At 46.3% G+C, this 71100-nt stretch overlaps 1 protein-coding gene and 1 non-coding gene across 2 annotated transcripts; both read right to left on the reverse strand.

Annotated features, from left to right (window-relative positions):
- Nucleotides 1-4428: 4428 nt before the first annotated feature.
- Trnar-gcg (transfer RNA arginine (anticodon GCG)) lies at nt 4429-4502 on the reverse strand. Its single transcript has one exon. It is a non-coding gene; the product is annotated as a tRNA-Arg (tRNA).
- A 1058-nt stretch (nt 4503-5560) lies between these two features.
- Nucleotides 5561-48280, reverse strand: LOC144160053 (vitellogenic carboxypeptidase-like). Its single transcript, XM_077691671.1, has 5 exons — nt 48237-48280; nt 38938-39118; nt 36279-36618; nt 26567-26712; nt 5561-5773 (listed from the first exon to the last, which is right to left on the reverse strand). Exons 1-5 carry the CDS (start codon nt 48278-48280, stop codon nt 5561-5563), a joined length of 924 nt encoding a protein of 307 aa, XP_077547797.1.
- Nucleotides 48281-71100: the final 22820 nt, after the last annotated feature.

Here is a 71100-nt window from a genome sequence, read left to right on the forward strand (position 1 = left end):
TTAATCCAAGTTTAAAGTTACACGACTGCCTTGCATCAACGATGTAGCCGGCCTAATTTATCTTTTCGCCATGACTCTGCTCCTGCATGTGATTTTGAGAGAGAAATATCTCGTACGAAGTCACCTTTAAAACGACCCGCCCATTCAAGCGTAGTATTTCAATTAGGATGGACGCGTAACTCAACATATCTATTACCTAAATAATAAAACACAAACATTATAAGTTCCTCGAAAAAGCAAGCACAGATTGCGCATGCGACACACTTAAGGGAACTGAGCTTCAGCCAACGTTCAAAACCGCTGACCGCGAAAGAACGATCAGGCATTTTCTGGTTTCTTGCATTCCCTGTGGCTTTCTTCCTACCTCCCTTCCTCCGATTATTACGATAATTGATGATTGCTATTGGTTTCCCCTTTGTAGCGTGGTGATGGCGTGTCGTCTAACCAAAAAAACTAATATACCTATGTTTTATACTCTTGGTTTAATAACAGCTCTGCTTAGGGCGGGCACAAAAAACTTATTAGGCACAAAATACTTTTTTCCTGTTGAAGGTGGTAACAGTCGTAGGCAATATAAAATGCAAGTAATAATTATTTTCGAGCCTACGCACCGTAAATGGCCTATCGTGGATGTGATAGCCTTTCGTTCAGTGATAACAGCATACAAATTAATTTGGCCACCACAACATAAAAATTAGAAGCAGCCGGAAACTAAACTGTCACAATAGTTTGTGCGGGAGAGTTCGCAGGTATGAGGCACAAAGGGTCATTCTGGCTCACATTTCGTGATCCCGAACATCAGCTTACCCGCTTCTGATGTTAGGGATGCGGATAAGACGAGACTGAACGGTGCCCAGTAAACGGACTGTCTTCGTTCTGGATCTAATCTGTTGGGTGATGTCGAGGCCCTCGCGCGGCTCCGATTCGTAATCGGACTAGGCATGGCTATACGCCCCTCTGCAGAGAGAACACACGTAATATGTACTCATCGACAAGCTGACAAAACAATCCGGCAATGATAATACAAAGCCAAGTAGCTCTGAACTTTAAGCGAACCCAACAAGACAACTTTAGATATCATAAATACGTTCGAAACTGTACATTTCGTAAATCCATCGCAAACCGGTTGGAATTGGACAGGTTGCTTCATGATCACTGCAAATTTTCACCTTGAATGTCAAAGCACTGAGACTGCTCAAAAAGAAAACACGGAACTAGTTCACGGATACTAACGGAAACGCGAAAGTATTGTGTTCGTGTTTTTTTTTCTTACGACTGCACTTGTTTTAAGGATGATGCGGAAATTTCGGAGCACCCTCCGTAGACTGGATTTGGCGCGGCCATGCTCCAAACAGCAATGGGCGAAGAGGCAACTATCCTTACAAACAATGTGGTCGATAAAACCATCACAACGCACAACTGCGCACTTAAAACAACACGACAGAGTTCCACATTCCGTAGCCCTCCACGCAACTGAAATTTTGAAATCCGCGGGTCAGCTTTTGCTACTTTAGTGCGCCGCGCCACCTGTTGAAGGTTCAAAATACTACCCCTGTCGGCCTCGTGATGAGCCCGTGTTTGAACGTTGGGCTGCGCTCCGTGTGCGCTGTGAATTCGGTACAAATGGGATTAAAGTAGCCGCCAAGCCCGTGATAAGAATGGAAAGTTTTGCACATCAAGCCGACACAAATAGCCAATGAGTATGTCGTATTTGTAGACTGACACGCCCACGATATCTCAACAGTTTAATGGGTATAACGAAACAGATTTTCGGGCTCTACGCACGCAGTTGGCAGATAGTCCAAAACCTCTCCTCTCCGTAGGATTATACAGTCAAACCTCTTTATTTTGAACTTGCATAATTCGAACCAACAAATCACTTAAACTCGCCAACTGGTTCCGGAAAAAGTGACATGTATATGAATGAGGAAAAAACTATCCTGATTTCGAACCTGAAACACCCATGACGCACAAAATCCACGCGAAATTGACCGTTTGTATTTGAATAAGATTCCCCGTCTCGAACAATATCTGCAATATATTCTTGCTGGTGCTGTTCGATAGCCATGTTTTCGTGTGCGTCTGCGTCTGCGGTTATTCTTGGTATTCTGGCGGTTCGGGTGCCCTTTCGCAATCGGTTTTGTCTTCCCACGACGTCTTGTAGTACTGAAATGCGGGCTTGTTATAATGGGTCCCCACCTCGATTTTTCCAGTGCGTATGTCGTACATGCGCGCTACATAATTTCACTCCGAGAACGGGCAGTAAGAACTACAGTATCGCTCATGTGTTTCTAATATTGGTAGTTTCTGCTATACCGCTAATCAAACAGACCCCCGCCAGTTCGAACACTAGTTTATTCGAGCAGATTTTCAGTCCCCTCAGAGTTCCAATTACCGACGTTCGACTGGACCTGAAAATTCAACATCAGGTTGTGTCACGCACAGAATACGGAGACCCAGGAATCGATAATCAAAGTAGCTGAATATTTCTAAGGTGTAGCATTTGCGAAAGCGACTGAGGGGCGAAATTGGAATGCTGCTTTGACACAGTTAAGCAAAGTAAGTCGCATGCGGGTACGTAATCTTTCTCCCAGAGTTTCCATTATCGAGTTCTCTGGCACAAAACGAGACAGCGATGCTGCTTAAATGTAAGTACGCTTGAAGTGTAGAGTCATGTACCAATGAAACGCGATCACAAAAATATGAATCAAACACACATTCTTTCAAAGAAAGTCACATTGGCGCGTGAATTAATTTTAGCAACAAAGTTGGGAAATTCGGCTTCTTCATATACCAATGCAGCGGCATTACTGAACCTCAACGAACAGTATGGTACGTTCTTGCCTCTTCTGGCTCATATTATTCTGTTCGCATTTCATTTACCCATCACAGTACCTTCTTGATGACATGTCAGTACAGCATGCAATGCCCTGGCATCGACAGTGTACAAGGAGGAACGAATATGTGCAAAGAAAGTCTTACATGTCTCATTACGAGAAAAGGCGGTGGCGTTGGCTCCGTTGACGTGACTCAAAAGTACACATAAAAATATGTCGTTAAACGTGCAGTGCGACCTGCCGCAGTGGCTTAGTGACTAAGGCGTTGTGCTGCTGAGCACGAGGGCGCGGTTTCGATTCCCGTCTTGACTGATTGACTGTAGGGTTTAAAGGAGCCATGAAGAGAAAACACAAGTTTGGTTCATTCAAAAGATTGTCTCGTTAGAATCATACTGACACTACTTTTAACGTAAACTTCGCTCAAATAAGCTACATAATTAGGAAAAACGGGAATGGTCATGCGACCCACCAGCTCATTTCCCGCAACAGAACCTGTGATGTCACATGGGCTAAGCTCTGCGATTGGCGGAGGCTGGCAGAAGCAGATGCAAATTAGGTAGAGCTTACAAACTAGACGAACGAGCGATTTGCGCTTAAATTTAGGGCACATTCTTTACAAAGCAATAGGAATGATGGGACAAACAGTGGAAGTTACGAAAGCACATGTAAACATAGAAGTACTGATGCGTTCTGCTGTTCGTACTGCGCACAGCATGCTTTGGTTTAGCTGCACAGCACTACGGGGCTTGGGGTTGTCTCAGACGACACTGGCCGATTGGCGCAAGCAACGGTGTCTTACGTGAACCCATTTGTCGAGCGAGCACTGTTTCAGGGAACGAATATTTTCTCCCAGAACAAAAACAAGCCAGGTTTAAATGCGGGCAAAAACAAACCAAACGCTTGCCATGGTATGGTGGCGCCATCTAGGTTACGGAACGTAAAGAAACGCGGGAACAAACCAACACCGCTACAGGGTGGAGACAACCTTTGAACGGTCCCGTGCCGCCGCAATTGGGCCAACGGGCTCAACGCGTTATTCTTTTCGTTTCCCACGAGACCTAGCAACGCGAAACAGACAATATGATTCAAACTTCTTCAGTAAACCGCGTTGCGGCGATAATTTTAGCGCGGTTTTGACACAATGACTTGCTTCGGCGGCTTCGGCGGCGAGCGAGCAACCGAACATGGCGGCGCCAGCGTTACGTGTCTCTACCCTGTACGGCGGATGCGTGAATGAAGGTACTCTAGGCTGCAGAGCGGTCGGTTCCCGTGATGTCACTTGGGACCGCGAAAACGCACGATTGAACGGGAAAATCAAAATTTTAACCTAAATTGTTTAATTTCTCAGTGAATAAAGCACCGTTTGTATCCGGACAAGCGCTGGGGGCACTATAAAACACAAAATCTTTCGAATAAAACCAACTTGCATTTTCTCTTTATGGCTCCTTTAACGCACCGACGCAACGCGGGCGATGAGGCGCGCCGTAGTGGAGGGCTCCGGATTAATTTTGACCACCTGGGGATCTTTAACGTGCGCCGAAATCTCGTACACACGGGCGTTTTTGCTTTTCGCCTAAATCAGAAAAGCGGCCGCCGCGGCCGGGAATCGAACCCGCGACCTCGTGCTCCGCAAGCGCAACGCCTTAGCCACTGAGCCACCGCGGCGGGTTCGATTCCCGTCTTAAGAGGCCGTTTGTCTGATGGAGGCGAAAAGCGAAAACGCCCATGTGGTCAAGGTTTCGGCGCACGTTAAAGATCCCCAGATGGTCAAAATTAGTCCGGAGCCCTCCACTACGCGCGCTTGATCGCCCGCGCTGCGTCGGCGTGTTGTAACCCTTCAATCAATCAATCAATCAATCAATCAATCAATCAATCAATCAATCAATCAATCAAAAGTGCAGTGCGTGATGGGGGAGAAAGAACGATCATACAGCGGAAACGAAAGCTCCGCTGTGTGAGAGCTCGTCGTTTTGGTCGGTGTTTTGAATCCTCACTCTGCAAGCGCGACTTATAACGTCTCTAGCGGATGCTGTGCATGCCGAGCCTCTCCAAGCGCGGCCTCTTTCTCGGCCGAGCGAACTATCCGCGGCTGGGCCATGTGGAGCCAATAATCACCTACAGCACCTTTGACATTCAAGTCGCAGCTTTTTTAGGGTACACAGCGCATGCGCACATTGACATGAGGACGAACGAACGAAGGGTGTACGCTATGACGAGTCCTCCTCGTTTCGAACAAGTGTTGCCACGGTAGGGCGAACGCTGGAGCTTTTTTGTGGCCAATGTTGGCCAATTTCCCTAAGTGGGTATGAATAGCTTGGACAAAGTGCGCTCGAGGGACGTGCGCAGGAGACCTCGGCATTGGCTTTTGTATTTTAAACTGCGGAAACAATACACAAACGATTTGGTAATCAGATTTACTGTTAAAAAAGTCAGTTGAGAGTTGCGGTTTCGTGTACCTGCAATGCATCGTCTGTTCCTCCAGTCTTCCGTGGGTTTGGCTTGACGAAAGTGGGCTCGAGGCACGCGGCGAACGCTGGAGAGTTCTTTTTTTTCTTTTTTTGCCAATATTGGCCAGTCTACCTAAGTGGGTATGCTTGGTTTGACTAACCAGGGCTCGAGAAAGGCGTGCCTGATGGCTCGCGATTTTCTTGGTATTTTAACTGCGGACACCACACACAAACTATTTTCTCGAGAGCTTCGCTGTTAAAAATTATAATCGAGAGTCAGATATTCCGCGCGGCGAAAGGGTAACAACAATGCTGGAGGAGAATCCGAGGAGTTCTCTGAGAAAGGGTGACAGAGCGCAGTGCCAGAGAGGGGTAGGCCATTGCCGCACGGACAATGCGAGCCTCCTTCAGTGATGAAGGCACCGACTGGAGCGGACATAGGCTCTTGGCGATGATGATGTCCAGGGGGCTGGTGAAGTCGTGACCGACCTGTCCACAAAATTCAACACAAATTTCTGCAGCTTATCAACAGAAGGTCCAGATAGACTTTCGCCTAGCTAACAATCTTGTAAAGTTTTAAGCATACAACGCAATTTTTTTGGTGCTTTACTTTCTGGGCTTTGATTTGTACGCCTCGCTTTTCGTGCTTCACTTTTACAAAGTTTATCAAGTTGGATACGGAGGTCATTGGAGTCTTAGAATTGCCACCAGGGAACTCATCTCCATCCTCAAGTGAGGAACGCGTCAACAGCTTGACTGGAATCTTGTGGTGTTTGAAACTTGGAGATCGATGGAGTCGCCGGCCGGCGATGGTTAACAAGTATAAATGGGCTTAAGAGGGCACAAGGGTAATTTTATTATTTGAATAAATTGGTAATTCACAATAAATTTTCAGTAAGTGTTCAAGACGATGCAGAAAGATAAGATAACAGCGACTCACCAGCCCCCTTAAGGTAGTGCACTTAACATCACATGAACTATTTTGCCCGACCAAAAAATATCGATCAATGACAAAGAGTGGCTGCCCCTTTGAGGCTGGGTTACTAGGTCCTTGAACATTGGGATATCGTTTTTCAACGAAAGCTGAAGAAAGCATTAGCGCAACTTAAAGCTTTAAGGAGAGAGTACATGACCAAATCTGACCAGGAGAGTCTGACAACCTTACGGAGCAAAAGTGTGGACGAGTGATATCGCGTCCAAACATGCTTTTGGTGGCGAATACTGCGTTCTTCTTCATGAGCTGGTCTCCGGGAACACCTATGAGTACTTACATTTATTAAAGACAACTTTCAAATAACAACCCCACTTCTGTCCAAACATTTTTTTCCCTGGTTTAAAGGCCCCATCACTGGCTTACATACCAATATAACCGAACAGGTGGCCACTATAAGATCTCTAAATGCTACGCACCTTACAGCGCTGCCTATACCCTCGCCATACAAATTCGTTTTTCACCTGCACTGCAATAATTTTTCCTTAGGAAAGGACTGACAGTACATCTTGGCTTTTTTTTAGTCAGACCTTTTCCCTTAATACCAAGTTACCAAGTCAAATTGTCAGTGCTTATCAAGACGCCTCAACAAGCATGTCGCTAGAACATTGGGGAAAGCATTCGTCCTGGGCAACTGAATAACTGAGACTTCCTTTAAGCTGCCGTCTCCAGAGACACATTGGAAAATGTGAAATGTTTGGTTTTACCAGAGCTCCACTATTTTGAATTCCCTATTTTGAATGCAAGGTTCGTTTGTGTTATGTTCTATCCTTGTTACTAAGTGTTTTGTCTCACAAGGGCTATACAAATTATAACGCATTTTCAGTACTCCTGTTGCCGTTTACATTTTAAAACTGAAGTTCATCAAACTGTGTGACAGGTCCATTCGTTTTATATTTCAATCTCGAGCCCCAAACTGCAAGTAAAATCCCAAGAACGATTTTATTTCAGCTGTGCGTTGGTATTGCCGGCTATGCTAGAAATACAATTAATCAAACTACATGTCTGCCAGGTTAGCTCAAATAATGTTTAATTCTCCTGCCTCAGAAAGCTGATACCAAGTTGTAGAACGTGGTCATTCTCGCCAATATTCGAACCGTGGCGTGAAGTATACAGCAGCAACATTTTTACTAAGAACACTGTCTCCGCAAAAAAAAATTATTTGACTGCCCTACAATTACTACACGGACACCTCAATGCGAATGTGCCTGTGACAGTAGTGTAGGTCTTTTCTGAAAAATTCACTGATGTGGAGCGGCTTAGGTTAGGGAAAAAATCCACGGGGGCTTTAGTCTGCTTACGTGCTTTGGAGGCGAAAGCTTGGTATACTTATCAACAACTCTTATTAGAACTAGGTGTGCACCTGTTCTAGACCCGTGCCATCATGTTCAGGTGTCACGTGTCACGCACTATCTTACAGCTTTTTCTTTTCAAATTTATAGTTATTTAAATTTTGTGAAGCTGCCCCGTCGCCTCTCAATGCTCCCGATTCCTGACCAATCCTCTAAGTGTGCATGTGCCACGAAGAAAGGAACAACCACAACGGTAACCACTTTTTTTTTAAAAAGTCAGTTAAAGTCAAGTGGCCTGCATACTATGCATGCGGCCGAGAATAAATTGGTAGGCGAATTGAGCGGTATTTTCAGAAAGGTCACAGTGCGGATGAGATTGGACAGAGACGAAGAAACAAAGACCCAGCGCTAACTATGAGCATCTTGCATAATGAAGAGCTATGCCCCCAAAGGCACTTATGCGGTTTGGCAGCAGTTTCTGAGCTTCAAAATGTTGAAGTCACTACTAAAATGTTTTATCCTTGAATTCCCATATTGGCTACCTGGTCTCAAAAGATGCCGGCACACAATATTTTATTTGGCGTAGTTTTCACCATGCGCAAGTTAAATTGTGTTGCCATAAAACACAACACACACACACACACACACATACACGTACACCCACACACACACACACCCACACACACGCACACACACACACGCACGCACACACACACACACACGCACGCGCACACACACATGCACACACACGCACAAACCTCCACCAAAAAACAATGTCCGTCCGGTTGCGGAATTGGCGTGTCCTACCTTGTGTTGTTCACACGCAAAATAGAGCTGTGCACGGGCTGAAAATTTGGGCCCGATCCCAGCTTGGGCCCGGTGCTTATCGCAGTAGGCCCGGCCCGACCCGACGAAGAAGGCCGACGGGCCGGCCCGGCCCGGCCCGGTCCGAGACCTTAACCTTATGGCGCGGGCCCGGCCCGGCCCGGCTGCGTGTTTCCAACCCAAATAACGTAGGGGCCCGCGCCTGATTGGGGCACGTTTGGAAGCGAAAACTACCTAAAGGCTGTAAAATGCATCGTAAGGGAAATGGTAACAGGCAAAACCACCATTAAATGGGCAAAACAACCCCAATTAAACATAACAATCATGCACATATCCCTACCGCAGCTGTCCTTCGCTCAGCTAGATACGAAAGAATTGAAACCGACATAAAGTTGACCGAACCACCCAACCTAAAAAAAGATGAACCAAAAACCCCCCAACCACGGACAAATCCATGGTAATATTGAAAAATATTCAAGAAAAGTAGCCGAGACCGAAATGGCCCAAACCACTGAAAAGTAAAAAAAAAAGATCTGGAGCTCACCTAACGGGAACAAAACCACCCGTCTTTTTGTGTAGAATTTCATAATATTCCACGAATGAATTAAAACAAGCAATTAAAATAGAATGGCACCTTGGGCATTTGAATCTGATTCTTGCGATTGATATCCAGAAATGGAACCTGTATGCCAGAGGACCAGCCGGTTCGTGTTTGTTTAAACAGGGTGTGTTCGTCAGTACATGTTTCCTTTTCTCAAGAGTATATAGGGCTGTCGGGCTCGGTCTCTTCTTTTTATCGAGACGCAAAGTACACGCGTGCATTTATGCACATTTCATCTTTGCCGCTTCACTACGTTCTATACCGACTCATATCGCCTATCTATAAAGTTTCAATCATATTAAGTGTTACTGTTTATGCAGCTGTTGGCACATTTAAACCACCCTACTCCTCTGTTGCGCTTTTCCTTTCGTCTTCGTCTGACGGCCACGACGCCCGAGGGCACAGGCCACCTCCTACCACCAGCTGCGCTTGTCACGGCATTTTCCCGCCGAAACAAAGACCAAACTAAATCGACTTGAAATTTCAGCTTGAAAACCAACTCGCCAAAACCCAAGCAATTCTGCACCAAACTAAAGTTGAATTGTCACCTCAGTCTTTGACAGCTACACTTTTGTTGGCTCAGAGAAAGGAACACCACTCTGAACAGGGAACTGCTACAAAAAACAGATAGAGACGCATGTTTGTCTGGCAGTGTTTGCAGTTCAGAGTGTTCCATCCTGAAATTTTGTTTTCACCCGAACTTAGAGGTGGAAACTAGTCACGCTGAATTGTCATTCGTTGTACTTCGCTAGCCGCTGTGTCGCTGAGCCGCATGTGTTGCTCAGTTCATCCCAAGACATGCAGTTGCAGATCTCTTACACTTAACGGCTTGCCATACGCCCACATGTGCCTCAGGGCCCAACGATACGCCCGGTGGAATGTAAAAAGAAACCTGACCTGTGCTTTTACCGCGTCAGCAACATGTAGTTTCTGTGATATCATAGAAAACCTAAGTATTGCTTCACTGTGCCGCGCCAGCCCGGGCCGTCAGGACGGTCCGGCTCGTCCGAAGAATTTACATTTCGGCCCGAGCCCGGCCTGTGGGCCGGGCCGAGCCCGGGTTTTCGGGTAAGCCCGAGCCCGTGCACACCTCTAACGCAAACATCTACCCTTGTAGTTAAGGTGAAAACGTGCTGCTCGTTTATTTATACAAATAAGGTTTTCAGGCAGGCTTTCTCAAAACTGGTGACAATAGAAGTGGCCAATTTTTGCAGACACGTGTAAATGTCCTCTGATGTTTTGTTCACTCTTTACGTACCGGAAGCAAGTCCTCATGTTTGAAACTAACAGTAGGCCAATCTGGTTATCCTAACGTACCGATTATGCTTTAAAGTGGGGGAATACGGATTTTGAATTATTGAGTGAAAGTACAGGGGGGGTTCTGGACTCTGCGCGATTAGTACCGCTTACAAAGTAATATTCCGGGGCAAACTTCGCTAGGACTGCCCTTATATTAAAAGGACGTGGCGTTTGTGGGCAAATGCATGCATTCCTCCGTTTGGTGGTCCTGAACAGAAGATTCGAAATAACACAGCGTGGCCCCCCCATCTCCTCCAGGTTGACCCCCAAAATGACGCGTGAAGCAGCGCGCCCGTGTGCGTAGATTTCCGCGTCGACAAATTTTCAAAAGCTGCTAATAAAAATTTTCAGAAGAAAAGGACGCATTTTCAGAAGCTGCTAAAATGATGGACAGGTGACTTTTCAGCTTAGCTTTGGGCGCGGCAAAGCAAAATATCACGAGGCAAAAACCGAGAGTTCTGAAAATTTGTTATTCTTGTGTATTAGCATGAAAATCTCTTTTGTAAGGCAAATCAAATACACTTCTTTCTGGAGAAAACAAATTATAGTGCATTTGCAATTCTTTACCTCAAAAAGACGCGTTCAAAACAATCTTGCGGCATAACCTGCTGGTAAGCATGTAAAATACTGGCCGCACTTTTTGCTGGTTTTGATGCAAATGCCGACAAAAGACGATAGTCTTTCGTCGACATTTTGGAAGTAAATGTCTTCCTTCGCTCTCCACCTCATCTCTCATTCTGTTCCTCTCCCGTCGCGCTCCTCCCAATGTAAAGATGGCAGAATTTTCCTCGAGTTAATTTACATTTTCCGCGTTCCACCGCACCAGACCAGGTGCCTGCCTGCTGGCTGGGCATTCTCGATATTACAGTAATCGGCATACCGCGTTTGTGCCGTGTTTTCGGCCATGAAATTCATCAGAATAAGCCTGCCACCTCGACTTAGAATCGTAACAGTTCAAAAAGACGCGTTCAAAAAGACGCGTTCAAAAAGACGCGTTCAAAGACGCGTTCAAAAAGACGCGTTCAAAAAGACGCGTTCAAAACAATCTTGCGGCATAACCTGCTGGTAAGCATGTAAAATACTGGCCGCACTTTTTGCTGGTTTTGATGCAAATGCCGACAAAAGACGATAGTCTTTCGTCGACATTTTGGAAGTAAATGTCTTCCTTCGCTCTCCACCTCATCTCTCATTCTGTTCCTCTCCCGTCGCGCTCCTCCCAATGTAAAGATGGCAGAATTTTCCTCGAGTTAATTTACATTTTCCGCGTTCCACCGCACCAGACCAGGTGCCTGCCTGCTGGCTGGGCATTCTCGATATTACAGTAATCGGCATACCGCGTTTGTGCCGTGTTTTCGGCCATGAAATTCATCAGAATAAGCCTGCCACCTCGACTTAGAATCGTAACAGTTACTAGCCGAAGCATACGCAGTGGATGACCGCTCTCCGCCTCAACGGAAACGCTCAAATGCGACCCGCTTTTCCCTCACTTTTGGAGCTTGCCTGGAGTGTTCGTGTTCGCATCAGGCCAACGTTCGGGTGATTCAGGACTGTGCCAGCAAGCAGTCGGTGTTTCTGGCAACACCACGCCAACGATAACTCGCCAGCGCGTCCATTTCAGTCTGCACGAATTCTGCGAACTTGTTCTTGGAGCAATGAACGTTACACCGCAAAAATGGTGAATTCCGTATATGAAACATTGCCGAAAAACAAATAAATTCAGTTCAAAAAAAAAACATGCCCTATCGGGTACTCGAACATGCGAATTGAAAAACAACGGACCTTTGCTCCAGATCATTCGACCAAAAGCCAGCGCTGTCAGCAATGGAAATATAAAGTATATTCGGTGTAGCCTGTTTGCAATTTTATTTAGTGTTAGCATTCCAAACAGCTTGCATCTCTATTTTTTAATAGCATCCGTGCCGTAAGCGTTTCTGAAATTCCCACAAATACCTGATGTAGCGACTGTATTCCGCACTACGAAAAGCGATTGCAAATTTGTGGTCGTGCTGCTGGCCGCTTTGCTAGCAAAACGTGCTTCCCCCACTCAGGTTTTACGCCGTAGATAAAAGTTGAGGTTGATTTTAATTCTTTAGTACCTATATTAACTTCCCTGACTATTCTCCCACCTTCAACTGGACTTAGATTCTTATACTAGCGTACCAGTCAGCGAAGCGTCGCATGCGCGCCTGTGTGGAGTGACTTCGACTTAGAGCTTGATACAGTCTACAAACTAACAAACTCAAGGCACATTCTTCCAGGCACCAACTTTTCGTGGCTTAGTTTTAAGTGAGCGAACAAAACTGCGACAACCCGCCGGCCGACTAAACGCTGGGCCGACTGATTGTGTCGGAGGTTCGAGCAGTGCAGTAGAGCATTCAAGCCAATCCATCTGGTTTGACCGTCATAACAAAATATCATACGAAATCAACAAGGAGAATGAAGAGAGGAGGACAGCACTTTCGAATTGGTTTATCTACTGAATAAAGTTGCGTGCATGCAGCGAGAGTGCTCGAAACATGTCCTAAAGACTCCACACTACAGTTTTGCGCTAGTAATTCCGCATGTTTGCAAATCACTTATATGGATACCTTTATGCAGTGGTAAGGATTCCCATCCTCTAAACAAACTTTGATGAGATCTCTTCATATTTTCTTTTATTACAGGGACATGCTGCCAGGCAAGGTATTAACCTAACCTTGATATTTGTGCATAAATGGCAAAACGCGTTGGTTAAAAGCTACAGCGAAAACAACAGGATAGACTGTACCTTTATCTCCTTACAGGCTTTTATAGTTTCTGCGTAAGATGATGGTCTGCCGTAGAAGTGTGCAGACACAATCCAGCTATCTAAAATACCGGATACTTTATGGATATGAACACCACCGGTGACATTTTTCAATCAGGGATTCAAACCTGTAATAGCGTACAATGTATTTATGGTGAAATGTGGAGTTGTGTATAGAACCACTGTAATATATACGGTTAGAAGTGCAATAGAGTTTTGTAACTCGACATCAGTTTGATCGATCACTTCAAGCAACAAAGGTTAGACGCCGCACCGGAGCAGACAGCTATGTATATTTGTTTGGGTACCTTTATTTCTACCTTAACTTGACTTCGAGAGGTCTTATCCGGGTCGAGTTTAAGATAGCCCCTGCCTCTGCATCCCACAACATTTTCGCACATGTATAGTATTGTGTATATTGAATCTGGCACGGCTACATTAAAATAATTATTCTATGAAGTTTACGTTGCGGGGATTCTGTGCACTCCAGCAGTGAAATGGTAGCTGAGTTCTTAAACTTTTAATTGCGTTTTCTTAAAATTTAGAATACAAATTCAGACACTTCAAAAGATTTGCCGATGCACCGGGTAAAACCCGATGCATGCCGGATTCCAACAACGTGAGCGCTGCTTGGAAAATGGTGGACATGTCCTCCTGCACTGCCCGAATTAACTGCAGCAAAGGGATACATCGTCTGTAAAAAACCAAGTCGGCAGTATCCTTCGCCCGGCGGGACCCGAGGAGCCAGCATAACCGTAATAAGCGCGCTAAAGGGTGTGGGCACAGTCCTTATCGCCGCTCCCGTCATGCCTAGAAAACAGGGATGGTGCAACCATGCCAGCATTCAGCAGATGAGGAGCAACTACAAGTAACCTTTTCCAAATATCGCCTTAGAACGCTGTAGTTCTTAGGGTTTAATTTGGTTTCAAATGACGCTAGCGAAACTAACCTTTCGGTTATTTTAAAATCAAATAAAAACGTCAATGCGAAAGGGCGTAGATTATCCCCAAATAATTTGTTCACTAGGTAACTCTGTGCTAAAGCGCATCCAGGAGAAATTCTTACAGCAGGCTGAAGCGTTTAACAAGCCCCCTAAACGTTTTCTTAGGAAACCTGGAATTGCCTGTGGCGTGGCATTTTGCACGAAAGACATTTAATCGTCTGCTTTGTGAAAAAATAGGCCAGGAGACACCTTGTTTACTCTGAAGTGCGAAGGGTTTCCCTGAACTGTTTTCCTATGCGCGTACATACCAATTCCTTCAAACCTCTTGGCGAATCCAATTACAAAACCACACCCGACGGGGGGCCAGCGCTCTCCACTTTCGTGTAGAGGATTAGTAGCCTGAAATCACGAGCACACGAAAGTGCTCAAAGTAGGTAAGGGTAGTCCCGCTCTCCGCCAACGTATTTTCTACAAACATAATACGGTGTCCACTGCTCTTCAGGTGAAAGAGAGTCAGGGAATAAGCAATTCAGTTTTGTTTATGTTGACTTCGACGACACATTTTAATACTTCTCAGAAAACTGCACTTACAGTTTCATTTTATAAACGATAAAAATGGCTTAGCTTTCGTCCATAACCAAAATATTGTACCGAATTCCTAAAAACTGTCCATTAGTGGAACAACATTATTTCCAGTTGCCTGCCCTTTAAAATCGGCTTCATTTGTGTGCAGAAATGCATTGCTGAAAAGACGGTTTCTCTGAAGCAAACGTAAACAGTTTACATCGAAGTATAATCGCCCCATGTATCCATAGGTCTGCGTGCCCCAAAGGAGCGCTATACACCATGTCTACAAAACTTGGCTTCAATAATATCCCCAAGTACATTGCTAGCGCATCGTGTCTCGTGTTTTGTTCTTGGACGACTTAAACACGGAAATATTGGTCTGTCTGTCTGTCTGTCTGTCTGTCTGTCTGTCTGTCTTTCAGCTCCTCGGATCAGCCAGCAGGCCAAAAGTTAAAATAATTGTGAAACGAAAAGTTTGCATAGGTAAAGCTTTTCCAAACCACTAAATCTAGTACCCTACTTCGTGCGTGTCAACATTGTTGATCAATGGAGAAGGAGGAGGGATGCCTCCAATGATAAGGAGAAGTCATCCTCAGCGAGCTTGGCTTGCCACTCCATATGGACACGACAGGGGCGAAAATGACCCAAAGAAGCGAAGACACAAAAAATAATAGAAATTATAACAAACACAGATAAGCACGCAAAAACTGAGACGCAGGAACGCACACGCAGCACACGCGAGCAGTAAAATTCAAGGGGCCATGAAGACTAAATGCAAGTTTGGTTAATTCTAAAGATTGCCTAGTCAGAATACCACCGACACCACTTTTAAGGCAAAGCTCCCTAAAATAAGCTGTATAACTAGGAAAAAAAATTCCCGCGCCTTCCCGCGAGGGGAACACGAGTAAATGCAGAGCATTGGGGCCTCAGTAGTGATTGAAGGCAGTGTTGCTTCCATCGCTTCTTCCGTGAGGCTGGAGTAGCAGACACGAGTAAACGTGGGCACGATCGTCAACCAAGGAAGGAAGGAGCAACGCAGTGACTGAAACACGAGCGACCGCTAGCCGCTATATTTGCAGCGCGCGCAGTAGAGGGAGAGCAGTACGGGGGGGAGAGCGCGCATGCGCAAGCATCGCGCGCCCTTCCACGCCCCACCGCGCTGCTATCACGCACCTGTTACGGCGAGACCGCGACGGAGCGAACGGGCTGACTACGACGCATGCGCGCGCCAGCTGCTGTTGAGAGAGAGGAGGGAAGGAGAGGCGCACCTGCTGCGGACGCGGAGCTGTTGACACCGTCCGACGCAGGAAGAGGCGAGGCTAAGAAATGCTCTGCATTTAAAAGAGAATGAGCATGCGACCCACTGGCTCATTTCTCGCACTGTATCTTATGACGTAATATGGGCACCTGTGCAACTGGCTGAGGCCGTCAAAAGCAAACGCAAGTTTGGCAAGGCTTACAAGTTTGTAGTACGGGATAAATTCGCTTAAATTTAATGTACCTTCTTTTTATAGCGGTACGAATGGTGCGGTAAACAACGTAAGTTACGACCGCGCACGTAAACAGCAGCGCCAGTGCTTACTGCGTTCACTATGCCGGTTAGAGCTGCACAGCCATCCGGCGCGTTGAGCGTACACTGGCCAACTGGCATAAGTGACATTGTCTTCTGTGACGCTGTCTGCCGAGTAGGCCCAATGTTTTACGAGACGATTACTATACACAGTAACAAAAATTAGCTAGGCATAAATCTGGTCAAAAACAAAGCGAGTGCGGACAGCGGTCCTGGGCAGTATCGTGGCGTCATCTGGGAGAACGAACGGTAAACGAGGCATCAAAATCCGTTTGGCCGTTCACTACAGCCGTACTCACCGTAGTAACAACCATTTGCAGTACCTGCCCTGGGCACGTGCTCACTGACGTCACAAAACACAAGATTTAGCGGGAAAATTAAAAGTTTGGGATGAATTGTTTAATGTATCGACGAATAAAGCTTCGTCTCCTGCTCGACAACCGCGGGGGGCGCTAGAAATGCCGAATCGTTTGAATAAAACCAACTTGTGTTTTGTCAGTATGGTCCCTTTAAGGCAGACATTCACAGGGTGTATTCAGGCTGGAGTAACGAAGAAGTGACACCTAGGCCCTAGCATTGCGTGTTGCCACGGCAGATGAGTACGATGTAACGATGACGTCTCTAAGTTTCAGTGGTGCATCAGCACGCACTCCCACAGTTGTTTTCATGGTTAGCCGTGGAGTATCGAAACAGGGACACACACAGTATATATTCAATTTTCTCGCGAACACTGCATACGTGACAGTGAGGGCAGGCAACCCAGCGCATTTTGTACCAGTAGTGGTCAGTAAAAGCGACGTTGAGGCGAATGCGTGGACAATTGCTTCTTCACGCTTTCCCATGCCACACTGAATTCGGAAAATGCAAGCGGGGTCAATTCTGCACTGTGGCTGATAATTTTCTGATCTGTCCGTCCATATTGATAGTTGTAACTGCGGCGCCACAGAGTACGCAAGCGTCGCGGCATCACAAGTGAGTGGAATGAGGATGATGACACTAGACTGGTGGTGAGCCATGCAACCTATTTGGTGTGCCACCACATTCCCAATCACCCCACAATATTTAAGCATCCCATGTAGCCCTACGTCGTCGAGCAAGCTGGTAGCCTGTGTATGCATAGTGTGCATTTCGTGGGCCACTAGTTCCCGCGTAAACGAGGCTAGTTGCTGAAGCACCGCCCGTCAATCGGTGAAAATCCCTCACATAGAAGCGTCTTGCCTCAGAATGTGTTGCAAAGCAGAGCGCGAAGCAGCAAGTTCTGAACTCGTCGACGCTGTTTAGTGGCTTAACCTGGCCGCAACTGATCCCCGTGTTGATGGAACCCGAATTCCCACCGCAGATGATGTGGCGGTCACAGGTGCTTCGGTGTAAATATGATTGTGGTTTAGATAGCAGTTGCAAAGCACTTGCTCTATGGTAAAGCACTTACAACCTGGATTTACTGGCGATGCCCGGTACTGCGGTGATAATTCACCACGGGGAGTACATCCAGGGCGGGAGATGAAGCGCCGCAGGGTACTTCTGACACAATGGTGGTAGATTGCCTTGTACCTCCAAGGCGGAGCCAGAACTCAGGGATGTCCAGGAGCCCCAGTCGCCAGCCGCAGATGTGTTCGAAGCAACTCCTCTTTGACCAGTATACTAGGTGAAAAGCGCCTAGACTTTCGGAGGGTCCACAACGTAGAAGTTTTCTTCAGAAGGCCGACACAGAACTTCACGGATCGGTCCTGAATACCTTCTAGCAGCTTCGTGTTGGTCTGGGAAAAATGGCCAAGTGCTGGGAGGCTGGGTCAGAGCAGTCCATCGCAGACTGCTAGGTAGAGAAGTGGGAGGGTGCCAACAGAACAGCCTCCTGAGCCACTCGACAGCATACGTAATGTTAGGCTTATTTGAAGCCCTGCATCACTCTATAACGGGACCCAGTCAGTGTTTTCCTACAAAAAAACACATGTGCGCTTCATATGTGTGGTAGCTAATAAAAAATAACCGCTAAAACAATATTTTAACTCAGAAATACAAGAACAGCTCACACCCGAGCCTATACCTGGTGGTGTTATTCTAAGTCCAACCGTAATAAAAGTTTCCTTTAGATGGCGCACCACCATTGGAACGTGAGAAAATTGAATTGACTTGAGCAAACGTAAACCTTGTTTATCAGGGGGGGGGGGGCGATACGAGAGGATAAGAGCGTGAGAGGTTGGCGGAGGAGAGGAGAGAGGTATTTACCTCTGCTAGGGGCGGCAGAAGGCTATCGTCTTTCCACGACAGTTCCAGCGAAGTGAGCCAATACGCGGCCAATTTCTGTCCTTGATTTTTAATTTTTAATTATTTCCGTCTGTATTTAGAGTACTGATTAACTACATTTGCACTATTACAAAGGTGAAATGTGTTGACTTCGCCAATTACGCATTGCATTTATCTTGCAGATACACAACGTCATACTGAAAGCGTCCCAATTTTTGGTGGAGTACTCGCCGAAAAATGCGAAACAACTTTTATTTAATAAAAACAAGTAATAGCTGCCTGAGCCATTTCAAACAATTACGTTCCATAACATACCACTTTCGTACGGAGTTCCAGCGCTATGAGGTCATTCGTTTTTAATATAGGTTTGCTTAAAGCTTGGTCATTTATTGTTAGAACACGTGCAAGAAATTTAGCGGTCCCACTTTACCTTTAGGAGCCCATGAAGCACAGCGGAATGCTTGGGTCACACAGCCATCCCATACTATTGGTTTGCGTCGATGGACGAAGAATTGGGCATACAGCGCACCAATTTGCAGGAAACGTTTTTTTCGATGAGGTGGGCAAGTTTTCTTTGATGCTTTCAAGAACTTTCTTACTTTTTGTACCAAGTGATTTTTGTTGGCTGCACGGTGGTTAGAATCGAAAGCTGTAACCTCCAGCTAAACTCAAACTTGTTTTTTTAGTATTTTTGCTTGTTTCTTTCATTGTTTGTTTGTTTCTTTATTTCTTTATTTGTTCTTCATTGTTCCTCCGTTCAGTGACCACTCTGTACATGATTTGTACCTGGTTTGTACACAAATTATTTTACTACTTTGTGAGCCAGATCACATTTATTTCCCGCCGGAGATGCTAAGGTGAAAGACTTAAGAGCCTCATTCTCCGAAAAAAACGTCGTCGTCATTGTTGTTGTTATATCGTCAACAAAATGACCACCGCTGTAAAAAAAAGGCAAAAAGGTACACGCGTGAACCGATTGGATTTGAACCCGAGTCTTCACAGTTGCCACCCGATGCACTGTCCCTTTACTTTGTCCGTACTTTTTCTCTTTATTACATTACACGTACTTTTTCTCTCTTTATTACCTTTACTGCTTCCAGCGGTTGAACAAAAGTTGTGGGTGATGTTTTTGCTTTCTTCCTACCACACGCCGACTTGCTGGATTGGCCAGATCAGCAGCTTTGAGGGGTTATTGTTCCCGATTCAGAAAATCCACAAAAATACGAATTGTAAACGTAGTTAGTGCCCGGCATGTGACACCTGAACGTGACGCCGCGTGAGCAGGACAAAAAGACGCCGATCGAAGTAGTTCGCGCCAAAAGACAAAGAAACGAAAGAGAAGGAAAAGAAAGAAGCAAGATTCAGCAGCACAGGAGCTATTAAAAGGTATCCCCAGGTTTTTCCCTTCACAGCTCGGGAGCAGACATAAGATCCCCGAGCAACAATGTTTCGCTCCTACGTGGCACTGACTGCTATAAATGTTACAACCTCACACATGTGCTCTTTTTCACCGGGCAAGACCCCTTCACAAGTGCTTGTTTCACACCTGCGTAATATGGTGCTTTCTCGATTTTTTAAACAAGGTTGAGTTACCCACTACTCGCAAATTTTGGACATTAAGGTGGGTCCTGCGGGAACCGAGTACGGGACATTGTTAATGCAACAAAACCGCACGAGGAGACTTTGTAGAGTGCGCAAGAATATTAGTGTAATTTGACGTAATATGTTGCTGCTTTATTGCTACCGCCGCACTGGAACCCTGTGTAACCATTTTCTTTTTCAAACAATATATTCCACACAGGCCGCCACGTTTGTTACCAAGTGTGCGAAGGTACTTTTCAGTACGCGCAAGAATATTAACCGATTGTAGCTGAAAGTTTAGCATGTTCTCAAGTGTTCCAATTGCGTTTAAGCGTTTAGCACAACTTAAAAGAGAAAATTAAGAAAAGAAGAAATGCGAGAAGAGGTAGCCCTGTAACACCTGTGGTGGGCCCAACTACAACGTCTGCTTGACGGCGCTCCAGTTGTATGGAGGGGTAAAATTAAGAACTGTAGTTACACAAACGGCCTCCCCGGGAGAGTATGTTGCGCGGCGAGGATAGTGGCCAGCGCTGCGGGACGAAATCGCGCGATTAATTAAGTTAGCCCTATTATGTCCTTCCTTATCATTCCAAATGAATACATTACATTTGTTTGAAGCCCCCCGCCTCTTACGTTCTATTCTTCAGAATTCAGCAGCCACTAATGTTCAGCCACTTTCTATCTGCCTCACAAGAGGCGTTAACGATACAACTGCACCATAATCGGGTGCAATCGCATCCGCAGCGCGGCTTTTCTCTCTAGTGGGCTTTAACAAATATGCACATTCATTGTGATTTATTTACTAGGTACTGTTCTGTGAATTTACTTGTCACATTGCTTCACACGTCCTCTACTTAAGAAAATACAAAAAAGATCTTGAACCCCTCTGTCTAATGACGACGATGGTTGCACGCGAAGCTTTGTCGTGATGAATTGATTGGTTGGCCAATTCCACACTTCGAGTATGTGCTACTCTGGTGGTGGTTATGGTTTGCGACGGGAAAAGGAAAGGAAATTCCCTGGGGATATTTTGAGCTCGGCAGGGAGCTCACCTGCATACAACCCAGTGCAGGGGAAGGGAAGTAGAGGGGGAGTGATCGGATAAAGTAGCAAGAGAGAGAGAGAGAGAGAGAGAGAGAGAGAGAGAGAGAGAGAGAGAGAGAGAGAGAGAGAGAGAGGCCTGTCAGTCCTGGAGGTGCGCACCACGTTTCTAAGATGGAGGAAGAGGAACAAGTTTATTTAGTCAACAATCATTGACTTGTTTGATTAATGATGTGCTTCTTCTTGACTCCGTGAGGTGGGCAGAAGACCTTGCTTCATGGCGATTTTCAAGGCCCCGTCCACGGCCTGAATTTGGGTCTCAGGCTTGGACCTGGTCACCGCAGTCTGCCATTCTGTTTGGTTAGAGGGATGTCATTCGGCTTTAGGTTACCCACAGCAACTCTGCGTTGTGCACTCCGTAGGCCTACCGTTTATGTTTCGGGTGTACGGCGCGAATCGGTACCTGCTGCTTGACGCTCGCTCCGACAATGTGGAAAGGTAGCGATCTTGTAGACGCCGGCTTCATAACGCGAGGGACCCCGGTTCGTTTCCGGCCACGGGAAGTGTTCTTTAAGTGCAGAGCACTTTTTCGGTTCGTCTTGTCGTCTTAGCTTGCTAACGGTCGATGCGACTGCCGGAATCAGGCGGCACACCGAGATAACGGACCCAAGTAGAGCCTTCTGTACCGGCGTCAGGGAGTAACGCTTAGGCTGCGAAAACTACGCGGTTTAAATAGTCATAACCGTTCAAACCTCGTGAACAGCTGGCACTTGACATACATATCCCCGTTATTTAGCTAAAAAAAAACTGCAGGTACATTTCATGCAAAATCTGTGTATATGACCGGCAGCCCCCCCATTCATTTAGTTAGGAACGCTGGTTGGGTTGGTTCTTACGATAGTAAGCGAAAAAAAGCGGCCGCGCAAGAAAAAAATGGCGCGTTCAAAATGCCGCGGAAAAGCTCCAGCCCCGTAAGAAAATAATGGCGCGTTCAAAATGCCGCAGAAAGGCTTTAGCCACGCAAGAAAGAGATGGCGCGTTCGAAATGACGTAGAAAGGCTCCAGCATCGCAAGAAAAAAATTACGCGTTTGAAATGACGCAAAACAGCTCCAGCATACGAAATTAAAGCGAGCGCAGAAAGAACAGAACTCCCTCTGGCGCAGTTTCAGGCAGGGGCCGCGCGAGCACTGCGAAGGCGGGAAATTTGAAATGCAGCAGTGAGCGGATAACGGCGCTTCAGCCCATTACGGCGCATCACTGCTCTGCCCTTCCGACAGCTTTCACATTGAGTGAAACGGCTTTGTTTTTGTTTTTTCACTTCGCCCCCGATCGAATGATCGTCAGCATCGCCAGAGACATTTGGCTTTCCTGCAGGGCGTAGTGGCGTACAATGCATCAGTAAGGACACTAAATCTTCACTTTAAAAAACTCTTTGTGCCTATACTTGGCAATGCAACGGACAAAACGCAAAAGAAGGCTTGCATGTTTACTGATAAAACATATTTTTATTGATCAAAGCACGCGTAACTCGTTAAAATACAACAATGAAAATGTACTAAAATGCGTGATAGCGTGTGAAATGAAAGCCAAGAATGACCTAAGCCTAGTCATTCCTTTTGACATCCCAGGACAGACGTAATGCTCTGAGGTTGCTTTTCCGCTCTTAAAGAGATTCTGCGTACCTTTGTTACAGCTATAATTATTGTACTCAGGCACACCTTATGCACTCAATTTATTTTATTAAAGTTAAAGCATTTAGCGATATCAAGTCAGAAGAACTTGGTTTGTACTACGGGCGGCAAGTGTCGTCCCCGGTATGTAATTATGCCTAGTGGAGCGCACTCATCTTGTTAATTTTACACATTTAGGAACGTTTTGCCACCAACAAAGTGTAGATCAAAAGAAGAGCGCTACGATTGTTGCGCACATAGCTCGTCCACCCCGACATGTAGTGCGGAGGCTGGAGAGCAAGTTCTTCTATTTATTTTGGGGAGGAAAGACGGAGAGGGTAGCTCGGGCTTTCATGCGGCTCCCAACCAGCATGGGGGGATACAGCCTTCCATGCATGTCGACAATGTGCAGCGTCCTGGCGTTGCGTAGGTTTGTAGATTTGACGCGAAACCCAGACTACATAGGAAGCAGCTTTCCAAACTACTTCCGGGGCACATCGCGAGGTGTGTTTTACAGTGAACCTTACATCGGCCCTTTGGCAGAGGAACCGCCGCCGTTCTACGCCTATGTCACGAAAACCTTTCGAGAACTGTTAGCACAGATCCCCGACTTGGAAATTTCGGACATTTGCCCCAAGCGAACTTTGCGAGCAACTTGCTGTGACGGAACTCACTGCGGAGCAGAAAGCGCGCTCTAAAAAGGCGCGCTGGAGGCAGCTGACTTCTTCGGTCCTCCCAGAGGACGTCAAAGATTTCGGGTGGGAGCGGGGTTGGGGCGTTATGCCCACTAGAGACCGCTTGACAGCGTGGGGCGTAACACCGTCAGCGCGGTGCCCTCAATGCGGACAAAATGAAACTTTGCGACACGCAATCTTTCAGTGCTCTGTAGCGAGGATGTTTTGGACGCTGATGTCTAGGATGTTTAAAGTACGCCTAGGGGAGCGCACAAAATCTCGCGATGCCCTAGCAACTTTTTTGTTATGTGTGGGAGCCCTGGTTGTGTGGAGGCGTCGTGGTGTCGCGGCACTCCGGTCTCGGCCTCACAAGGCTATGTTCCCCATGTTGCTGCGCATGCGCAAGCGTCTGTTCGAACACCTGGAAGCGGAGCTCGCCGCGCTGGGGGAGGAGGCGTTCCTCCTGCGTTGGTCGTGCCGCTTCATCAAGGTCAACAACGCACGTTTGGAAATAATAATAGTTGAATATTAGCCCTGTAACCATACTAAACAAGCTAGAATATTAGCCTTGTAACCAGACTAAATACGATACATAGTTATCTGCAGTGTTCACTTTACCATGTGTGTATCTGTAACTATCTAAGACTGTAGCACTTCTACCCACATTCGTAGTGTTTCCACCCTGAAACTACTGTTCGCGTTTGTCGACAACTCAACTTTCTACTCTGTTTATGTTGTACCCTGCGTGGTACGAAACGTTACAACTTGTGTGCAGGCCAGCGGCAGCCACTTCTGGATTGTTGTTTTTCTGTGTGTTTCCCTTTTGTAATGTATATTTTTTTCCCGATGCGTAGTTCCATCGAGGCATGTTATGTATCTGCTTCGATGGACAAATAAAACTCTTCATATCAAAGGCAGAGCCCTACGATTTGGGTCGCTTGCCAGTGACATTGCTGGAGGCGTACAGTGGGTGAGGAAAGTCCGGGTGGTAGGTGTAGTCTTCCATGGCTCTGGAGAAGTTGCTCGTGAGACGTGGAAGGGTTTGTTGGACACGGCTGACAAACATATAAAGCTGTCTCTCTCTGAGAGAGAGGAGCTATATCATTAAGTCGTGCGTGTCAGCGGCGTTCTTTTACGTGGCGAGGGTAGCTCGGCCACCTCGTGACATAACCCGTCGGCTGGCCACAAAATTCGGGTCATTTTTCTGGGCTAGCAAGACCGAGTCAGTTGCGCGCGCATTGCTGCGCCTGCCCCGCAGCATGGGGGGGGCTTCAGCTTGCCATGCCTGAACACGATGTCAAGTGTTCTAGCGTTACGCGGTGTGTGGGAGCTAGTAGATGATGATGAGTACCCGGGGCAGGCTCTGCTTCGCTACTTCTTGGGTACTGCTCGCTTGTAGTTTTATGATGAGCCCATTACCAGACCTACAGCCATGCAGCCACCGGCTTTCTATAGGACGTTGCTAAAACACTTAGAGGCTTTCAGTCGGCCAACCCAGATTTGGATATTAGAGCCTCACCTGCGACTGATATATGCGAGAAATTGGCTATTGGCAACTGAATGATCGGCAAAAAGAGAAGTCTCGCGGGGCCCGCTGGCAACAGTTAACGTCAGCGGTGCTTCCTGCAGACGTTCGTGATTTCGGGTGGCTGCGGGGCTGGAGGGTCCTGCCGACGTGTGACCGCCTTGCAGCATTTGGTGTGGTTTGCTCTGCCCGGTGCCCGCAATGCGGGCGCACTGAGACGCTAGAGCATGCTCTTTTTGAGTGTCGTGTGGCCGCCACATTCTGGGTTTTACTCAGCGGAATGTTTGAGCTTAGGCTGGGAGCCCACACGAAATCGAAAGACCCATTTGTCAGCTTTCTGCTGTGTGTGGGTGCCTTTGTTGTGTGGCGCCAGCGAGGTGTAGCCGCCTTGCAGGCACGACCACAGCGAGCCATGTATCCCCTGTTGGGGCGTGTTCGGAAAATGGCCATCGAGCATCTGCAGCATGAGCTGGTGGCGCTGGGTGAAGAATCTTTCCTCATGCGTTGGTCTACTCGCTTTATCAAGGTTGCCAATAACACCGTGCAATGGTGTGTCGTGCCTTATTAATAAGGTGAAACTTGCGTGCTGACGGGAGTTGTATCTTTGAGTCCAAGGCGCAGTTTAGGCAGCCTGGCTGAGCATGCATCTCTGTACGGACATAGAACGGATGTGTGTGAACTGTTGTGGTTTTTATGTTCACTCCCACGCGTGAACTATGGTGTCTGAGTCTCGTGCCATGGACATTATTGTAAAGGACCTTCGGTGCGGTGTACTAGTTGTTTTGTGTAAACTTGTGATCTTCACTTCCTTTCCTCTGTGGCACATTGCGTAAATCCTGTGCTCTGTCGACCCGTGTAGTAGCTAACTACAGCGGATCCTAGCTGTAACTTGTGTTTAATAAATTATCTTTATGTGTGTGAGATCACAAGTTGATCTCTCTTGTCAGCTTATAATATTTCTACTGTCCGTCGGCATGCTTAGTACGTTTTGGGTGGGGGGTTTCAATGACTTGTTATTTTTCTATGAGAGACTTCTTCGTAAGAAAAGTGGCTATGATCTCGTACGTCGCTGCCTGCATATCATAGCCGACATCATGACCGGCCCCGGGAATAAGGGCATGGGTGAGCGTACTTGTTTGAATTACGTACGCGGCCAGCTCATCAGCGTCTTTACCAATGTAAAAATGTTCCCTTTTAGCTCGTTTGAATTCCTTAGAACCTCTCCAGTTAAGTTTTCTGTAAAAAGTTTCCATGTTAGAAGTTGGAAATATTACATCCAGCTGCCCCGAGTAAATGAGAATGCTGTACGTGTTGAACACTTCCGTTGCGCTGTCGCTGATATCTACAAAAAAGTCTCCCAAGCCCAATTTGTATGCTAACATTTTCTTTTTTTCTCCTCTAAATGTTGCAGTAGAGCCGGCATGTATTCTCTTCTTGAATTCGGTCGAGTTCATCTTTTCGATGTACCGTTTAAACGAGGCCGGTCTGCTTGAATAGGTTGCGGAAGAGTAAAAGTTGTAACCTGTCAAATTTTGAAACAGTGTGGGGTTTTTTCTTGAGGGATCTGCAAACAGTGTGCTTATAAGTACGGGCAATTTTTGTTCCGCGGTTAAGGACCTATTATTCATGTATTTGAATTTTCGTTGCATAATATCTTTTCCTCTTTTGTTCACCATTCTGAGGCTGTAGAGAAAATTAGTAGGGTTGATGGTTTCAAGCAGAGGCCCTAGAAACCCAGAACCAGAGATCACACCGGTGATATTTAGCCGTAAATTTCCACAGTACTTCATATATTTTGCGAAACCCAGAGATATCCTTGCTGCAAGAAAAAATAACAACAGATCAAACACAGTTGCAATTGAATAGAGATGCAGGGGTGACCACTGTATCATGCACGTCTTTAGTTCTTAATAATATTCTAATAAATCAACCAAGTTCTATTTGTCTTCTCAAGCTATTTAACTTGATAGGTTATAGAGTATTTTACGTATTTCAGAAGCAAAAAATATGTCCGAAGCGGGAGGTTGAACTACTTGTTTGGATACCCGTATTTGAGGTGTAAAACACCGGAACTGCATCTGTGCTGTGTTGTCAAGCAGGGCTGCAGATTAGCTCAGACCACAAGTAATTTTGCTTTACCGCACGTGATCTGCGAGAGGTATCCACGAGTGATTTTATTTCGTTTCCCCAAAAAAGTAACCGCGAAAGCGGAGTTGAACAAGCAAGGATATCCACAGTCCTAGAGTGAATTGGACAGCACACAATTGACGCTGGTAAGATTTCATGTTTCTGTCCTTATGATATCTAATTCCTAGTGAATGTGTCCCATTGAGATTGGGCGCACTGAAATCACAATCATCATGTCTGCACACCAAAAGACGAAGGCTGCTTGAATAAACTCCCAAATCTGCACACAAAAAATGGCGTTGGGGGGCTTACTGAAAAGTTTGCAAAGGGGACCTATCGCTGCTTATGGGCGCTTTTGGCCACCTATATAATGCGATAATATAGGCAATATGTAGCTAATAAAGTTGTGTATCGTAGGCTAAAGACCCCAGACCACAAATTCTCTTTACACGACTATTGTGCTTCAGCTATAAACCCACAGACATTCAGGATACCTCGACACCTATAGTAAAGTCCTTGCCCTAAAGTTAGAGAGCCGAAGCCATACAATCTCCTGGAGCTGGCTACACACCAATATTATTATATTAGTGTCTGCCTAGAGTGGCCGTTTAGCAATATTTAGTCGCCTATCTGTAAGCGTTTGGCACAGGAGGAACATACCCGCAGCCATACAAGCTTCTTCAGCTAGCTACGAAAATTATATATGGCTCTAAGCCTAAGGCCCGTGACCGTATAGCTATATATAGCCGGCTACAGGAAAATGTTTGTTAATAAGGCTATAATTTTCGAAAGCATAAAAGCTCCTTCAGTTGGTTTCAAAGCAATCTATAGCTCAAAACTTGTATGCTAATGATTTACGTACATCTATGGAAGCAGATAGGTTGATGACTGCGTTCATCAGTCGGTTACAGAAAAATGTTTGCCCAATAACGATAGTAACTCACTTTAAGAACAGACCTAAACTGTGTAATTGAAGGCAGCCACAGATTAAGTCTCAAATTTTGGTTGCAATTTTGTATACTGACTGTTGCCAAAGCTTGTGAATGCGTGTCACGCTGATGACGTAAGTTCGGAATAAAGTTTCATGATACTTGGCTGGCCGTCAATACATGGGCGGGTAAAAAGCGAGCTTCCCTGAAAAGCGGACACTCAGCTTCTGCGCGTATTGGGAACAACTTCCCCGCATGCTGCTTGTGAACTTTACCAGCGGTACGGCGGTCGTTTAAGCGTATAGGTGTTTCCTAGTCAGCACATCCAAGCGACGCATGCCGCCATCTAGGGGCATGTTTAAAGCTACGTCCATGTGCATGTGGCCCTGAATTTGATCGCTCAGAACCGCTTCGTCTCGCAGTGTAGTAGTTCCGCTCCTGCGAAGCAAACATCCTAACCCGGGTTCAGATACCGTTACCGCTTTTTTTTTCTTTTTCAAGGGTTTGTCATATTTCAATATTAACATTTGTTATCACGCATGCGATATATTTATAACATCTTTATGCATTATAACTGGGACTTCAGGTATTTTTGTTGCCTTTGGTCAGTTTCAGTAACTGCTTCTTGTCCGGTTTTGCGGGTTTTCTCTTTTTAGGTCGGTTTCTGCTTTTCGGTAGAATATTTTTCTACACCGTTGTTTTCAACCATTGCAGGTCCGTTTTGGCTGTTTATTTCAGTTCGGATGGTTTTATATGCTTTAGGTACGTTTATGCTGTGATGTAACCACATAAGCAAGCTCAGGTGACGGCTGGCTGTACTGACTAGAAAACGCATACACGCGTCGTTTAAACCACCACCGTTCCTTTTCCCAGGGCAGCCCAAATATTGATCAGCCGCAGAGTTGAGGGGAACTAGCCGCACAAAAGAGACCGATGTCGAACCAAAATAGGTTACAGGAAGCCACTAGGCCAACTGACCAAGGGAGAACAGCCATTGCTTCGTGTCTTAGTTTAATTTATGTAGTTTTACATCCCGCTTTTGGCGACACTCAGGAAGCTTTCGTTGAACTCTCTATTAGCATTCGTGCGCGCTGCAACGATGCATGCGCACACAATGTTTCGCTGAATATTGAGAACAAACAGTTTTCCGTATCGGCAAAAACAAAGCATTATGAGATGTTGTTTTCATTGAAAAGCAACAATTAATACCGAACAATTTTGGGGAAGTTCGAAAAACGTCTACGTATCTCCGCAATATTTTGTAGCGCTCTGGACAAGATCCTCGCAGCGCGGGCTGAGTCAGCCACGTTTTAACAGCAGCGCTGCTTAAGCTTGAGTTTGGTGCGGTGTCGTTCGCAACAGAATACCAAGAAAAAATACTGCGCACACGTGAGCGCGCGCCTTGTGAGGAGCGCGCGTCGTCGTCCAGCTAGACCTTCGAGAACACACTGCCCAGTGCCCATAGCCTGGTCTCTCGCGTGCTCTTCTCGTCGCCAGTTCACGTGCGTTCGCGCATGAAGGGAAGAGCACAGAACAGCTAATAGAGAGTTTTAGCATACCGGGTACCATCCGCTAAAGGGGTATTCACACGAGAGAGAAATCCGCCGTTTCGCTCCGAGGAGTGCGCGCCACGTGACCCCTACGTCACGGTTTCTCTCCGGCGCACCGCCTCCGATGGGAGATCGGAGCTTCTGCTCGCGAGCTACAAACCCTCCGACGCTCCGCGGCGGAGGAGGCGGGATTTCGTCTGCTCGTCGGGCAGCTGGCCGCGGCTGAAGTTCTAGAGCGGTTGCAGGCACTGTATTTTTATCGCTTCTTAATACATCGGACGCGAAAATGCGTGGCGCACATGACAGGCGCACTGAGGAAGCCGCGTATACCACCAGCACGGGCGCTTGGCGAGCGGCGGCCGCGGCCGCGGCCGCGAAGTGGCGCAGGCCGGCGCCGGTAGCTCGAGCGACAGCTTGTTATTGCTCCCCAAGGCACAAACAAAGCTGCGTATACGAGAAATGGGGTAATGATGTGATGGAAAGTTGCTTTAAAAATCGTCACCTGAGCCGCTTGCCAGAGCGCCGATCGAATATTCGCCGCAGTATTAAGCCTAACATCAGTATGCGGGGCTGTAGGTGGGCCGGCCGGCTGCTACCACGTCGCGCGCCGTTCTCTGCGCGCGGCAGCACCTGCATCGCGTCGACGACCAATTTTTGGTCGGTTGACAAGATCAGTACGTATGAGCTTAACAGAAATTACCGCCGTCGCGGAATCGGCGGTGCTACGGCAGCTCTGCTTTAGAAATAGGCGACTGCAAACAGTGATATCCGTCCGAAAGTCGCATCCTCCGTGTGAGCGAAGGAGCTGGCCGAGCGGAACTCCGCCTGCGGTGACGTCACGACCTCCCTCGGATTTCTCCGCTGAAACGCTCCGTCGTGTGAATACCCCTTAACGCTATGGCGGCGGGTAGCGGGGCCCGACTGGGACGGTGAAAATTCGTTCCGGTGGGGGAATTAGTTCCGCCGGCCGGCCTTCGCCATGCCCGCGCCTTCTCTCCACTGAGGGGCAACCTCCTCTCCCTCCCCGCGCGCGCATGCGCGGTCGCGTCCCGGTAACCCGCCACCGTAGCGTGAGACTCCGCTAGCTGCTATGCTAAAACTCTCTAATGCGACAGACGGCGACTTCTCGAAGCCGGTTACCGCGGGTTCTAGCTCCTGCTGACGCGGTGCACTTTGGGAGAGGTGTGAAAGCCTGCAGACAAAACGATCCCGGCCTGCCAATCATAGACAACTTTCAGCGGCAAGTTCGGAAATCCATGGAAGGTGGAACAGTCGGGTGTTCGACGAAGGGAGAATGCCGCCAGCTCTACTGTTTCTCTAGGCATGCAACACTGCTGCAAGCGGCGCCAAATGTTTTTCTTATTGCCTGGTCGCGTGGGCGTGTTGTTGCGTTAAGCTGGAAATTTCAAATTCTACCGCAATGGCGTCGCATATATGTCGTGATATCGCCAAGCAAGCGTACCACTCTTCCGTGTCGTTGTACCTTTTCCTGTGTTTGAAGAGTCTTTGTTTCGATTTTTGCACCATGAAGTCCTGCGAAAATGGATACCTGCGATACCATGAAAGGAATTTTGTCTTACGCTAAATTCCAGGGGGAGTAAATCAACGAACCGACGAATCCGTAATGCGAAAAATGCTGGACGATTCTCGGTCATCAAGAATAAAATTTCAAACTTATCGGCATCGCACGGGCGCCAGCAACGTATTTAGAAGTGAAGATTCGGCCGCAGCAATGTGCAATCAATTATTTTTACTCCAACTGAAAGAGTTTAGAAGGAGCAAACTGAGCGCACTGCGTCTTTAATTATTTTATTGCGAGTGCGTTTTATATTCTTGCGGAGCAGAAAAAAGACCTTGTCACAAGTTCTGCACAGAGAATAATCTATTTACCGATAATTTACAAGGCAGATTCAGGCACGCAGCTAGGTCGTTCTACTCGTTCACTCGCTGGTGCGCCAGAGCGTCCACTTCTTCAACGGCTGGCTAGACTGCCCACACATCCATGGCACAAACCCCTTTGGGAAACTGCACCCCTCGCATCGGCGTCTATCCAAGCTAAGTGGTGATCCTAGCTTTCTAATAACCAGGTTGTGGCATAGCTCCGCCGCAGGCAAAGCACCGAATGGGTGCTGTGTAGCTACAGTGTGGAAGGCGGTTTAGAAGGCGGTGCTGTGAAGCTACGGTGTGGAAGTGAGTAGCACGGTTTGAGCCGGACGACGTGGACGATATCACGCCGAGGTGGCGGTTAAGAGCTGGAAGAGACGATAGGGATGATTTCATAGGTAAAGTCCGTAACGAGTACTCTGTAAGGGCCAGCATAGCAAGAAATCAGCTTCTCAGGGAGTCCCACGCGACGAGTCGGACACCACAGTAAGACGAGGGACCCTGGTGAAAAGTGCACGGCGTGGTGACATTTACCATATGGGTTTTTCTGGCTGACTTTCAAAACGGCGAGATGGGAATGGCAAGCCGACGTGCTCCATCGATGAGAGCGATGTTCGGTGCACGGGTGTGTGTCGGAAGGCAGAAGGGTATCAAGAAGCATGACCGGTTCCCTCCCGTAAAGAAGGCAAAAGGTTGAGAAGCCTGCAGTGTCGTGATGCAAGGAATTACACGCGAAGGTGGCGAAATGCAGTCAAGGTCCCAGTCTCTGTGGTCTCTAGACACGTGCATCGCGAGAATTTCCCTAAGGGTCCTGTTAAAGCGCTCAGTAAGACCATCTGTTATCGTGTGATAAGCTGTAGTATTGATTGATTGAAAATATCTTTATTCAAAAGAAAAGAAAAAAAAGAGGGAGGAACGAAGGTGGCTATCCCAATTCCGGGATTCCACTGGCCTCCATCGCCGCTATGGCTTTCTCTAAATTTATGGCGAATCGGGCATTAACGAAGCATGTCTGCAACGACATGGGACCGGAAATATGGCATTCTTCTAACAGCGCTAAAATTGCGGGCACAAAGAAAGAAAGACAAACACAAGTGCTGTTTTTGCCTTCCTTTCTTTGTCCCCGTCATTTTAGCACTATTAGAAAAATTCAACCGTACCAACTAGCTCGACTTTCGTAACTGCTACAGAAATATCGACCGCGGTTTGTGACGGGCTGTCGAGGAGCGCCGTGGTTGGGCATGACATGGTAAAGGACAAAATCGGTCACGTCAGTTTCACAGCTCGTAGTGATCGCAGGTGGCAAAGCGGGTAGCGTAATCGGTATCTACAGCGATCCACTTGTTTCTGTATGTAGACAAGGGAAAAGGCCCGAGTAAGTTCGGACCGGCCCGAAAAAAAGGTTCAGTGGGAATGTCACGTGGTTGTAGCTGGCCTGCTGGTAGCTTGGAGGGTTGCTTACGGCGTTGGCACGGGTAACGTTCACGTACTATCGGCGTCAAATGAAACGCGAACACGAAAATATGAACCAGAACGTGCAAAATTTAAGGAAAATACTGTTCGTAGAGTTCATATAATGGCACGCTATTGGTATGTTTGAAAATCCACTTTTCCCAACTTTGTTTTTGAAACTAAGCCACGCGTCATTTTAGCTTGCATGGAAAGAAATCGGGCTATTTCTTCTTTTATGTTCATGTTTTCGTGTTCGCGTTTAATTTGACGCCGATAGTACCTTACGCTGCACTGAGCGGTAGAGTCCTAGCCATAAAAAAGAATGCCGCACGCTGTCGTAAGTACGCGTCACTTCGAGATGGCCGGCCAGGGGTGCATCATGAAGCTGGTGGAGCAGGTTCGGACACAAGTGTTTCGGAACGACGAGTAAGTTGTCGGAACCATTTGAGCATAAGTTACGGGAGGGCTGGCCGGGTTTCGAGACAAACAGTCGATGTCCGAATGTAGGCGTCCAGACTTGTGAATGACAGAAAGAGTCCTCCTGAAGGCGTAACGCCCAAGCGGCCAAACCGACCGGTGGGATCCCTCGAAGAGGACAGTCAGCACAGTGCATGATGTTCAGTTACGACAGCGAAGTGCCTACCGTATACATAACGGCGGAATTTGCCTACGGCCCACACGATAGCAAGGCATTCACGTTCAGTAATAGAGTAATTGCGCTCCGAGGGCGATAGGAGGCCGCTGACGTACGCCACCACTCCATCAGCAGTGCTTTGCGTTGGGTCAATGCAGCTCCGATACCGTATCCGCTAGCGTCTGTGCGATTTTCAGTGGGAGTAGAGGCGTCGAAGAGAGCCAAAATCTGTGCAGATGTGAAGAGCCCAATAAGTGCTGATAATGCTTGCTTTTGGTAGGGGCTCCAGATAAACGTTGCGTTCTTCTGAAGGAGATCAGTAAGAGTGCGCGCGATGGTCGCAAAATTTTCGATGAAGTGGCGGAAGTATGAGCATAAACCAATGAAGCTACGGACGTCTTTGGGTGAGCGGGGCAGAAGGAAATTGCTGACGGCACTTATTTTACCAGGGTCGGTTCGAACTCCCATCGAATCAACCAGGTGGCCGAGAATTGTGAGCTGGTGGCATCCGAAGCGACATTTTTTGGGGTTATGCGTTAAGCTGGAGATCGGCCCGAAGAAAAACGCTGATTGGATTTTAGAGAGGCGGTAAATGTGGCTCTCAAAGGTGGGCGAGAAAACAATGACGTCGTCCAAATAACAAAGGCAAATGGATCGTGTAAACCCGTGCAAAAGTGAGTCCATCATTCTCCCAATAGTGGCCGGTGCATTACAGAGGCCAAAAGACATCACCTTAAACTTATAAAGGCCGTCGAGTGTCACAAAGCCGGTCTTCTCTCGGTCTTTTTCGTCAACTCAAAATTTGCCAATAGCCTGATCGTAGGTCTGTTGATGAAAAATATTTGGCTCCTTGCAGACAATCAATGGAATCGTCAACGCGTGGTGAGGATAGACATCCCCCTTTGTTATCTTGTTTAGGTGACGGTAATCAACGCAAAACCTCCAGGTGCCATCGTTCTTCTTTACCTGTACGATGGGAGATGCCCACGGGCTGTACGAATGCTCTATGATGTCCTTGTCTAACATTTGTCGACTTCCTGCTGTATTACGAGGCGTTCAGCATGCGACATACGGTACGTCCTCATGTGGATGCCGTTTGCATCGCCCGTGTTTTTCCGATGCTTGATAGCAGAAGCCTAACCCAAGGGGCGAAGATATAGGCAGGAGCGTGTGGCGGTGGTGTGGCGCCGTCCAGGCGTACGCGCGGGCTTGCGCCACGTGAGGAGCCCGTAAAAAAACAAAGAAAACAGTTCATGTGCTTCCGCGCCTAAAATGGGTAGCACAGGACGACTCGCGCTACAGGCTGCAACTTCGCGAAGCCGGTTGCCTCAGGTTCCAGAGGATGCTGACGCGGTTCACTTGGGAAGAGATGTGAAAGCCTGCGGACAAAACGATCCCGGTCTGCAGTCATGAGGAACTTTCAGGGGCAAGTTCCGAAATAAACGTGAGGCGCAACTTTCGAGCGTCCGACGAAGGGACAGGTTCCGACAGCTCTGATGTGTCTCCAGCCCTGCTCCACTAGTTCTAGCTGCGCGCATTTTTGATAACGAATTGGGTTTTAATCTGAGGCCGTTCAATGTATGGTTAGCTGTTTAAGCTTTTCAGTTCTTTTTTTCATGCCTGAATACTTATTTGAACACCCATCAGTCATCCGTTACTGTCCCCTTTATAATATGTTGGCATCTATATGTTGGTTGGTATCTATATTTACGTCAGCCTATAATCAAGTTAGCGTAGCATACCATGACGAGCACAAAAAGATTCATTTTTTGTCCTCATGATTCGTTATTTTCAACTGATATTGCTTCATTAGTGGCTGCTTACACTGAGAATCAACCCAACAAACTTCTAGGCACGTTTCGCATGCAGGGAAAGCAAGCATCAAACGAACTACCATGCCTTAAACATAAAGCTCTAGCTAAAAATTTCAAGGCTGCCTTCATCAAAACAACATACACCTATGGTACCAGTAAAAAATTTGAGCCAATGCCCTGCTTCATTAAAAGCAAGCCATGCCATTACTGCTTCCTCTGCAACCAAAATCACACTCCAGACTTCACGCCTTAAGAGGGTTTAACGCACCGACGCTACACAGGCGATGAGGCGCGCAATAGTACAGGGCTTAGGATTAATTTTTACCCCCTGGGGATCTTTAATGCGCGCCGAAATTTCGAACACACGGGCGTCTTTGCTTTTCGCCGCCATAAGAACAGCGGGCGCCACAGCCGGGAACTGAACCCGCGTACTTGTGCTCAGCAGCTCAACGCCATATCCATTGAGCCACCGCGGCGGTTACGCCTAAATATAATTGTGCCAGAAGGTCCGGTTGTCCTCCAAAGGATAAGCATGCAGCCCTTCTTGATGGAACATTATTTCCCACTCAATATTTGCGACGCATATAATATCCCCTATTGTAGATTTTATTCACTAACTATATATATATATCTTCTTTTAAGTTTGTTATTTTTCCCAGAAACTAATAATTGCAAAATTGCTAATTAGTTGCAAAATCGCAGCTTTTCCTGTATTGATGAACCTGTTTATCGAAATAAGTATTAGTTCTATCAAAATTCAGTAGATTTGTTGTTTAATTTCCTACTAGCTGCAGAGCAGCTCTGCCTTTCTTTATATAAATATGCTGCTTTCTCAAAATACACTTCTCCGGCATTTCATGCAACCTTCCCACTGTGTGGGAAAGAACCAAAGCAGTTATTTTTCGAGTCGGTAGTGGGATGTTTCATAATTTCTGTTCATATTTTTGTACCTCATAAGAAAAATTATGACACATGGAAAAGCATCTCCCACTTACCTCCGTACGACTCTCCGCCAACGTAAAATTCAGCATCATTGTACTCATCGAATATATCTAGAAACTGGGTGAAGAATGTGTAGAGGTCTCTGCTCGTGTCTTCCAGTGTCGAAGAATATCCAGAAGCATTACGTGTGAAGCTATAGCCTGCTCCGACTGGGCTGTCCACATATATTACGTCCACGTGGTTGTTCAAGGACGTCTCATTCCGTCTATACACTTCTCCGGAACTGCTAATTCCCACAGGTCCATTCTTCATAAACATGCTAAACAGCGCTGATTCACCGGGTCCTCCTTCAATCCATAACAGCAGTCGCCTCTTTCCAGTTGTTGACAGCTGCTGCAACCAAAAGATAAATGTTCTTAGCAACGTATCTCCGTTAATGAGCATTTGTATCTTTGGGTAATTTCTCTTATCGCGCTCAACGGATTCAAAGAAGCCCTATTATTTATTTATTTATTTATTTATTTATTTATTTATTTATTTATTTATTTATTTGTTTGTTTGTTTGTTTATTTGTTTGTTTGTTTATTTATTTATTTATTTATTTATTTATTTATTTATTTATTTATTTATTTATTTATTTATTTGAAAATAAATTAGCACAATAGTATATATCTGCTGATTACATTTGGCCAGCCAATCACCACCCCTTCAATTCTTATCTAGCAGCCAACTGCCTTCATCTCAGTAAAAATGATGAAAAGAGAAAAGCGTTTCACGGCTTCACTTCGCAACTATCGTACTATTCTACGTCGATGGAATAGGGCAGGTCTGTCGACACAGAAACATCCCGGGCCATCTCCACTAACGTGAAACCTGGCGAGTCGCGAAGCTTGCCACACGAAGCGTGCTGATTGGGCTCTGGAGAAGCTGAGGTGGTCGCGCCCTCTCCTGCGTTGAACCGGATTTAAGCAATTAAATAAGTGACAGACTGGCCGTAAGATGTATTCGTGTTAAATTCCGCAGCATGCTAACAAGTATCCTTTACAGGAGAAAACCTGGCACTTGAAACTAATTTCGAGACTGTCTTTAAACGAATTTCTGCTATTATTGCAATTAAATCTTTATTATTCCTGTATTTTAAATTAGTTTAAATCTGCTTATTTTTAACAGGTTTTGTCCTTTGTGCACTTGTTTTTTTACCATCGTTCAACACCTTGACTTTTTTATTTATTTATTTTATTTACAAATACTGCTGTCTCACAGTTTCGAGACATTGCAGGAGTGGGTCCATAACAATAAATACACACTAAACTAACAGAACACATGGTTGGTAGTTCATTCAAAAAACTATCGGTAGGCAACTTCCGCAGAGAAACATCTAGATTATTCCCTAATTCAACTGTGAAATACAAAAATGAAAACTTAAACCAATCTAGAAATGGCATGAAGGACGTGATGTTAATGGGGTTTGACCTGCGAGTGTTTCCACAGGAGCTAGCAAAGGAAATGGGCATGTCAGTGGTGATCATCTTGTTCACAATTTGTGTAAAGTGCTGATATGCTCACAAGTACGTCTGCGTTCGAGTGATTTGAGAGATAGACGTGTAGCGTGTGACGAAGGCGAAAAATTCTGATCATAACGGCGATATATGAATCTTATTGCTTTTTTTAACGCCTTCCAGTTGTGCTATGTCGCATGCGCAATGAGGTGACCAGACCACTGGGGCGTATGCAACTACAGGCCGTATCAGGGATTTGTATGCTGTGAGTTTTCATTAACGAGTTGCATCTTTTAACGTTCACTTCAAGAAGCCGAATTTCCGAAGCGCTTACGAGCAGACTAGGTTTATATGTTTATGCCATTTTAGGTTCGGTGACAGTGTTACGCCAAGGTACTTAAATTCGTTAACATGCTGCATGTTGTGTCCATAGGAAAATCGTAGGGGTTCTTTCTTGTTTGTGAATGTCATGCTTACCGTTTTGTTAAGGTTAAGTGCCATTTGCCACGTTGAGCTCCAGGTACAGAAGAAGAAAAAACATTATTTAACTGTATTTGGTCACGGGAGGTACTGATACAAGAATAGAGGACGCAGTCGTCGGCGTACAGACGGATGTACGTGACGACATGAGACGATGACAAAAGACGCCGGCAGCCCGAGCCCCGAAGCTGCTTCTACCCAAAAAGAAAAGTATGATCTACTGCTGGCATGCGTTCATTATTAACTGGCACTCTCAACCCCTCTAATGAAGAAGAATTAAAGCAGCGTCTGCTTCGTGTATATCTATGAACAGTGCTATGTAAGTATTCCCTATTCCCTCAAGTTTAAGTGTTTCCATTACCCACGATCATACAGTACTGACCATACAGATCATTCGCGATGATACAGATCAATTTAAAGCAGTTTTTGCTTTCCTTCAAAACCGCAAACGAAGCACGCATTTATGCACAATGTGCTTTGTTCTAGTTGCCATACTGCCAAGAGAGCTTTTCACTACGAGTTTGGTACAGCTTATAATCCTCCGCCCGCTGACTACAAACAAAATATTTGCCCAACGAACATATTTGCAACAAATCACACCCATGCAAGCTCAAATTGTATTAAATTCTAGCAGATATGTTCTCATCCAGGATAAAGATGTGTGAAAGCGGAAAGCTATAGAATGGTCAAAAAACGGGGAATTAGGTGGAGATAGTTTTGACGTTCAACGTACCGTTTTACTTTTTACTAGTAGAAAAAACACGTTGCTGAAGTAAGTTTTATCTATGGTCAGGTATCCAGAATAAGTTTCAACGTCTTCAGCTTTTTCAAGGGTGACTTTACTTTTCTGCTTTGCCAACATTGGACCTTCGGTTTCATTTATAGCTGTCAAAAATACTCCTGCTTCTTCTATGCTGTGACAAAAACAAAAATGTAGTGCATGATTATAGAACATAACTGCCACAGGGTTTTCTCTTTTTTTGTTGAGCACTTCACCACAGCTCGTTATTGTTAAGTCATAACTTGAAGTACCGTCATAGAGTCCTCGAGGCGCGCATCCGCAAGCCAGGCCGGTGCAAGAATATCTGCCACGAAGAACTGAGCGCCAACTATTTCTTGCCAGAAAATCGCCATACACCTTTCTAAGCCTTCAATTGGGTGCTATGTAGCTACCAAAATGTTATGCCCACATTAAAAATATGCAATATTTTCGGTCTCCCGCAACTTTTAATGCAGAAATGGGCCACTGAGGGGGAAAGCCGGCATCTGCCGCAGCGAGACAGCTTATGAAATTACCGAGGGCACAGACCAAAATCAATAATAAATTAAGCCGAAACGAAAGTAAATAACATAGCGTCTGCATGAAAGTCCAACCAAGGCCTCCGAAAGCGATTCAAGAACGCATTTTCCCACCAGTTCGACTCCTCCATGAAAGCAGCTTGCGAAAAGTGCACCAGTGCATGCGGCGTGGACTTCGACTTAGCAAGCATTAACAACCAGAACACGCAGCTTGAGGTACAACTAGTGTAACTTTTCTTAAAGTAAGAAAGTAGACTAAGTACTAAAGTAACCGCACGATACAGCGTCATTCAGGCATGACAACATACCCACAATATGATTAGGCAGTTACTATGACCGCGGACGTCAGAAGAAAGCAACTGTCCATTTAACCTAGTCCCCTATGGTTGTGGCGTCAAGATAGCCAACCACATTTCTCACATACACACTCAAGAGGATATGCCGATGCTGATTACAACTGCAGTCTGGAACTCACAGCCGATAAACCAATTACGTCAGCATAACCTGCAAAACATTTTTACATACCAAAGCCTCCCTCCTATTCGCTACGAGGCATAACACAAACCAGTATAAATGTATTGGCCAAAGCCAGAGGACAGCCGGTTCAGTTACGGTTCTGGTTCAGTCATTTCGAAATATTGTACACAGATGGTAGTTGGTCTCTATAATGAACCCCTTCTTCGAGCTAATATTTTGATTCAATTACTTAAGTTTCGTGTGGCATCTTCTCGCGCCATTTGCTTTCACTGTTCCCATACGTTTACGCTATTTCAACATACCACGACGGATAGTTATTTGCTGAAATATACATTTATCAGCAGTTATAATAGAAAACGTAAAAAACGTGTCCAAAATTGCATTAGGAAACGATTACAAACCATTGCAATCCCCCCCCCCCCCCCCCCCCCCCCGCTGGTGTTGTCACAGAGTGAACACGCTTTGACCCCAAACCTCTCAGCGTTACAAACCGTCCCCCTCCCACCGTGGCAACGCGTGCATTATAATCTTAGAAATCATAAAAATCCCCCTATGTGTGTGGGTACGAACCCACATCATGAACCAAGGGAAGCGAATGGCCTGTTCAGCTACGCCCCTCGAACGAGGCGGTAGTGCAATAAGCTGCACATAATCAGTTGCACTGTAATAACTGCGCGGGTTATTGGTTGATTTCTATCGGTGCAATGTTTCATTGCAATATCACCTGACACATGCGCTCAATAGCCATTTCATAACAATCGTATAACTACGCCTCCAAAGGTTGATTAAGCAAATTTTGCACCCAGATTATTTTCCTCCCTATGCGCTAATGTGAAGTTGTGGGTGGGGTTCTATGTTGCCCACCTAGGTCGAAGATTCGTAGTTTTTATTTCTTGTGTTCAATACAATTTTGCCGCCAAAAAAATAGGCTACAGGTTTCAGGACTTACCTCGTCGTTGCTTCTTGCAGAGAGTGAGAGCATATCGAGAGAAGTAATAAAAACGCTGAAAACAACGACAAGTATCGCATTCCTAACAGTGTGAGTACACTTGTTACTGGAATACCTTTCGATTTATCAAGAAGTCGGGTGATTTCTTAAAGGGCCTCTGGGTAGAGCTCAGTAAAGCCTGCCAATTATTAGGCCTGCGCCTTTCACTCTCCTCTCGCCCCTCCCAGCACTGCAGATGCTGCGAGCTCACCAGCCCTGCGGAAGACCACCTGAAGACACTTGACAATTTCCTCGTTGCTCAAATATACGCTCAGCCATTGGCTTCGCTCCGCAGTACGTGACGCTTTTTTAGCAGCCGGCTCGGATGTTCCGCCTCCTTCGGTCACTCCCGTTCAAATTATTTCCCGTGTCCACTGAGCTCGCTTCCCAACTAGTTCACTGTCGTACACACGCTGCGTGCGCGTACTTTAGCCATACCATACATAAAACCACCATCTTTGGAGCCCGATTTATTTTATGTGAGCCTTATTCATTGCACAAGAACTTCAACACACACGAGAGTAATTTCCACTGTAGTGTTATTTGGCCAAACATTGGTTGCTGAATTCTCAGAAGCACATGGCGTGTTCCGCAGACATTTCGTTATCAAATGGGGCTGGTAATGGCTAAGTCAAGCTGATGCTTTCACAGATTTTACAGCGTTTTCGGGAATCTCGCAACCTTCGCTTCAAATTTCTAGCTCACCCCTAATTACTTGTTGCACGAATTCTGAAGCGGCCCGCTGCCACCTAGAACGTTAAAATGTCGAATTAAAAAATCTTCCTCTCGACCCGTACTTGCGGGTAAGGAGCTAACATAGTTCGGGCGAGGCATCGACGCAACACAACCAAAAGAGCGGTCGTCACAGTCTTGTGCGCCTTGAGCACAGTTGCCATAATGTGGTTTTGTAAAAGCACGCGGGATATGGACAAACGCCGAGGTGGGAAGGAGGGGTATGTGGAGAGGGGCAGCTAATGCAGTCTACGAACTTTGAGCCGACCCAGCACACAAAAAGATTCAGCTGAAATGCTACCAGATCCTCATAACACGCCACTTTTGCCAAAAGACGAAACCAAAATTATAGCGAAACCATTGAGAAGTTGACAGCGACGAATACATCATCCAATGCAAACAACAAACCCAGTGCATTTCGCAGTCACACGTTGCCGACTGATAGGTTAAATTCTGCAGAGGCGACAGTTCTTCTCTTCGCTTGCACGCAAAGTAGCACATGGTTCTGGTTTTCCCGTTCCCTCCAAAAAGCACACTTTTTTTTTCTCTCTTCCCCTTGCGTACGAACCAGCACACGTTTTTTTCCCCACCCTTGCGCCTAAAATAGCCCACGCTTCTCCTCTCCACCGTGCTCCCAAATAGTACACCATTCTTCTGTATCCCTTACATCGGATACAGCAGGCAGTTTTAATTCTCCCACTTCCCATCCAACAAGGCACTCTATTCCCTATTGCCCACTTTTTCTCATGCGCTTCTCTTCTCTTTACGTCTAAAATAGCACACGGTTTCCCTCTCGGCCCCACGCCCAAAATAGCACACAGTTTCCATCTTTTCCTCCCATCCAAAATAGCAAACGGTTTGCCTCTCCTCTTTACACCAAAAGGGCAGTGTTATTATTTCACTCTGTGGCCCAAAATAACACATAATTCTTATTTTCACCTTGAGTCGAAAAATAACGCGCGGTTCTATTCTCCTTTGACAAAGCACAGTGTTTTTATCTACCTCTTTCCACCAGCAACACATTGTTCCCTTCCCCTTCGCCCCAACATTGCACATATTCCTTCACTCCCACCTTGCGACCAAAATTACGCACGGTTCTGCTCTCGCCCTCCCGCCCTAACAGGACATGCTTTCCCTCTCCCCCTAGCATCTAATTGTACCCCCCCCCCGGTCGCAATTTCCCCTTTACACTCTCCCACGCTTTTCTTTGCTTTACACCCACAATAGCACATGTTGTTCTCTCACGCTTGTAAAAACGATAGCGCACATGATTCGTCTTTTCTTAATCCCCCCAAAAGCCACACATTTGTTTCCGCCTCCCTTGCATGCAGAATAGCAAATAGAGCACACCTCTTTTCTCGCCCTAGCGCACAAACTAACACATGCCTCTTTTCCACCGTGCGCCCAAAAGCACGTTCTTCTCTTCTCCTGGCATCCAAAATCGCACGTGGTCCTTCTAATCCCTTAAACCCAAAACAGTACATTCTTCTTCTCTCGGCTTTCCTCAAAATAGCACAGAATTCTCATTTTCCCTTTCAGTACAAAATTACAAGCGGTTATTTTTTCCCCGCACCAAGGTAGCATACGGTTGTTCCCTTCATCTTAGATGCAACTGGCATGTTCTTCGCTACTGGGTTCCTCTTGCACCCGCAATAGCACACGGTTCATCTTTTCCACTTCCGCTAAAGTTGCAGATAATTGCTTTCTCCCCACTTGCGCCCAAACCTCGGGTGGCTCATCCACCCCTTTTGCGCCAGAAATAGCACACGTTTCTACTCGCGATATTGAGCCAAAATACAATACCGTTCTTCTCTTCCCCTCGCAACTCTGCTGAATGACAGTTCTGTTCACAACCCAGAACTCTACCTCATTATACAGCTCAGTGTAAGCGCAATTCCAAACTTCCGTCTCAGCCATCCCTTCTTCCCACCCCTGATCTGTGAGAGAACCTGGTGACAAGCGGCTATCTGGATGTCAGCACCTCCTGGAATCCAGAGCGAGGGCTCTCTGCTCACCTCAATGATTCCCGGATTTGGAAACCACTCCCACTTTAGCGGCTCAAATAAACTACTCTCTCTCTCTCTCTCTCTCTCTCTCTCTCTCTCTCTCTCTCTCTCTCTCTCTCTCTCTCTCTCTCTCTCTCTCGAAATCTCTCTCCAGCTCTACCTCTATCTCTCTTCCTCTCTCTCTTTTCTCCCTTTTTTTCTCTCCCACTCTCTTTTCTCTCTCTCTATCTTTCTCTATCTCTATCTCTTTGTCTCTCTTTTGTCTCTCGCTCTCTCCAAAACAATACATGGGAATTCTTTCTCTCCTTTGCTTCCTAAATAGCGCACTGTTCTTCTCTCACCCTTTCGCCCAAAATAGCACGCTAGTATAATTTTCTCCTTGAGCCCGAAAAAGCACACGTTTTTTCTGTACCCGTTGCGCCCAAAATAACACAAAATAGCACTCAAAATGCCGCACGCTTCTCCTCTCTACCGAAAGTCCGAAATAGCTTACAAAGCGAAACTGCCACCCCTTACCAAGTCAAACGCACAATTTTTGACGTTTCTGACCCCATACGGGATCCTTGTTCGCAATAAAACGCCACCAATTGTGCATTTGACTTCGTTAGTGACCGCGAATTCCGTATAAACTCAAAAACTGGCCACAGTTATATCTGTCGAACCCTGGATTACCAAAATAGCACAAAGTTCATGTCTCCCCATTTCGCCACAAATGGTACGCTTTTCTTTGTCCCCCTTAAGCCAGGGCACACTTCCACTTGCGCCTTATACATATTGCACGGTACTGTCGTGCATCCCACACACCTATGCATCAAAAATATCGCATGGTTATTGTTTTCCCCTTGGGCCCCACCTTGCACATCCTTCTTCCACTCACCTTGCACCAAAAAGATCAGGTGGTTTTTCTCTCTCCTGGTGCCCAAAACAGCAGCTTTTCTCTTTTCCTTGCACATAAGCAGCGCGTGGTTCTTCTCACGCATTCGCGCCAAAATACCCTGCATCCAAAACTACCAAACAGCATTTCTCTTTCTCTTTCACCCAAAATAACGCGTGGTTCCTTTCTCCCTTTTTCATCAAAATAGCATGCGGTTCTTCGCACACCTTACGCGCAAAAGGACACATAGTTTTCCTCCTCCTCTAGCGCCTAAAATAGCACACTGTTCATGTCTCCCCCTTGCGCCTAAAATTTCACTTGTCTCTTCTTCTGGCGCCAAAATAGCACGTGGTACCTTTTCTGCCCCCATTGGGACCGCAGTGGCGCACGTTTCATGTGTCCCGCTGTGCCCGAACTAGCACCCCGTCATGTTGTTCACCTTTCGCCTAATACCCTACAATTTTTCCCTTCCCCTTGAAACTAAATATTGCACTCTGTTCTCTCTAACATGCACTAAAATACCACGTGGTTCCTTTTCTCCTTGCTCCAAAAAAATGTGGCGGCTCTATCTCCTTTGCTTCAAAAATATCACACCGTCCTCGTTTTCTTTTTGCCCCCAAAACAGCTCACGGGTGTTCTTTCCCACTGCTCTGTCTCACCTTTGCTGCAAAATATCGCAAGGTGTTGTTCCCTCATTGCACCGAAAATAATATCTGGCTATCCCCATGCGCCAGAAAAAAATCCCGGGCATTCTCCACTACCGTGAGACCTGGGGAGGATGAAGCATACAGTGTGTAAGTGTACTCTTGGCGCCTTGGCGTTTCCGCCAACAGAGATGAAACCGTTTGGGGTAGAGGTACGCATATTTGCTGTAAAATTCTTCATGTCCTTCAAGCACGAAGCGTTCTGTCACGAGGCGTAAATGAGTGTTCCGATGTTTTAATACCGTGAGTATACATTAGACGACGGTTACGACGACGACATGAGACACCAATAGCCCGAGCCCTTAAGGGGCTTGGCCCCTAAAACACATTGTTGTTTTCTTACCTCCGGCCCAAAATGACCCACCGTTTTCGAGTTCCCCTTTCACCTAAAATAGCACATGGTCCTTCCCTTCCTGTACGCCTCAAAACCCCACATGGGGAGAAGGTGCTCCCGAAAGTGGTTCACAAGGAGCACAGTTCACGTTGCACGCTGACGTTACAAGGGCGGTAAACCTCATTACACCCAGCCGGCGTGGAGCGAGGTCTTATGTCGCGCGATATCACTGCATGCGCTCTCCCTGGCCACGCAGACCGGTTGTTAAAGGCGGTTGTAGCAGCACATGTTTATATTCACTTAACGAGGATGAACTGGCTCAGGCGTACGTCATAGCTTTGCGGCCCCGTCGTCACTCTGTAGTGAGTTATCTCCATATCATCACTGTCATTGGGCATCAGTGATCTTGCTTGAATGTCGTTTAATTTTACTGTGGTCTTCAGCTGTACTATCTTAGAATCTTTTAATCTCGAGTATTGCAGCTAATCTTGCTGCGTGTGCCTGACTTTCGCTTGGATTGCTTCACCTGCAGTACAAAAAATCCTTCAAGGGCGAGCGTTTAGCCGGTATACGGAAATTGAACCATGCAACCCAAGGCAATGCTTTTGGATTGGAGTTGTTTCGCCAAGCACTGTACCATATCCCCGCAGCAGGGAAAAAAGACCAGTGTAAACAGCCTTTACGCGAGCATGACCGACCGAATTGGCATCTGCAACCAAAAACCCGTGAAATAGATTTAAAGAACGTAATTGCACAAAATACAGTAATAGTGTTGTTTGCTTTATTCAACCTGCTTATTAGATGCGACGCATCTTTGGCTCTCGGGCATGTCCCTCCATCGGCGTTGTTGTTGTCGTCGCGGCGTCCACACGCTCACTGCACATGTGCAACTCTCTCCCGTTCTTCTCTCCGACAGCTGCATGCAACACTCTCGCTCCGTCTCATTAGCATAACAACTGCGCATGTGCGCTTCGCTACGCTCGCGTCTGCTCCGGCGCCGCAAGCGCGCGCATGCGCGACTCTCCTCCGCTGTCTCCTCTCCTTCAGGCGCTGTGAATATAAAGCGGGTAGCGCGCTGCGGCGGTTCACTCAAGCGCTCGCTCTCGCTCGAAAAACGGCAACCAGTCTCTCTCTCAGTAAAATAATGAAAATTACGCCCATCTTCCCGCGTATGAGAACACCTGCATGGAATGGAATGCATCCTACGCATTTACAACACGTTTCACCCGATTTAGAGAATCAACCCAATGGAAACGCCAATTTAACCCCCCGATGCGTCGCATCACATTAGGGTTCCCTCGCGGAAAGATGGGCGTAATTTTTCATTGCGTTTGGAGAAATAGGATTTGCATGGCGGTGTAGAGAAGCCAGAAAAATTCCCGGCTCTTCAAGAGACTATTGGAGAGATGTAATGGGGAAAGCCTAATGGGGCTGTCTGTGAGGCAATACTGCTACCTCCGACCCAATCTGCCTGCTTCTCTACTGTGGTTGTATGCAGTCGATTTTTATCCCTTCTGTTTTCGAGGTGCATACTTCTCGCTGGTTTTTAATCGAGTATTTTAACGTTCCATAAAACCATAAAGTATTTTAATGTGTTTTAAACCACGAAGTTCCATAAAGTATTTTAATGTTTCATTAATGTTTCGTTGCAGTGAACAATTGTACTGTCTCCTGAACTACTCCATTTACAAATAGTGGAACATTGGCAAGTGACGAATATGTGATGGAAACTGTGCTATGATCTACCTATAGGAGAGTTTTTGCAGTATAAAGAATGCTAGGGCAATTACCATGTAAGGGAAAGAGTCTAGCTTCCAGAAAAAAGCCCTGTGGTACGCCATTGGGGATTGCTTTTACTGCTGATTTGTTGTGAGCAATCTGTACAAATTATTTGCGATTGCTTCAGTGCATTTGGGCGAGCCTTACCTTCGCAAGCCAATGCGACAAGAGGCTCCCGGATGCTCAAACATTTACCATTGAATGGTCCAATATTTTCTTAATCGCCTTGCGAATCGTATCAGTCATCGGGGGACAAATGACATTAAACAAGTACTCTCTTATAAAAGTATTCTGCACTCTGTGAACTCAACTTGCTTTGCAGCTACACCCTAAGGCAATCCTGCGGTTTAGCTGCCCCGCAATGCACTTTAAATAATAAATCCATGCAGACAAGCATGAAATTTTTCCGAATGACGATGCTCCCCGTATGATTTCACACAAAATTAACTTCGCTGCACGCTGTGACATTTCACAATGCAAGAATTTACACAGTGCCCAAGCGGAAATCTTTTTTCGAGCATGTTCCTGTCATTCGCCACATTTTTCTTGTCAGTATGTAATGGTCAGTCGTAAGCATTGCGCTGAGGCTGAATTATAGGATGGTCACTGCATGTAGATTTTAACATTGCAAAAAATTTTTGTAACGCATGTTTATGCAAAGTTCGTGAAATGTGTTTTCTATTAGCTGCTGTTCAGGAACGCAGGGTGTTATTATCTCCAATCTTTTTCAAAAGGTCAGATATTGGCTTCACGAAACTCTTGCAGATGGTCAACGCATTGAGCGGTTGTTGGCCGCCCTGCTGTCGACATTGCTACATGACATGGCTTTGCCACCTCACCCGCATGGCTTGCCACCACTCCTTACCACCTCGGTGCCCGACATGGCTCACGACGCAAAGCCCACACCCACCTCCTCTCCCGCCCAAACATGATCTCTCCGCAGCTGCCGTTTTCTAATGACAAGCAACATGCACGACTCAGCGGGTGCCGCATATAAATTATTTAATGGCATCTGACATTAAAAATGGCATACGGCCACTGAGTTCACTAATTACCCTGCCCATGAGCGGCACGGTTCGGCTAACTTTGCACTATCGCAAAAAAATTGTCGCTATACTCCGGTACAACTTAGGAATGGCAACGATTACGATGATAATTGATTATTGCTATTGGTTTCCCCTTTGTAGCGGGGTGATGACGTGTCATCACCCCGCTACAAGTAAAAATATTTTCCTACTTCAAGGAAAATTTAAAGTTAAAGATTTGCCTACTAGCGTACCAGTCAGCGAGGCGTCGCATGTGCGCTTGTGCAGCGCTTGTGTGGAGCGACCTTGGCTTGGAGCTTGATACAGTGTACAAACTAACAAACTGAAGAAACGCACATTCTTCTATTCACAAACGTGTCATGGCGTAGTTCCACCTGAGCGAAGGAATCGCGACGAGCCGTCGGCGGCCGGAGGACTAAACGCTGGGCTGACTGACTCTGTCGGAAGGTCGGCGAGCTGTGCAGTAGCGCAGTCAAGACCAGTCATTTCGTCCTGAAGTCACACGAAAACGCCACAGAAAATGAGCGAGGATGCAGAGAGGAGGACCGCATTGTAGAATTGTTTTTTTATACTAAATGAATTCGCGTCAACGCAATCAGAGTGGTCGAACCATGGCCAATGGACTCCGGACTACAATTTGCGCTAGTAATCCCGCAATGTTTACAAATCACTTCAGTGTCCCTTTAAATCTGGCTCCAAGCCCCAGAAAAAAAAAGTCACTATGCGACCGAAACACCCAACTGTAATTGATGTGTGGCGAACTCTCGGAGCGTTTGCCTGAAGCCGTGAAGACAGGCTGCGGAAAATTAAACCCCAATGCCAACGGATAAATGTGTTATCTGCCGACTTCTGTGTCTTAATGGTTGACGCTTTGTGGGCACTTTTTCAACGAACAGAGCCTTTATTAAATAGAAAAAAATGGCAAGGCTTCCACTATGTAGCAAAGGCTTGAACCGCAGTAAAGCTGCAGGATTTCTTTCTAGGTGAGCACTGAAGGACATAATACCACGAGTTTGTACAAGTTTAAAATTGTTTATTTATAGGTTCCGTCGTATCTTTGCACCGTGCTACTACTGTAAAAACCGGTTAATTCCCCTTTCAATAATTCAAACTTGGTGTCGCGGTCAAACCATGCTCCATAAAGCCCCATTCAGAAGCTCGTTAATTAGGACGCCAATTCAGTCCGCCACGGATAACTGGAACTGGGCAGCGCCATAACTAGCTTGCAGTCGCGGTCGAAAGATGGCGCTGGGTTGAAAAAAATCGCGAATTGTTTCCGCCACTGCACCTTCCGTGACGCTAACACGGAAACCGGTGAAGTTGTGGAGGAGGTTCCCATTCATGTGCGTGCGGTGCTTAGGGATACAGACTTCGGCGACTACGTCAATGTAGACAACTACACCGCTATCTGCAGGGCCGTCACAGATGACGAAATTCCCGCCCATGTCTTCGGGGAAGGAGAATCTGACATGGGCGATGACGACGCGAGGGGAGAAGACACTGATCTCCACTTAGATCAGTGGGAGAAGATGATGCGCCAGTAAGACCCTTATTGTCAACAGCAATGGAAGGACTCAGTCACGCCCGGCTGTTCTTCAGCCTCGAGGGTGCGGAAGACATTTTCCGGCATATTATAGTTCTCGAAGATCGAGTGATCGCGATCCCTTTTAAACAAAAAAGCAGAGAACAATGACCGATTTCTTTTCTAAACAAAAGTAGCCCGTGGAGGTGCTCTAAACTTCCTTTTTCGTCAAATGTTGCCATTTTTAAATCCCTTTCGTTAGTTCGAATTTCGGTTAATTTGAACTCGTTAGATGCCCCGTAAAATTCAAATTAAAGGGATTTTACCTGTAGTAGTCATCGCAATATGCATCGATATCGTCATGTTCCTCATGCCAAGCATTACATGCACGATTGCGTTTGAAGACAGCTGGAGCGCAGCGGTTGCGCGTGCGTGCACGGCGCATGCGTGGCGTTCCTGGAGTCGCGTGGAGGTTCGTCGAGCACGCGTTGCACAACCTGTGGCGTTGTCGGTTGCTAGGCAACGCGAAGCTCTCCTCGGTGTTTTCGCCAAGCGACTGGGCTTGCCGGGTACTCTCGGCATTCACCGCGAGGCGTGCGCTCATGAGCGCTCGGCATTTTCTTCGTATTTTTAACGCATTACGTGCGACACATTACGGCCCGCTACAACAGCTCCACTGCTGAAAAGCAGGACATCCTTTTTGATTGGGCAGAGAAGCAAGGTGTGACGTTTGAGAAGTTGTAGAAGAGCTAGCTAGCAAACTACCCCCGTACTGAGACGCTTCGGCAAAGACCCCAAGACGAAGCTTCACACAGACACAAAGACGTTGGTCCTGGCGCCACCGTAGGCTGTCAGGATATACTCGAGAGGGCGACTCAAACTTCAAAAGAACGTTTGGCTGTAATGCAGTCGCTCACAACGTTCAAACACTACTGTACGGTCTACCATTTTGCTACCACCCCTGCTTGAGCAGTCGTTTTGGGGTGAAAGCCTAAGTTCCCCATTCTGCGAAAAAGCGCCTTGTTGTCGCTGTTGTTCTCCGGTCATGAAAATGGTCGGCACTGTCGAACCTAAATAAATAAATAAAAATATATGTGTGATCCGGTGGGAGTTGAATCCGGGTCTCCCCAGCAGCAGGCCGCTCTACCGACAGTGCTATTCCAGCTCGTTGCGAGCGGTGGAACAAAATTTGTCGTTGTTGCCCCCTCCTTCGCTGCACATGCCCGCATGGAGTACTGGTCCTGAATCGACAGCTTTGTGGGGCGAATGTGTCTGCCTCACAAGCTTCACGAAATTGTGAATTGGAAAAGTAAAATTTGTTCCCTATTGCGGGCCTGAACACCTGAACGTGATGGCGCGTGAGTAAAACAAGTGCACACCAACCTCGCAGAACCCTGATTCTAGGGCGACTGTGGCGTGTACCAGTCTTCTTGCTGACGTGATTCGCGCAGTAAGATGAAGAAATGAAAGCGAAAAGCCACACGCGAAGGCGTTGTAGCAGAACAGAAGCCGGTTAAAGTAACTTGTGCCAACAGACAAAGAAACGACAGCGCAGAAAGAGGCTCAAATACGATGTAGCATTAAATATGTTAAGTATCGCCAGGCTTTCGCTTTCAAAGCACATAAGCAGACTAAAGCACCTCGAGGAATTCATTGGATTTTTTTATACAATAAATGATATTGTAAAAGTTAGCGACATATAACAGATTATTATTCACACTGGCGCTACCAGCCTTTCCTTTCGATCATGCGTAAACATTCAGCTTTCGCATTTAGCAAACCTAAATCAAATCGAATATTTATTTTTTAAAAACGAATTCTAGGCGGCTTCTTGGCCAACAGCTATGAAACAGCTAGACAAAGTTCACGGAACCGTTCCTTCAATAACTCTTCAAAATTATTGTGAATAGACAAAGGGCAACCTCGCCTCAAATGAATACTCCAAAATAAAATGCAGTCGTATTTTCGCTTGCCCAAATATTTATAAAAAATGGTCTTAATTTCAGTGCTAACTGGATAGAAACAAGAATTGTCTTCCTGAAAAAATAGCATTGCCCGCAGTTTGAAGAACCATTTAAATGGTAAGCAAAAGCTCATCTTGATCTGCAGGGGGTTTGAACCCGGGTCCCCACAGTTATAAACCGAGGGCATCAACATCGCACTACCTTTGCTTTTTTATAATTGCTGGTCTTCGACACATCCACAATACGAAAAAAACCACACGCTGCTCGCGGTACGACACACAGAAGCATAACGCTACCATCCTTCCATCCGGCTAGGCTTTATAATTTAATCATCACTTTATTGTAGTCAACCGCTCTACGGATATCAGCCAATAGCGAACTGTCTGTCAAGTTCTCTGCTCTACAATAAACTACGTAATACCCTCCCTAAAACACTGCCGCTCCTGTCGGGCATCCACATCGTCATGGAGCCACGCCACGCGCGCCCGGCATATGCTGTGGAAGCACGGCAGCATTATTAGGTCGTACAGGACTCCTTTGTTATTGTGTGTGGGTAGATAGCGGGTATTATGTAAGTTAAGAGCGAATTCTTTGTTTAGAGTTCGCTGCATAACATACCAGAAGTGTAACGCCATCCAATAGTGTCCGAGAACGTCTTCTATGTTCTCTGGTTGTTTCAAATTGTGCAGTCAGTGTCCCACTTTGTATTCAAACCTTTTTCTTTTACCCAAGTTCGCACAGTTAGTGATTCCGAATGCTGAAAGAACTTCACCCCGGTTGCACAGGCATGCCCTTAACTTTCTTGAAAACGCCCCGCCCAGAGCATTTAACCATGTGCAGCTTTCCCGCTCATGGCCGTCCTTTCAACAGTGATTACTCTGCAATTTTTTAGCGAAATGAAAAGTTCTTTTGCACAGCTAATATTTGGGGTGAATGCTTGCTTTGTGCACAGTTTCAAGTCGCTCACCTTGCGCGACTTGGTTCCTGAGCCATGGAAACTATCCCATAGAAATGCATGGGGAGTACGATTTGACAGCGAATTACACCCAAAATATTCAGAAACCTGGAACGTTCTTCTAGTGTTTTCATCTTCACGTTGACTTCTGACTTTATGCCAAATATCACTTTCCTAAAATCGTTTTGCTAGGTTGCTGAGAGGTTGGAATTTTGAGCGAGAAAGCTGGGTATGCATACGTGTACTGTATCGCGGGACCGGGAAAGGACTGTACCAGATATCTTAGGTATTTTTTACGTGACACCGTACTCAAATAGTCCATAGAAAAGCGAGTCGACCGAAACCTGACCGACATGACAGCCTATTTGAAATAACCCAAAATCCATCCCTGTATGCGCGTACTGAATGCAACAAATTCCAGAAGCGCTTGAGACAGCTGCACCTGGAAAACTGACCTCAGAAAAGGATCGCTCGTATTCCGGAGAAAAGGGTACCTTTTCACCAACTGGCGGACAAACAGGACGGCTAATGATGAGCGCTTTCCTTGACGCGTCGAAGAAGCTTATCTTTACTGCATCCTGTAGATGACCATATTAACACAGCAAATGCTCGGTGCACTTCTTGCACATTCACACACCGTCAATGCAACAATTGGGTTGAAGACTTGCGTGGAACACTTGGGTGGAACACGAGCAATGCAACACTTGGGTCGAACACTTGGGTGGAAAAGCACATGTCTCCGCCCCGAGGACCGGTTTTGCTGCCGGATGACCCGCTGCGTCGGCGGCTTCCACGCGCATACAACCTGCTACATATTTTGCCACACCGCGTGGGAAACCGTATTGCTCGGACGGACGTGTGTCTCCCGCTTTACGTTGCACACATTGGCAAGAAAATATGTTTCCTACTTACGCTTTCGCAAGCGTTCCCATTTCACGTTTGCCCTGCTTTCCGGCCAGCGCGCTACATGCGCGTGTTTACAGCGGTGGACCAAAACTTAGAACATTCCGCGGCAGGTGACACGTGAACGTGATGGCACGTGAGTAGAATAGGTGCGCCCAGCCGCGCAGAACTCTAATTCCGAGGAAGCTGTGGCGTGTGTTGGTCTGCTTGTTGAAGTAATTTGCGCCAAAAGGCGAATAAACGAAATCCAAGAAAGAGACGCAAACACAATGGAGCTGTAAAGAAAATTTCGATAAGTGTCAGCAGGCTCACGCTTTCAAAGAATTTAGGCAAGCATAAGTGCTCTGAGGAATTTTTGAAAAAAAGGGCCATTGGACATGTAGCTACTGTACCATACAATATTGATGCCAAAGCGCTATTTATCATAATCTGCTTCTCTCTGGTACATCTACAACTTCAATCTTCTAATGAAATATGGATGCAGGCGGCAACGCACTGCAACGCGTGCATGACCCTGTGCAATTTGCAAAAAAAAAAAACGTCATGCATACCTTACGAAATTGCTGCCACTTCGCATAAGCAGGTTATCAAAATAACTTGTCTGAAATTGAAATCGATATGAATATCATCTCTAAATAACAATTTAGGACATAATTACTGATGAACATAGAGAAGAACCTTGAACTGGTATTATGTGGCTCTTGTTTATTTCAATTATATGGGTTTTGCTGCAATACCTTCCATCCCTGGGAAAAACTTCTCACTGGACTAGTCGGTGAATAGTTCCCATGATTTGAAGCGCAACGAAAAAAAGACGCACGGTGAGTACAGAGTGGACAAGACCAGCGCTAAGTTCCGACTACTTTATTGCGCTACGCATGCGCTTATATTCCTGTAGAAATAGAGAGGGCGAGAAAGAAGTATATTACATATACACAGATGAAAACAATAATAGATATGTTTATTGTTATCATCTGTGTATGTGTACTGTACTTCTTTCTCGCCTTCTCTATTAGTAGTTTTGTTTTAAAAAAGTGTAAGGTGGCAAACAGTACTGACGCATTTACATTATTATGTTCCAATCATCTCCGAGTTACCTAATCGCCACTGCTATTTATTCTGGAACGACATTTACATCGGCGTGTTATCCCACATGGACAAATCGAATGTCATTTAGAGCTAATGTTCTTCGCGATGAATGAAATTGCATTTGTTGCGTGACAGGGTATTGAATGCACAGTGTCTGTTCGTGTGTGAACAGCTCTGCATTACCCGTAATTTTCACTCCTTATGCACTCCCATTGTTTTTTATACGTACGTATGCAATTCAATATACGCATGAATGTGTAATACTATCAAGTGATGAATAGAAAAGTATTAAGAAATGGGACGGACAGGAGAGTTTGCCGATGCCCCCCCCCCCCCCAAAAAAAAATATTGATAAAGAAAAGAGAAGAAAAGATCGCTGGACGGATTTTTAAATTAAACCAGAAGAAGTCACGCAAGAAAGGAAAGAAAAAATCTGCGGGTATTCGGAGAATTGCCTACGAATATGTGGAGTTCCTAAGCCGCTGTTTTTTAGCCATATTTGGCTATGGGTGCCCGAGTGTATACGTTGGGTTATATTATTCTTCCTATTTTTTCCTTTGCTTCTTCTCATATTTGATCTAAATTTGCACCATTTAGCGATTTACTACGCTAGTTACGCATTTTTACGCAGATACAAGGCGTAGTGCAGGGTTAGCCTGTTGTCGCTATTTTTATTGGTATTTACAACGGTTTTTTTACGAGTTCTGTTGATTTACTCTTCGTTTTGCGGAGGAGATGCATGCATATTTTTGATTTCGTCAGCTCATTTCTGTAAATGTTTTTTTTATTTCTCCCATTTTTGTATTTTTGAGCTTTTTCAAAATACGGTTCCACCAATCATCTCCGTTTACGTTGTTATAACGAATAAATGTGTTACTAACAACTTTTGGGCATTTTTATGGAAGGGGGTTACACGGTTTGCTCATTTTTGGTAATACTTCATTCGTATTTTCAACGCGCTTTTCCAAACGTTTTCGATTTGGTCTTTAGTTTTTGGTGAGATGTACAGGAAAAATATTTTTGATTTCGTCCAGCCATTTTTGTTCGATTTCGTCAGTTCATTACTATAATTTTTCTACATTATCTGTCTTTTTTTCTATTTGGGTATCTTTTTGTTTTTCGAAATTCCGTTTGACCAATTATCCCCATTCACGCTATTATAACGATTAACTTTATTTATTTCCGAGTACTGTAGGCCGAGTACGCCGTTGCAGGGGTGGGGTGAAAATGTGACTTTACAAATGTCATGTCAAATAGAAAGAAGCAACCTATATAGCCAACACAAACAATAACACATCGCCAGTCTACATTCTACAACTTACATAATACATCACACAGTTCAGGCTCATCGGTGTAGCGAATTCGTTACATCAAGGTTAGAGGTTAGCCGTTGCGACGCCTTAGTTACATATAGGTCGCTAACACATGTGTTTCAAAGGGGCTGACAATGGGGAAATGAAAAACTTTGTTAAATACAGGAATTTGTCGCATAGAGGTTCGTTAGATCCAGGTTTAACATGTGGTCACTAACCGCGGCGGCAATTTCTGTCTTACCTCGTACTTCGACTTCAATCTAAGACCTCTCTAACAGTCAGAAACACAATTGATCTCAATGCTGTGCTTGCTTGCGACTCCAAAACGTGCACTACTGGACGGTCAGCGGTGAAGATGTTGTTGCGCTAAAAAATATCAAATTACGCACTCGAAGGCATTTGCATTACGATTGATCGTCAATTGTGCGTGATAAAGAGCACGGCAGGCATCATAGAGCAAATAATAAAGAAAACTGTCAGCCAAGACTCTTGCATCTGCACGGAGGTCTGATTTTAAAAAATTATGACCGCGTCAGTGTCAGACGTGGCTTGATGTATCATGCGAGAAGTGGATAGTTCGAACGGACTTCCATGTCGTTTTTGATGCGTTTTTCCTCGCTTTAAACTTTACCTTTCAGCAGGTGACAGATCCGCGGTTTTTTTTTTTTTCATCGCTACTTCGCCTGCTGTGCCGAAACGACACGAACTTTGCTTCTACTTCGGATTTTTTTATTGCATGCGCTGTGTGCACTTTCCGTTAGAAAGTACCAGAATAATCGCGACGTAATCGAGTCCATTTCTGTTCTTCAGTTGCCTCATTTTCTTACCTGCATTTGACTACTCACCTTGTTATCTCAGAAAGTTGTAATGATTCATTGATTTTCCTCTTCATTGCTGCTACAAACGGTATAGCTATTTTCTTCGCTCTCTCCATAAGCGGTTTTTGCGCTTATTGTTTTAAGTTTCTCGTTTAATCAGTAACTTTCACGTTGAACATTAAGAGTTCAAGGTGCGAGTCAGGCTGTCATCCAACGTTCTAATGCGAGCAGCGCTTCCTTTACATACAATCATCAACATTACGCTTTTTAGAAACAATTATTGCACCAAGTTCTAAATGGTTTCTATTACGATAATTAGGTTGTATTACTTCCCGACATCATAAAATAATAAGTGGAGCTGGTAGTCGGGGTCTGCGTCTCAGTTAAATTCCGCCGATTTGTTTGGACGGGCTCCTCAGGAAATGCAGTTGGGGGTGCAGTGGTGGCCTTCTGGGGGCTGGGTGTTGGGGCAGGCGTCCATGTGGTGCCAGGGCTGTCAACAGTTTATTTATTTATTTATTATACCCTCACGGCCCGAAGGCATTACAGAGGGGAGTGGGTAATACACAAATACGGTGAGTGAAATTAGAGGCAGGTAAGTACAAAAACATTCCTAGTATACAATGTTAGCTAAGGTGTTTTTGAACAATACCGGATCTTGTATACAGGCACTGGAGTCGGGAAGGTGGTTCCAGTCTGTGGCTGTCCGGGGGAAAAATGACTGTGAGAAGGCGTTAGTCCGTGCATGGGGTATCCTGACTTTATTTGAGTGGTCTAAACGAGCAGAAATGTAATGAGATGCTTCAATGAATTCTCTGCGTAGTTCAGGGTGATAGAATATTTTATGGAAAAGACACAGACGAAGAACTTTACGACGAGACGCTAGAGATGGTAGGTTAAGCCTCAATTTCATGTGTGTGACACTGGAGGTACGGTTATAATCGGATAGTATGTAACGAGCCGCGTTATTCTGAACTGATTCTACTTTTTGCGTCGGGTTGACTTCGCTTGAATCCCAGAGTGATGCCGCATATTCAAGCTTCGGCCGAACCAGCGTCTTGTAAAGTAGTAGTTTTAGTGAAGAAGGTGCTCTTAAAAATTACGTCGAAGGTATCCTAATGCCCAGTTGAAACATGCTTCCTATTTGCGCTTGAAGAGACGCAGCATCGTATACGACCGCTGCTCTATAGCTTACCAGTACAAGATCCTGGTATAGTGAAAAAGTATTTGGACCAGGGTGGAATTACGGAGGTGTTATGAATCTACCATTTGAAGTGCAGGTTTTTACTCTGCGAGGCTGTGAAGCGGCGGAGGATTGTGTCGGCCTTTTCTTAATGGGGGGTCGATGACGGGTGGGGAAGAGGAGGGCGTGTTCAAACGGGTTTCGAAGAGCGGGGTGACCGTATACATATTTAAGGTCGGCGACGATAGCGGCAGCGTGGGTGACCAGAGGTGTCCTAACCTCTGGGTCCGAGCTGTCCAACGCTCCCTCGTACTGTTCTTCAATAATTATAGACAGGAAGAGATCTTGACGGCAGAATTACATGGAGTGGACTGCCCAGGTAAGGTACCCACAAAGTAGACAACTCGGCGCGGGGCGAAAACAGTGCCGTAGTGCTCGGATGACCAAGGAGTCATTATAATCACTCCTGATGGTTGGTTAGCCCACGGTTGGCAGGACGTTGTCGACGGCGAGCGAGGCGATAAAGTGCAGTGACATCCTGGTATGTGGTTACCTTATAACTTCTTGGCTGACCTGGCGCACTGGTAGGGGACGAGCCGGAGGAAGTCTGTCGTATTAGCGAGAGGACCACATCCGTTATGATCAAGCAGAGTAGGAAGGAAGGAAGGAAGGATGTAAAAGGAAGGCAGGAAAGTTAACCTGGCATGAGCCTAGCTTGCTATCCTGCACATGGGAAAGGGTACATAGGCAAAAAAGAAAGGAAAGTATGAAGAAAAATTGGAGCAGACAGGTATATGCCCAGCGTTGAAGCAGTAAACGTTCAAGTTCAGTAATTGCCACTGGAGGCTTTTAGTCTAAAGTCTGGTGTTTAAGTTCGTCGCCCGTAGAAAGCGTAAGAGTTCCTTAGTCGCCCTATGAGCGGATGACAGAGAAGGCCAGTGACACAGAATCTTCACCTCCGAAAACGGCCTCCGAGAGTCCAGGTTCCTCAGTGCTGACGACAACTTCTTTCTTTGAGTCGAGTAGCGTGGACACTCGTCTCTGGCGTGCCGCGTGTTTCGCACTTCTCACTTGCTGCCATTCCTATTAAGTATGAGTAAGCATTTGTGAATTCCACTCCCAGCCAGAGACGGCAAAGAAGAGTTGCGTCAGACCAAGAAAGGCTTAGTGGAAGGGGGCGTTGCAGGTGCGGGTCAAGGGCAGCAATACGCGCACATGTGCACTCTTCCGCAGACCAGAGATTGTTTTTTTCCTGGGAAAGTATGCGGAGGGCCCTAGCTGCGTCCGTCCTAAAGCCAAGTAGGAGGTAAAAGTTCAAGGTAATACAAACCAATGCGCAGCTTTGACGTTATTTACTTTATTTCAAAATACTGCGGCCATTGTATGGCTCAAGCAGAGGCTAAGGTATTTCACAAGTTTCGAAAACAACCAGGAATGAGGCCATTAAATGTTTCTTTCAACAAGGCAATCCAGAAATGCCACAGAAAAAATGTGTTTGCTATCTGTTATCAAGCAAAATATGATTTAATTTGGCAGTTGAATGTCTTAATAAAGAATCGTGCCTCGGCAAGTAAATTTCCACAAATTATTCACATTAACATTATGGAGATGTAAATAAGTCGCTCGTTTACTCGGAGACATTTAGTGCTTATACTCTGGTGTGATTATAGCTACGGAAAGTTAACACCTGTCAACATCTGTTTTCAGTAACCTCTGTGCATTGCACTCATTAGGCGCACCCCCCCCCCCTCCCCCTACTTTCTGTTTTCTCTCGTCCAGGTCAATCGCACCTATTCATTTGTCTCGTGTTGTTCAGCTGAACCAAGTCTCTGCTCTTCCAGGTTCAACAAGTTTTTGTGTCTGGGTATTCGTTTGATGATTTTTGCTCCTAACGTGGCTGATCACTAATGAGATGTTTTAGAGAAAAAGAGAGAGAGAGAATGCATTTATGGGTAGAAGCGAGAGAGAGAGCGAAAACATTTTAATGAGGACGTCAACCGACCCCTTTCGCTTAGCTTGCGGCGCCACAATGAGAAACAAAAGCGCCAGGGTTTGTGAGATAAAATAAATAAATAAATAAATAAATAAATAAATAAATAAATAAATAAATAAATAAATAAATAAAGAAAGAAACGGATGCGCATAAATTTTCAAGCACGCACACAGAGTTTCCAGGGAAGTTAATCCCAGCACTTAGTCCAAGCCAGTGCTACGCAAGAACACCAACAGAGCTTTGGTAGCCCGTACGGTCTGGCGTGGGTGCGACAGGGCCCAAAACGGCCGTCTGTTCAAGGCCTGCGTGGTGGGACATGCACAAAAATTATGCGTAAGCACAGTATGCATGAAAACAAGGGTTATAGCGGTTTTAAAGGGACCCTGCAACACGTTTTTCAACTTTTTTTGAAATCTTAAATGCTTGCATAACGTAGTCACCCAACACCCCCAGTACTTAAATTATAGGGGGCCCCGAAGTACCTCAGCCAAAACTTACTGCTCTATGCCTATCAGATAATTTCTCCCTTTTCCGGCCTTGACGTTCTTCGACGGCTCTAATTACGGCACTGAGGCCATGTAGCGGCTGTTGCCCGGTTTTTCTTCAGTTGCAGCAATGACCGCTTTTCGATAGCAACTTTTAAAAAAGCCACAAAAAGAAAGCAGAAATGGAAGGCGTATCTGGTGCGACGAGCAAATCACGCAGTGCCGCTCCGTGCTGGCGATATCTATAGCTTTCACAGTGGTTACAGACGCGAAGGAAAGATTGAAAGCGCTCATCGAAAGTGTTGCAGGGTCTCTTTAAGGGAGAGAAAACGAGCTTCCTAGATCGGCGATCAAACTCCAGTAGAGGATTTCATAGTTCGAATAAAGAAAAAGAAATGAACTAGGGCTGGCCACGCGCGTAGATAAATGAAATGACGACCGGTGGACCACCACGGTGACAGAGTGGATACCAAAGGTGGGCATAGACGAAGGGAAGGGCCAATGACTTGATGAAGGGATGAAATAGGGAATTTCGTGGGCAAAAAATGGACCCGAACAGCGCAGGGCAGGAGCGGTTGGAGGTTGATTGGAGAGGCATTCGTCCTGCAGTGGACCTAGTAGGCTGTTGCTGCTCTTGTTGTTGTTGATTATGATGATGATGATGATGATGATTATGATGATGATGGTGGTGGTTATGATGATGATAGGAGGCTCCATCCATCGGGATATGTTTCTTGGCATAAGCGATGCCTCCCGGGAGGGTCGCCGCGCATGCGCAGTGGGGAAACTTCCCGTCATCCACGTAGCGCTAGCATTGAAGTGTAAGCGTGTCATGTACAAAAGGATTACGTCTTCTCTTCGGGTGAAAGGCACCAAAGGCAAACACGATCGAAGGCACCTCTGCAGAATACAAACAAGTGCTGTAGGAAGAGATCTCTCCAAAAAACTTTAAAAATCTAGGTCACCTTAAGTACTCCTTCTGAATGCGAAAGCATAAATATTGAATTGTCCAATGGATATACGTTTCGTATGGGCTGCCTTACTGTATTGAAGATGGGTCGTGGCGTGTTTGATTAGCCGTGTACGGGGCACTGCTTGCGCGCCATCTGTTGGCGAAGACTCCTTCTAGCCCATCGCAGTAGCTTGAGTTTTTTTCATTGTCGCACCTCCTGGTTCTTCTTTAACGCCACCTAAGCAGCTAGGATCTCGGTTTTCTCAACGGTAGCCATTTTCACTCCCCTTGGCGCTGCTTAGGCTAAAAAATTAGCAGCGGCTTAGCTCGGCGTGAGCTAAGCGTGAGCTAAGGTTCAGCTGGTTATTCTTAAGTTTCCTGGTTGTCTAGGATTAGCTGATTATGCTTACTGCTGCTTAAACAATTTCCAATCCAATCCAATTCATCCCAGTCCAGTCCAGTCCAATTCAATTTAATCTAGTCCAGTCCAGTCACTGCTCCTGGCGCATGCGCAGCACGGCTCTCCAGGAGCCACGCGAAACGGCTATCAAGCGGCTACTGCGCAACGTCAGATACAGCTAGGCACGCGCCGGCGCCAGTGCGTCTGCCGCGGCTATGACTTCACTCCTCTGGAATGCGCAGACCGGCGAATGTGCAGACCCAATTCTCTACACACCCGTACTCCAGTTGGATTGGATTTCAACCCAACACAATCCAATTTAATTCAATCCAATCCAAGCCAAGCCGATCCGATCCGATCCGATCCAATCCAATCCAATGCTCTTCGCACTTGCGCAGAACGGCCGTTCACGGTCCACGCGAAACTGCTCAACCTCGGCCAGTGTAGCTTACGCTACAAAACACCGGCGTGCGTCGTATGCTCCGTTTCAACCCGATTCTCAACGGTGGTGTCAACAGAGATGTTACTAATCGCAATCACATGGGAGTCGAAGAATTACTTTGCGTTCGGTGGGGTAGAGTTTGGAACGTCCAGCACACATTACGTGCTTAGCACGGACAAGTACCGCCATCCCGCGGAGCCCGACGTAACCGGTGACGGCGCATTAACATGGTTGCCAGCACGCGTGCCTCGCCAGTGAATACAAGCTATATCTTTAACTTTGCTTTTCTTTTCTTAGGTTTGCCCCTTTCTTAAGAGAAAGATGGTAAAAAGTTAAGCTTTCTTTATGCAAGCTGAGTGAAATCAAAGACCACAGCCGCCCTCCTGAAGTCTACAATGCAAACTGCCCATGTCCGAAGCCCAATTCCAGTTCAACTCAGCCAAAGTCCAAAGCGAACGCCCGCGCTCAGAACCCGAAGGAAATGCTGAGAGCCCCGAATGCGATTGCCGTTGTTTGTACGAACAAAAAAAAAACGTGACGATGGCTGTGGAAGCAGTGAAGCAATTCAATGAGTGAAAGTGCCTTGGGGAAAATGCCTTGGATTTTGGCCCGGTGAATGGCTGTCAACCCCAGAGATGTTTGCTAATGTTACTTGGGTACCCGAAAAGTACTTTAAAACCCCACTGGAATATTATCGCGAGAGTGATACTTACTGGCGCAGGCAGGTGCAAGCTCTGAGCGAAAGGGCAGACAAATTAAAAGCGACTGGTTTCTCAAGTTTCGCACGAGCCGCGACTTGTAATCTTTTCTTGGTGGCAGAGCTTTGGTTTGTTATGCAAATTGTACTTCATTGTTCACGTTTAAATGTCGAGGAGATACATCACGCATTTGCCATTTTTGTCTGGGTGTCCACCAGGAAGGGGAGCGGCGAAACAAACTTGTTTCGGTGAATCCGTGATGGTGGCTTAGGGCTGAAACACTTGTTTACGAGAACTCGTTAACAGATTTTTGTTTTTGCGCGACGTACATGACCCTTTTCTGCGAACTGTAATGCAAACTCGGGTAATGCGCGCTTTGCTAGAACTTGTTTTTTTTTTTTCAACTTTCCTGCCAGGTGGCATTTATGTATGTTTTGAAGACATTGTTTTGTCATCCCTCTTTTCGGTTGTTAAGAAATTGGTTGTTAAACATCCGCTGTTAAACATTTTTCGGTTCGCGCCCGCCTGAGCCAGCTCGGGCACTCCCTGAGGCCCCGCAGGCGTGTACCGCTAATTGTAAATTGTTGATAACAACCGGGTTGCTCAATGATCTTTTAGGTTAATGAAAACAGAAAAATCGATTTGCAAAGTGTCTACGGCGCCATTAAGAAACAACAAAAAGACGCATTGCTATTAAAAATCTTCAAGTGAATAAAAGAGAAGGTATGGGCTCCATCAGCATATGGAATATGCTGATGGAATATTTGGTATGCGTCCTCCCTGCCCTTTCCTCCCCCTTGCGGCTCTGGGCAATCCCCTCTTAATATATTTTGTTCCTTCCTTCCTTCCTTCCTTCCTTCCTTCCTTCCTTTCTTCCTTCCTTCCTTCCAATTGCCCTTTTTAGTCACAAGTACTTTGTTAGTCACCTAATTGCTACTTCCGTGATTATCACGATGAAATTGCTCGTGTAGGTTGGTCGCACGCCTAAAATACACGTTTCGAAGTCGAAAAACCCAATCCATTTACTACGTTCACCTATGATGATGATCATCATCATCCTATTTAGATCCACTGCCGGACGAAAGCCTCTCCCACTGACCTCCACCCGCACCCGTCCTGCGCAACTCAAGTCCATTACTTGCCACCGAATTTTCTTATTTTGTACCTTCATGGCCACTCGGCTGTCCTGGTGGTCCACAGGTTGTCATTTAGTCTCCCTGCATGAACAGCCCAACACCATTTCATTTTTTCTTAATTTTAATTATAATATCTGCTACTCATGCTCTTTGATCCTGGAGGATCGTTTCCTGTCCCTGATAGTTACCTCTATCATATATGATTCACCCCCTGGAATCAGAGTTTTTGTGGTCCAGGGGCTCCGTTGCTCGTCTCGCATTCTGGAGAACCCTGGATCGAATCCCAACCAGAGCCAAGTTTGCCAAACTTTCTTTTCAGCTCGATCAGTTCGTTGTTTTAGCAGCTTCCCTGAAATATGTGGCTGCGTTCGTAACAATCGTTGTCGTTTTTCGTTGAGTCGGCCACTTTAAATTTTGCGCCCCATGGAAGCATAATATACTACTTACGTAGGTACCTAAATGTGTAACTTACAGCATAACCCTTTTAAACGGATCAGAATGTGCACAGCTATTTGATCCGAGTGGCAGCCGGGCTAGTTGAAAATGGTTCATGCCTGCAACTGAGCAGAAAAAACGGGACCAGGAGAAGAGCTCAAAGCTGCGTTGCGTTGTGTTCTCTTCTCCGGTCCCATTAGTTGTGCGCAGTTGCAGTCATGAACCGTTCTTTAGGTTGTTCGATTATTTTTTCAGCCCCTATAAACTAGTCAGCTGCCAGTTTTGACCTTGCATTTGTTCCCCTCCAATTCACTTTGTTCACGTTCCCCTACGTTATGCAAAAATGTTCACGTTTGAAGCAGCTATGTGATGTAAAAATTTTTTCATGATGCTTACTCCTGGTGCATGTTCAAAACTACACATTACGGCATGTGTCCGTATAAATATTATGCGTGGCGCCACAAAAAAGCGTCATGATTGACATATGCGCCTTATAAAGCTAGATTCCAGTAGTGTTTATCTTCGCAGCGCCAATCGTGCACGTATTTCCCACACGCCATCGCGTCGGAGTTCAGCCACGTTTTATTTACGCTCGCGATTCTTTTGCAGCCGTTTGCATTGAATTGAGATGCTTCCAGGTTTGAACCTGCACTTTGTTGTTTGTGTACTCGCCTCTGCGACCTTTAGAACCAGCTGCGCTGAGCCAGCTACCACTAAAAGTGGGACTTGTTTTTCAGAGAAATGACAGACGTTCAACATTTGTCCCATAAGCCAACCACTGGCACATACTTGTTTATTGTTGCCGCAATACCCGATTTTGGATGTTCAATATCCTAATCGTATAGTAACACCTCCCAATCTACCTGTCGTCGCACGTGCGGCAATTATCGCACGCGGGGCCACCTTATCCACATTACATAGATAATGTGGCATTCACTTTGTGCCGGCCTCAAATATAGCACCGCTACCCACTCCTCTCCGCAATTCTCTTATTAAACAGACCTTTTTCGTTTAGGTGCACAGTAACTGCATCGATATTATCACACAAACCAGTGGTCTGCGCAAGAAAAGTGCGCTTCAGTATAGTACCCATTGGGCCACAGATATCCGTAGGACGTCCGTTTTACAGTCGAACGTGAGTCCCGCACTCGACGTCCGGCGGACGTACTTCGGATGTATTTTTCTCAACAACACTTCCCGCTTATCTTCTCTGAGGTATGCGAGACCACGTGGAAATGCAGTCAAAACTCTTTGCCATCAATTTTTGACAAAAATTGATGTCAAAGAGTTTTGTTTTGTTTCCCTCACACACACTTACAGCATGATATAAGCTCATTTTAGTCTTTACATCTTTACATGCGGCAACAAGCATGAAACTGCAGCCATCCCTCTTTGGTTTTGTTAATGAAACATTCCCACATCCCTTACAAGGGAATCAGCTCTCTTGTGACAGATATTATACCCTTTGTATTGCGCTGCCACAAGGTTAATTCGCAGCTCAGCCCAGGCAATAAAGGAAAAAAGCGCGAGAAAGTAATGTAGTTGGATTTGCTTGCCCGCCCCCTCCCCCCCCCCCCCTCCATAGCCATCGGTGCAGCAGTGGAACGAGAGACAGCAATGAAAAATTTAAAACTCACCACCCGTTTCAATTTGGCGCCGCGGCGTCCTGGAAGCAGACGACGCGCCTCCGTTGCTATAGCGACGGGGCGCATGCGCAGAGAGCAGTGGAAGTGCGGTCAAGTGCGAAACATCCCCCTCGCGAGGGGCACGATCAAATGCTGAGCATTTCCGGGGGCGCACGACGTTAAGTAGTTTGCGTTACGTTAATGTTGTTGCACTTGTGGCAACTGCTGACGAGAGAGCGCTCGTCAGCAGTAATTTGAATGAGTCAACGATATAAGGCGCGTTCGTAGCGTCCCATTCTGGGTCGGCTTTGTGGCGCAGTGGGTAGAGCACCATGTACATTGCGTTCCGCCCGCAGGGTCGAGGGATCGAAACCTGGCGCCAGATAGTATTTTCTTTTATATAGTGTAGGGGGAGGGGTGCGGACTACGACTACGGACGTCAACGCGGGTGACATCGTAAGTTACTGAAATGCTCTGCATTTAAAAAAAAAATAAAGTCAGTTCCACGCCTGTGAAATCTGCTGAAACATCGGAGGTGACTTAGGCACGCTGGCGGCCACCTCTCAAACGGGGGCCGCTCGCGAGTCGCAACGTACGCCACTCGCCTAAGGCCTCTCGGTGAGGTATGCCACCGGCGGTGTCTGGCAGTTTATCGGCACATATATAGGAGCACTAAATATATAGGAGAACTTGGAGGCTCACTCAAAGGGTTCTATTTAAGTGGAAGACGACTTAGCGAGCATGGAACGGAATATGATAGGTGCAACATTAACGGACAATAAGAGAGCGGAGTGGGCCAGGGAACAAACGCGTGTTAAGGACATACTACTAGAAATTAAGAAATGAACGTGGGCAGGGCATGTAATGCAAATTAAGGCAACATAACCGCTGGTCATGAAAGGTGACAGAGTGGATCCCTAGAGAAGGCAAGCGTGGCAGGGTGCGGTAGAAAGTTAGATGGGCAGATAAGTTTACGGGGATAAATTGGTCGCAGTTTGCACAGGACCGCCGGATAATTGGAGATTTATGGGAGAAATGAGAAGCGATGGCGAGATAACCGTTGGTCATTAAGAGTAACAGAGTGGATCCCTAGAGACATACTCTATTGCTGAGTGCAAAGTATCTAACATATTAGTGCACTGCTCTTGAAAAACAGCCCATAATTTAAATAGTTGGAACAACTGAATAAGACAATATAGGATCACCCTTTGTGATGTTTTAGCTTTGAGAATTACGTTCGCACCCCAGGCAATAAATGTTAATGAATTCCCTGGCTTAAGCCCCCGGTAAATCTAGGTGGAGTCAAACCATTCACGTGAAATCTATTAACAGTAACCAATTTAAAGAGGACAGCGGCAGGTATATTCGTAATGATATGGTCACCGACAAAGTTTCAAAATACCATAACACAGTGTCGCATTTCGCATTTACAACGCTGTACCCCAATGATTTCGCGACGACTTCCTCCTTTATTGGCACAAATATTGCACTCGTCTGCCCGGGCAATAAGCGACCTAAATAAACCACACAATTCAACACAAACTTCAAGGAGCCCCAAATGGAATTCCCAGGAATGTTCAGTGGAACAACACACCGGCATACGCCCACACCTAGATTTATTTGCATCAGCGCTGCCAGCTCCATAGGTGCCGTATCGACAGATTACTGTTCTGCTGTGAAATCAATATACAGTCGAACACGGATATATCGAACACGGGTATATCGAATTATTGTCTATATCGAACTCACGAATTATCCCCTTGAAAATTCTGTGTAAAAGTATAGGAATTCGTACTTCTATATCGAACCGCATTTTTCCCGACATTCGTTATATCGAACGCCGCGCGAGCTGGAAGGTGCTCTTCGGCGGTCGCTGCACCCCCGATTGAGGTTGAGGATGATATAGAGGAATGCGCGGGCATGACGAAGGCTGGCTCGCAAAACTAATCCCCCCTACCAGAACGAATTTGCGCTTGCCCAGTAGGGCCCCGCTACCGGCCGCCGTAGCGCTAGCTGACGGAGCCCGGTATGCTAAATCTCTCTAGGCACACAAGCCTGAACGCTCGGAAAATGTGACAGTGAGAGGCAGGGATGCCCGGAATGCGCACGTCCTTTTTTTTTTTTTTTTTTGCGGCTGCGTACGTTCCTGGGCTTGCCGAAAGAGAGTTTTGTTTCTCTCTCTCTGGGCCTGTCTTCCCCCGATGTCGTCTCGGGAAAGGGAAGAGGAAACGAAGGCGCTGGCGGCCTCCTCCTCCTTTTGCATTTTGCTGCTGTTGCTGCTGTTTGGCGAGTTGTCCCGCACCTTTCGGAGATCACTGTTTCTCTCAGAGATGACCATCGCGAGCACTTGGAATTGTTACCTTCAAAGTTCTTGTGGTACGTGCGCGCTGTTCTTTTGCGTGCGTGTTGTGCGTGGTGTGCGAAGGCGCAGCGTAGTGCTGGAATTCTCTAGTTGTGCAGCCTCGAGAAGATCGACACCAGCGTCTTTAATTTCATTTCCAGGACGAAGAAGCAGGCGATCTTTTTTCACGGAAATAAAGCGTCCTGTTGCGTCCTGAGTGCGGAATTAGTTGTCATTCTTGAATGCGACGATCGGCAAGTGATCGTCCGCCATCTAGGTGAGGTCTCAGAGCCCGTATTTTTTATATCGAATTTTTCATATATCGAACTATTTCGCGATCCCCTTGGAGTTCGATATATCCGTGTTCGACTGTATACACAGCCATTAATGTATTGTTGCCCCAACGGCTATCCTAAACAGCGCTCAACAACACAACGACGAGGAAGAGGGGACACAAGACTACGCTGACTCTCAACTGAATCTTTAATCGAAAAAAAAAAACACACATATATACAATCATACACCACACGTGTCTCTAAACGTCATCACTACACAGCCGTGCGCCAACAATCTTATTGTAGCCCGCTCCCCCCCCAAAAAAAAAAAACACAGCCTAACGCGTCTTTGACAGCAAGGCAAATTCCTTATCGTTCAGTGTCACAGAAGCATGGCTAATGCACTTCCCTTCACTTTTTCTTATATGGAACACCTCCACCAACTCTCTTGTCAACTCGTCATTGTGGCGCCAAAGAAAACACGCGTCCTTATACAATGGGTTGCATTTTTCTTCGCTGTCTTCCTCGTGGGCCTTACAGTGCCGAGTGATATGAGCAAAAGGATTATTCTTGAGTGAAGCACTGTGCTCCATCAGCCGTACATTGATGCGCCTGTCTGATTGGCCAATGTTGTTGTTGTTCCTTTTCGAGTGGCACATACCCACGTGGGGGATTGGCCAAGAAACGGGGTGGCTTTTTGGGGCTAAATCGCCCACCTCATGGCCCTATATAATCAGCCTGTAGGATTTGGGGAAACGGTTACCGAATTATATAATAAGTCTAAAGAATGAATCAGTGAATGATGTCATTTTTGGGAGAAAAGGCTAAAAAATTTTGACCGAGTTAGCAGGACATGCGTCTGGTCTCAGATATGTACGCGCCAATGTACACGTGAAAACGGCCAGGAGTACACGATGCCCGTCGAGGAGGGAACACGATTGATTGTAGGGTTTAACGCGCCGACGCAACAAAGGCGATGAGGCACGCCGTAGTGGAGGGCTCCGCATTAATTTTGACTACCTAGGGATCTTTAACGTGCGCCGACATCTCGTACACACAGGCGTTTTAAGTGCGAATGCACTTTATAAGCGACCCTGAATTCCGGCGACCACCGTCCGTCCACATAGCAACAGCTGCGGGTGCGCGCGCTCCTCGTCTTCCTTGGCAACGGGGGCAGATGGGCGCGCGCTGCCTGGCCGCTGACATGTGCACGTGGGGGATTGGCCAGGAATCGGGCGTGAGAAGGGCTAATGCACCCGCTTAAAGGAGTACTGACACGAAATTTCAAAGCTGAGAACCGCTCTAGCAATCAAGTACAACGACAACACAAATAGGTGTCTGTGCATGGCACATACCCAAGCGGGGATTGGCCAGGAATCGGGCGTGAGAAGGGCTAATGCACCCGCTTAAAGGAGTACTGACACGAAATTTCAGAGCTGAGATCCGCTCTAGCAATCAAGTACAACGACAACACAAATGGGTGTCTGTGAATAAATGCATCTTTCTTTCTTTGTAGTTGTGTGTGTGTGTGTGATCTCTCTTTCGCGAACATTACCGAACCGCGCAAAGTCAACTCGTGCATTCGCACTTTCACATTCTTCCCCTCGGGGAAATGCGGGGAAATTTTTTTTTGCTTTTCTCCTCCATCAGAAAAGCGGCCGCCGCGGCCGGGAATCGAACCCACGTCCTCGTGCTCAGCAGCGCAACGCTCGAGCAGGGAACAAAAGGTGACACACGTTTCCCACTGCACCCGGTGCCAGCTTTCTGTCGTGACAATTGTTGTTTTCCACCATTTTACATATTCGCCCAAGTTTATTCGGGGCCGAAAAAACGACCCAAACCCCGTAACGACCGGCTACATTTTTCAGGCCATGTGAGATACGATGCACGCAGGGAATAACAGCGATCCGGTTTCTTTCAACCGGACGGCCAGCTTCACACCCCGCGGATGAATTCACAGCTTTAAGTAGGTTCTGTGCACTCCTGGGCATTATTTCCTGGGGAAAACCAGCCGGGTTAAGCCTGGTGATTTCAGCCTCAAAACTACTGCCGATGTTATGCATACAAGACTTAAAAACGGCCGACCTTAGTACAGAAAAGGCAATCCCACATTTAACCAGTTTGGAGT

This window comes from Haemaphysalis longicornis, unplaced genomic scaffold (assembly GCF_048455015.1).
Source record: "Haemaphysalis longicornis isolate Haplotype H1 unplaced genomic scaffold, Haemaphysalis longicornis Haplotype H1 scaffold_10, whole genome shotgun sequence".
Classification (NCBI taxonomy): Eukaryota; Metazoa; Arthropoda; class Arachnida; order Ixodida; family Ixodidae; genus Haemaphysalis; species Haemaphysalis longicornis.

Coding starts and splice junctions, on each gene's coding strand:
- LOC144160053 (XM_077691671.1), bottom strand. CDS start 48,280: ATGTCGGGCACCGAGGTGGTAAGGAGTGGTGGCAAGCCATGCGG. Junction 36,619..38,937: donor TACTAGTAAAAAGTAAAACG/GTACGTTGAACG, acceptor TTTTGGTTGCAG/CAGCTGTCAACAACTGGAAA. Junction 26,713..36,278: donor TGGCGGAGAGTCGTACGGAG/GTAAGTGGGAGA, acceptor TTTTTCTTGCAG/CAAGGATATCTCTGGGTTTC.